General features: G+C 48.4%; 2 protein-coding genes and 1 pseudogene across 3 annotated transcripts; 2 read left to right on the plus strand and 1 right to left on the minus strand.

Moving 5' to 3' along the window:
• The first annotated feature begins 1412 nt into the window (after nucleotides 1-1412).
• Nucleotides 1413-2709, plus strand: LOC125154090 (40S ribosomal protein S16-like; annotated as a pseudogene).
• A 16886-nt stretch (nucleotides 2710-19595) lies between these two features.
• On the plus strand, nucleotides 19596-42833 carry ARHGEF5 (Rho guanine nucleotide exchange factor 5). Of its 2 annotated transcripts, none has more exons than XM_047849998.1 (17): nucleotides 19596-19718; nucleotides 24335-24465; nucleotides 26134-26782; nucleotides 27389-29296; nucleotides 29774-29831; nucleotides 30262-30326; nucleotides 30531-30784; nucleotides 33707-33867; nucleotides 34368-34520; nucleotides 34801-34930; nucleotides 35228-35302; nucleotides 35744-35833; nucleotides 36955-37112; nucleotides 37715-37876; nucleotides 39430-39500; nucleotides 41272-41376; nucleotides 42083-42833. In XM_047849998.1, the coding sequence occupies exons 3-17, from the start codon at nucleotides 26368-26370 to the stop codon at nucleotides 42238-42240; spliced, it is 3963 nt and encodes a 1320-aa protein (XP_047705954.1). In that variant the 5' UTR covers nucleotides 19596-19718; nucleotides 24335-24465; nucleotides 26134-26367; the 3' UTR covers nucleotides 42241-42833. The 2 variants fall into 2 exon arrangements, with proteins under 2 accessions (XP_047705954.1, XP_047705955.1); XM_047849999.1 differs by having other exon boundaries at nucleotides 26134-26398; nucleotides 42083-42832.
• Nucleotides 42834-53159: 10326 nt separating this feature from the next.
• NOBOX (NOBOX oogenesis homeobox) lies at nucleotides 53160-58882 on the minus strand. The gene is made up of 8 exons (XM_047851036.1): nucleotides 58846-58882; nucleotides 56751-57320; nucleotides 56040-56146; nucleotides 55579-55691; nucleotides 55214-55299; nucleotides 54779-55001; nucleotides 54145-54455; nucleotides 53160-53461 (listed from the first exon to the last, which is right to left on the minus strand). Exons 1-8 carry the CDS (start codon nucleotides 58880-58882, stop codon nucleotides 53160-53162), a joined length of 1749 nt encoding a protein of 582 aa, XP_047706992.1.
• Between the last annotated feature and the right edge of the window lie 11360 nt (nucleotides 58883-70242).

A 70242-nucleotide genomic window follows, 5' to 3' on the forward strand; every position in this document is an offset into this window, starting at 1 on the left:
TTTCATCTAACTGCATAGTCTGTTAAGAATATCTAGAGAAATAAATTTATCTCATCCCCTGCTGTGGGTTCCAAAAAGTTCAAATAGGCACTCTATCTCTGACTTGGTCAGGTATGTGCAATAACAGCAGAACACAGGCTTTGGCAGACGTAGCCACATCAGTGACAATTTTTAAAAATACTGCAGCCACAGAGACTTAGGACCCATTGATACCTTTTTCATTTATACCCCAATTAGGATGTTTTCCATCCGTTGTACTTCCTCTTATAGTCAATGCACCTAAATGCCTACTTAGGTTAAGGGGAAAACTGACTTTGTTGATTCAACCCTGTAATCTGGTTTATCATTTCTGGGGTCAGAAAATAAGTCCACACATGTTCAGCTGGCATCCCAAGGAATTACCCAACGAAATCCCCTTTCCAGTCTGCCCTGAGCTTTTGATGGCTACTTGCTTCTAAACTCTTCTCATCTGCTCAAGAAGAGTATCTGTGATTTTCTATGAATAAACACACACTCTGCACTTAGAAGTTGGCAAGTCCGGGGCACCTGGGTGGCTCAGTCAGTTGAGTGTCCGACTTCGGCTCAGGTCATGATCTCACACTTCGTGGGTTCGAGCCCCGCATCTGGCTCTGTGCTGACAGCTCAGAGCCTGGAGCCTGCTTCGGATTCTGTGTCTCCCTCTCTTTCTGCCCCTCCCCTGCTCACACTCTCGCTCTCTCTAAAAAATAAACATTAAAAAAAGAAGTTAGCAAGTCCTACAACCCAACTCTCAATTATCAGGTGGGGATGGAATGTCTCAAGCAGAGGCAACTGAGTGGGGGGAAAAAGGGTTTTAATAATAATAATAGTAGTCAACATTATTATCACGTACTCTGTGCCATCCACTGCACATATGTAGCTGATTTCAGAGATCACCTCATTTTATCATAAAAACCCATTTCTCATTACCATCCCATTTTACAAATGCAAACATTAAGCAAATGCTAGACCTGGGACCCAACGATCTGACTCCCGAGCCTTCTCTACCTCACACCAAATGTAGTACATCATTATCAATATTATCAACTTCAGAGTAAGACTAATCTATCCCAAGCTAGGATACGTTAAGTGAATGTGGCTTTCTTCTCAGTCTATTTTTGTGCCACAGTGAGGCTGGGGGAGCCAGAGACTATGTATGGAAGGTTTCTTGTCTGGGTTAGTGAGCCCTATGGTCACGGTCACAAAGAACCTTAGGAGTTTCAGAGGAGCACAGAGAGGGTAGGAATGGAGGCTGTTCGCACTGAGGTTCTTTTTAGAACTCAGCATGGTGGCAAGACCCGGAATGAAGGCATCTCCACTTTCCCACCACTCACATGATCGTGCACACAGGTGTGCATGCGTGCACACACACTTATGAAGTGCTTACTAAGGTGATGCCTGTTCTACGCACTTTGCAAGTATTGTCTTTTTTTACAGCATTTTAAAAAATGTTTACTTAATTATTTTGAGAGAGGGTGCAAGTGGCAGAGGGGCAGAGACCGTGGGGGAGAGAGAATCCCAAGCAGACTTCACACTCAGCACGGAGCCTAATGCAGGGCTCAACCTCACGACCTCGAGATCATGACCTGAATCGATATCAAGAGTCCAACACTTAACTGACGGAGCCAGCCAGGCACCTCACAAGTATTATCTTTTTTAACCCTCATAACAACTCTATGAGACAGGGACTATTATCAACCACTCTTTGGGTGAGAGAACACAGACACAAAGAGATTGAGTAACTTAACCAAAACGTTGCAGCTGATACGCACCTAATCCAGGATCAAACTTAGGTGATCTGACTGCCAAACGGATAGTCATAACCACCCACCAAGTAAAAGTCAAAGAGATTGTGAGGTTCCAGAAGAAGGAAATTGAAGTGGAGAAAGGGAGTAAGAAACTCAACCTCTAGCCAGAGATAGATATCGGGTTCCAGATAAAAAGTGTACTTATGCAGGGGCGCCTGGGTGGCGCAGTCGGTTAAGCGTCCGACTTCAGCCAGGTCACGATCTCGCGGTCTGTGAGTTCGAGCCCCGCGTCGGGCTCTGGGCTGATGGCTCGGAGCCTGGAGCCTGTTTCCGATTCTGTGTCTCCCTCTCTCTCTGCCCTTCCCCCGTTCATGCTCTGTCTCTCTCTGTCCCAAAAATAAATAAATGTTAAAAAAAAAAAAAAAAAAAGTGTACTTATGTGTGCTAAAGAAGGCAGCTTGAGCCCTTGTCCGGGTGCCGTGCTGTGTGGTGAGCCGCTCTGATCTGTGTTCCCAGCCAGGCGGTGCAAGGGTCCCCTGCAGTGGGCGCAAGAAGATGGCCACAGCGGTGGCACCCTCCAAATGGGGCAGCGGCCTTATCCAGGTGAATGAGCGGCCCCTGGAGATAATCGAGCCACGTTCGCTGCAGGACGAGCTATTGGAACCTGTCCTGCTGCTGGGCAAGGAGCGACCTGCCAGGCCGGAGGCCTCTAAGTCCGTGTGGTGGTGGTCACGTGGCTCAGACTTCCACAATCTGTGGCTCCATCTCCAAAGCCCTGATGGCTTATTATCAGAAATATGTGGATGAGGCTTCCAAGAAGGAGGTCAAAGACATCCTCATCCAGGACGACCAGACCCTGCTGGTAGCTGAGCCCCAGCACTGAGAATCCAAAATGTTTGGCATTCCTGGTGCTTGTGCCCACTACCGGAAATCCTACCAATAAACCATCATGATGATCAGGGTTCACCTGTATAATCAGTTGTCATGGGACTTAGGGTTAAAAAAAAAAAAAAAGGCAGCTTGACTTTATACTGGACTAAAAAGAAAGGTGAGGAGGTAAAAAAATAATAAGCTGTGACTCCAGGGGTCAGGGATGGAGAAGGGGCCTTTAGACAGGCTGGACAGTAAAACAGAAAACAATGGAAGAGAAAGGTTAACAATGCAGTTTTAAACTGATGGCTCACCAAAATGAAGAGCCTTAGAAAGTGTTCTTGTAACTTACCTAAACTGGATGTACTTTGTAATTCCAATATTTCCTAAAACAGTGTTTAATCTGTCTCCTGACAGATGTTGCTGTGCTGAATGGTGACATTCAGTGAGATGCAGTGCAGTGGGCAGGACAAATCGTGAACAGCTGTCATTCTAGGGACGCATCTCACAGGAAAATAACTCTCCTGGGACAAGTTGGAGCAGCAGGAAAGTGTGGGACAGAGAAACCATGCCCAGGGAGCCACCTGCGTGGACTCCGGACTCTGCAGTGCTCTCCTAAGTTTAGCCCAGGCATCCAGGAAGCCCAAGATCCTGTCCCGGACCCTTAAACACCCACGATTTGTGGCTACAGACAGGGTTCAAGTCCCAGGTCTACTGGTTGCTAGCTGTGCTCTTTCCAGGGCAGTCTTTTAAGACTGCCTGAATCTCTGTCTCCCATCCATCAACCATGCCTAACGAGAGCCGCCTAGGCTGCCCCACAGGACTGCTGAAGGCCTCAAACAAGAGTGGTGCAAATGGATGCATTTTAAAGACTTGCAATACTACACAAACATAAGATATTGCTGTTGTTATTATTATTAACATTAGATCAGAAATTATTCTAATACTGTCAGACTTGCTAAACTTTTGAGCCTGGTACCAAAGCTATCCCCTAGTCAGGAGGAGCACAAGGGGGGAGGAGGTCACCCAAACCTTTGTCCCCAGGGGCTTCTGCATCTCCCCTGTAGCCCTGGAGGGAATAGCCTTTCCCCGAGGCCAGCCTGCAGCCCGGACTCAGGGACCTCTCTGTGAGTCAGTTGGCAAAGGCACAATGGGGAAACTCTCTCCCTTTGAACCTGTTCCTGGCCCCTCCACCAAGAAAACATGTGGGACCTTTCCTAAAGCAAAAGAGTCCAGATTTCAGGGTTGTTTTGTTTTTGTTTTTGTTTTTTCAGATTTGTTTTTGATTTCCAACATGTGCCATCTCTAATCTGGGATTTAAAGGACCTTTCTCAATTATGTGTCCTCTCTTCTCAAGAGAAGAACAAGAATCTGCCCATCTCTTCATCCCCAGGATCCGAGCACCCTTAACATACTCACCTGATAGGTAAATAAAGGACAATTTATCCATTTGCCTCACTTCCGAAATTTCAGCGTTGAACTATCTTCTGGTTTCTACCCTTCTTTACCTGCTTCAAATGGCAGCTTATAGTATAGTGGAAGTTTAACTGTAGCTGGTAATTATTGAGCACTTACTATAGGTAGACGTGACATAAAATGCTTTAATATGATCTTCACATCAAATCTGTGGAGGGAGCACTGCTACTGTCATTACATAACAATGAGGAAATAAAGTTTAGAGAAATGAATTAATTCACCCAGGGTCACAAAATTATTCACTGGTGGAACTACAAGCCAAGACTAGGCCGTCTGGTTTTAGATCAGCTCCGAACTGCTCTTTTGTAGCAGATCCACTGATGCCCACAACCTGAGTGCCTGGCATCAGAACTGTTCATAGTACGTACTTAGTAAACTTCAATGGAATGAACGAACAAATATTCATTGCGTTTATATTTCTACCTATAATATATGGGCCTGGGGATGGGTTACCCTTCATTCCTCTAATTTAGGATATCTTTTATTCATTTATTTTGACAGAGAGAGAGCGAGAGAGAGCGAGAGCAAGCAGGAGAGTGGCAGAGAGAACGGGAGAGAGAGAATCCCAAGCAGGCTCCACGCAGTCACGATCTGAGCCAAACTCAAGAGGCAGACACTTAACCGACTGACCACCCAGGCGTCCCTAAATTAGGGTATCTTCTAGTCCATCAGATGTATCCAACCCTTGCTTTTAGTATATTCTTACATGATGGACATTAATAATTAAGAATATGTTGATGCTCTAAGATTACAGAGAAGAAAGGGAAAAATTAGGATAGAAACATAGCACTAAATATCAAAAGTCCTGGGGGTGCTTACTTATTTCTATCGCAGGAAGCAGTGGTCTCAAAGGAATGTGCCGCACTGCCGTGCCTGTGATTCTGGAAGTCCAGGATGATCCTGGTGCCAGATGGGGAGCCATGTGAGGGTGTTGCCCTTGAAAACTGGCAAGAGGGTGGAGGCGATTGCGGGCAGTAACCACTGGAAATGATAGGGTGGGGATCTGTGCTTGGTGGCTTCACTTGCCGCCTGGAATTAGCACCTGCAGCATCTTTGGCATGTGGACCAGGGATTGCCAACCGCCAACCTACGGGATTGTTGTTTACTATTTGCTGTGAGTATAAAGTATCCGTGTTAAATATGGGTTGTCGAGGGCAGAATTTTGTCTGAAAGGAGGGCAGGAATGTAGTCCCACTGGATGAAAACATGACTCTTCCCCCAACTAGCAGGGCAGGGTCTTACTCTCCGCGCTTTCCTGACAAACTTTATTGGTTCATTTTGATTTGTCTTTTTTTAATCAGTGTTTCTCTGTTTTTTGTTTTAATTTTTACTTTTGAAATCGTTTGATCGCAAAAGGAGGCGGATCCTTGAACACGTCTGGATTTAGTCCACACGGCGCTGGCTCAGAGTTGGGGTGGGTGGGTTCTCAGCTCCCTGCACTAACTCACTGTGTTAGAAAAGTTGCCTAACTCCTCTGGCCTTCAGTTTCCTCATCTATAAAATGAAACGTTGAGCTAGACGATCTTTAAGAGTCTTTCTTATTTTCTAGTTTTCTGTCCCTTGGTTGATTTCCTCTCATTTCATTGGAATTTGGATTTTCATTTTTTCAGAGGAGTAAAAATTAAGTTCCACGTGAAGAAAATGAAATGGACTCAAAGATAACCTCATGTCCTGGGCCTTAAACATCGTAGGAACTCAAGAGTAACTGCCCGAGTCAGTAAGTGAGTTGAATACTTTAGTGCTCTCTTGAAACTGCATAATAGGAAGTGAAATGCCTACTCTTTAGAAAAGGAAGTTTTATTAGCCTCCTTGGATCTTATTAAATAGAACTTTCATTGGGAAAGATTCTAGAACCAGAAATCAAACTTTGTATCTAATTTGGTATTTCTGTTGCCCACATTGTAAGTAATTGTTGTATCTTGTACTTATCGAGCACTTACTAAGTGTCAGGCATTGTACGGAGATATACGCGTTATTATCTCACCCAAATTTCATGACGATTCTGAGTTTAATGAGCTGAGTGCTTTTTATTGCACTCATAAAAAAAGAAAGAAAGAAAGAGAGAGAGAAAGAAAGAAGGAAAGAAAGAAAGACACAGAGACTGAGAGCTTTCCTGTGATTACAAGTACGTGACAGCTGGGGCTCTAATCCAGGTCGGCCTGACTCCAGAAACCACACCCACCGCCACTAAGCACAGGGCCTCTCTGTAGCCTAGACCCAGGGAATCTTTTTCTGTCAATTGTTAGGTAACATTCAAGAAAATCAGCCTGAATGTTCTGAAAACCCATTAAAAAAAAAAGATAAAAATAGAGCTAGCAGAGTTTTCAATACCTATATAATGAACAAAACAGTAATATACACATCAGTTTTTTAACTGAGCAAAAATTATGTAGATATAAGTGGAGACAAATGAGCCATGCACTGTAGAACAAGTAAAAACCACTCGTGAATGCGATGATAGATGTACAGGCTCTCTAGTAATTAGAGAAACAAATCTTAAAGCATGAGATACCATTTTTTGCCCGTTAAATGGGACTAAAATAAAAAGATGAATATTTTCCAATGTTGCTGAGCATGTGGGCGATAGTCTGGATGGCAATATAAATTGATTCAGTGATAATTTGGGAATATATCTTCAAAAATTAAAGTTCTCACTCCTTTTAATGCAGCAACTCCAATTCTAGGAACATATCCTACAGAGATATTCATATATATGTGCAAAGTATATACATGTACATTTATTTTAAATGGAAGCATTATTTACAATAGTGAATGTCACAAACTAATATCCTTCGGTAGTGAGTCTGTTAAATAAAACATTATAAATCTATACTTTTTTTTTCAAATCCAGTATTATTAAAACTATTTGGCAATTTTCGTAGCAGTACAAAGCCTTTGACTATGACCACTGGACACATTAGACATGAGTTTATGTTTTTGGGTTTGGTGTGGTTTTGGGTGCATGTACTTCTTCTAAATCTGCTGCCCTTCCTTCCATTACCAAATGGCAAAGTGCCTTATTTCTCTGTCCACAATATTCTACAAAGTATACTAACAACATCTACATTTAGTCCTCCAAGTAACAAGGCAGGCGTTTGGTATCTGGGGATTCTTGTTTTTTAAATAAGGTTTATCCCTCTAATGTCCAGAGAAGATTCTCATAAAATAAGTGAGTAAAAGAAGTCATATTGTTATAGTACTTTCTCATTCATGTAGAGAAAAAGGGGCGTGTGTGTGTGTGTGTGTGTGTGTGTTTACGGGCATATTAAGGTACAGGAAAATGTTCAAAATGATAAACATTAAAAGGTTAAAGAAGATGACTCTCAAAATGGAAAATGTGCTATGGAAAATAACACTACATTATTATAAAAATTTAAGGTAATCAAGTGTTAGTGTCACAATTTTTATTTTTTAAGTTTATTTTTTTGAGGGAGACAGAGCACGAGTCAGGGAGGGGCAGAGAGAGAGAGGAAGAGAGAGAATCCCAAGCAGGTTCCATGCTCTAAGTGTGGAGCCTAACTTGAGATCATGACTTGAGCCAAAACCAGGAGTCAGACACTTAAAGACTGAGCCACCCAGGTGCCCCAGTGTTGCAATTTAAAAGAAAAAAGGTGGGGGGGAGGACTCAGGTCCTTACACCTTGTGGCTCCCAAGGTTGTCCCGTATGTTGGAAGGAGAAAAAGCCTGGAGGCTTTAGTGGGCCTGACCTCCAAGTGGACTGGGTATTTTTGCTCACATCCCATTGGCTAAAACTTGGTCATAGGGTCCTACAAAGACGCAAAGCAGTCTGGGAGATACAGTCTCCATATGTACCTGGGAATAAGAGAAAACTACTTTGGTAAACATCTAGCAGTCTCTGCCACAAGTACTCAGAGGGTCTGAGTTTCTAGCCCTGTGGCCCTCAGGACCACAGTGAAACTCTAAAGGGTACTGAGAGAAGAAATAGAGACGTGTGATCTTCCTCCACAGATCTTGGATAGCAGCACTCCCACTGATCTATACAATCGATGTTTTTATTTTCAATTTTATGTGAAACACCACCCAGATAGAGTTTTAAGACAAATCCCCCGGGACCCACTCTAGTACAGACATTCCAGACTGCTCCTGCTCCCCAGATCACTTCCTGAGGGTCTCAGGGCGGGTATCAGCCCTGAAGCATCGAATTGCAATGGGGTGGGTAATCCTGTAAACCTGGGTTTAGGTATGCCACGATCAGATGGACACTGTTGTGCTTCCCCATCTATACAATGGTGATGAGATACGACCACCCTGTCTGTTCCAAGGGGATGTTGTGAGCTTCAGAAAAGGTGATATACCTGTCAATACTTTTTAAACTGAAAAGAAGTACTAAACATTGTTCTTAGTCCTATAGCATAGATTCATCAATTCTTTTCTCTCACCTTTATTTTCCCCTTCCCTGCATTCTCTCTGTATTTTTTAACTGACCCTCTTGCAAGGAGATCAAGGACAGTGCAGCTCTAAGGAAGATATCAGAGAAGAGCCAAAGGAAAGTGTCTGAACAAAAGATGTAACTGGGCAAAAGGGCAGTTTTCAGAGACTGAAATTGTAGCCAACCCCAAGTTAGACAGGTTTATGATCCTTCTTATCCAGAAAGCAGGTTGTTATAGGAATAGGAGATTGGACAGCTGATACTTTAAGAGGGTGGGAAGAATGGAAAGGCTGCATTTCTTGCTATCCAAAATGATGCCTCCAAGGCGCAAGGCGTTGGCATTGAACCCGAAGAGCAGAAGGAAGTAATGACTGAAGTTGGTTATGAAGCAAAGTTCTAAGGGACTGAATGTTCCAGAGCGCAGAAGATATCCAGCATGCCTGAGTTGTTCGATCTTTCTCCATCAGGTCCAGCAGAACAAATTGTTAGTGTGTGTGCAGGGGGAATACTTCTGTGGGCTGTGGCAATGCCACTGATAGAGTAATGTGACCTCATGGACTATTTTCAGAAGCCAACACCTATTCGGTATGATTTCAGAGGCATCCTGGGCTTACAATGATCTCTCCCTGCTGCCTTCGGATACTCAGAATTTCTTTAGCAAGACCATCTTTTGTTTCACAATCACAAACTTAATATACGGATGCACATACCCATGCTGCGTTGTGAATCACAGGCACCAGGGGACCTGTTTGGATAAGAGAGTCCCAGATACCTAAAGAGGGTGGGGAGTGAGGGAGTCTGGGATCCCCCTGCCATGTCACCTAGTTTACGTCTTCTGAAACCTGTGTCCACACCAGACTTTTAGCTACCCTTTCAGTCTCTGAAAACTGCCGGGAAACTTAGGAAATGGCCAAAACAAAACAAAGCAAATACAAGCTAAGTTCCGCCAGTAGAGGGCTGATTAAGTAAAGACCAGTACCTCCGGGCAATGGAATGCCCTGCCATTTTTAACAAACAAAAAGCAATATGGATGTTCTCCGTAACTTATATAGAGAAATCTCCAAGATACCTTGAGAAAAGTAAGGGTAATAGGAAAAGGGGTAAATACCCTATACCTGTATGTGGTTCTACGTGCATAAAATAATTCTGGAGGAGTACTTAAGAAAACAAGCAGAGGGACTGCAACCTGATGATGGCAGCAAGCAGGAGCATATTCATGCTGAAGCTTATAAAATTTGAGGCAGCTCCTTTAAGAAAAAGAATGTTAATTTATGACTACAACATTAGTTGAGAGCCTCGGAGTGGGCCCTTGGTAGGGGCTCTGAAGCTTGATGCTCTCTGTAACACGTGGTAAGTCCCACACTGAGGACAAGCAGGAGAGAGAGAAGTCAAAGAATGCTTCGAAAGCTGCTAGAAATCTGAGCCATTTGTACCTGTTCACGAAACTAAATTAAAAAACCAAAAATCAGTGCCTCTACCAATGCAGCTTTGGAGAAAGAGAACCGATTAGGTGACCAAGCCCCGTGAAAAATGTGACTTCATGGAATCAAATTCGTAACAAGAAAGTCATGAAAACCGTCACGGTAACTATCTGAAAGATCACATTTCATCTGGCAGGTTGGCAAAGATCAGAAAGTTTTAATAACACGAAGCGAGGGCGTGACGTTATCATACATTGCCTCAGTTTGGCCTGAATGACCTCCACGGAGAATGAGTTGCCACGGCCCCACACGATTACAGATGCACATCCCATGTGACCCAGCATTTCCGCTTCCAGGAATATACCCTACAGGTGGGACGGCACGTGTGCACAGCAACGAAGGCCAAAGTTACCCACTGCACCATTGTTTGTACTGCCCTACTACTGGAACTGCCTCCGGAGGAGCCTGCCTAGATCACTTAGGCTACCTGCCTTCAATAGAATATTGCACAGCTGAAAAATAAACCAGGAAGCTCTTTAGGTACTGATATTGTAAAACACTCTTTATATTTTTAAGCAAAACACTCAGGTTTCAAAACACATCGTGGGCTACCACCGACGTAATGTATCTCCTCTAAGCACAGAATGTTTTGAGGAAGCATTTCACAAACAACTTGCCACATTGGAGGGACCGGGGACAGGGAGCTGGTTGGCCGGTGAACAGGTGTGAAAGGAAAACTTTTGTGCTTTTAAATGTTGAAACATGTCACGGTGCAACTTTTTCAACATATGATTTTTGAAAAAGTGAAAACACATTTTTTAAAAATTCTGCGATTCACTTCAAACTGTTGCGAAGCCTGAGGCTGCTCAAGGGTGGGCTGTTGAAGTCCCAAACTTTCACAGATGCAGATGTCAGAGGCAGGCCAAACCAGGGTAAAGAAAGATTTGAGAAGATTGGGCATTCTTCCCTCTCCACTGGAGTGTAGAGCACTCGCATTTCAAAGTCTCATTAGTTATTCAATGAGCCAATGAATTTATGACTCTAAATGAAACATATTCCTGGGGATGATTTGTTTAGTGGACCCAATTAGATTTCTAGGAAATGTTTCTGGAAGTTCCTGGCAGCTATGAATTCTTCTCTGAGCTCCCCATTACAGAGCATTAGCTCTTTAAAGATTAAGGGACCTCCTCTTTCCAACTCAGGGAGGAGACAGAAAAGGGCCATGACAGCCAGTGTTTCTGCCTTTATTTTCCTTTATTTTCTTTGGGGATTTATAGCTGCTTTGCTAAATTCAAAGAAGACAGGATCCTTTGGCAAATGGTTAAAAACTAAACCTGAGGACCCAGCCTTAAAGAAGTCTGAAACGGGGAGAATACTGGATCCTACCTATGTGTCATTATTTCTGAAAACAAGAATGCTGTCACGGATGGAGAGCTGCTAACTCAGCCATCAAAGACTGAGGATACATGAGATACTTTTTGTTACCCATAAACTGTGGACTCCAGGAATGATTTGGAGCCAGGAATGAGTTTTGGGATTGATTTGTTTTCTTTATCTTTTCCTTCCTTCCTTCCTTCCTTCTTTTTTTTTAGAAGAGTAAGGTTTCCAGAACAAAACTCCGTGATCTAAAGCATTTATTTCCACAAGATGGTGCTATAACTTCTGCCACGGAAGACGCTCACACTTCCTTCAGGAGCTAGAACTCCAAAATCTACTTCTGACGGGAACCAAATCTCTGTTCTGGTGGAGGTAGATTTGGGCCGAGAGGGTAAAAGTTGTGCGGGCACGAATGCCTTCCTCCACCTCCACACGTCCCCGAGTGGATGTCTCAAGGCTCCTTCAGCCCCGCCTTTCCCAAAGTGCTGCTCTTAACACTGTGAGGCGTGTATGTGTGTCAGGAATGGAACCTGGGTATTAAGGAGTGACACACGTGTCCCCAGTCCTGGAAACGTATCTCCCACAGCCACCCACACTGTGTCCCCAGAGGCAGCTCAAGACTCAGCTCTTCGGGAGGGCTTTCCCTACCCCTCTGGCTCACATTAATCATCCTTGCCTTTGAGTCTCCCTGGTATTATTATTTTTACCTCTCTTAGGGCTTGTTAGAGATTGCTTTAGAATATTATTTTACCATTTCCATGTAAGTTGCCCAAATTCTTTTGAGACAGAGTGCACGTCCTAATTGCCTTTTGTACATCCCATATATAACAGCAAGCATTCTACCCTGAATTTATGCACAGTTAATGAGACTGTGAACACAGACAATCTAAAGTAAGTGTTCAGTAACCTTGGTGGGAGGCTTGAATAATTGGGAGGGATGCCAGCCCCCGTTGGCCACCGCCTAGGACCTAGGACTCTGATCTCATAAGTCACAACCTCTCTGAAGCTGTTTTTGTTTGTTTTTGAATGTGAGCTTTTATCTTATTTAAAAAAATTTTTTTTAATGTTTATTTATTTTGAGAGAGAGCGTGCAAGCAAGTGGGGGGAGGGACAGAGACAGGGAAAGAATCCCAAGCAGGCTCTGCGCTGTCAGTGTGGAGCCTGACAAGGGTTCAGTCTGACAAACCATGAGGTCATGACCTGAGCCAAAGAGATGGACAGTTAACTGACTGAGCCACCCAAGGGCCCCCTGACGCTGTTTGATCGTCTCTAGAAGGATAGGATTAAACTGTCTTCCTAACTCTTTTTCTTTTTTTATTTTTTCTTTTCAAGTTTTTATTTCAATTCCAGTTAGTTAACCTACAATGTAACATTAGTTTCAGGTGTAGAATCTAGTGATAAATCTTTTTTCCTTTTCTTTGTTTTTTAAATATTTGTTTATTTATTTGAGAGAGAGAGAGAACCAGCAGGCCAGGGAGAGGGACGGAGGAAGAGAGAGAGAGAGAGAGAGAGAGAGGGAGAGGGAGACAGAGAATATCTTAAGCAGGCTCCATGCTGAGCATGGGAGCCCAATGTGGGGTTTGACCCCACAACCCTGAGATCATGACCTGAGCTGAAATCAAGAGTTGGACGCTCAACCGACTGAGCCACCCAGGTGCCCCTGTTTTTCTTTTTAATGTTTTGCCTCTCTGACTTTAATGTCTTCAGTCTCCCTGCCTTGAGGGGGCCATGAAGGCAAGTATATTTGTATCATAAGAAAAATAGAAGAATGTTCCCACTAAAGTGAATGCCATCTCCCTTTCTATTCATTTTTATTTTCATCTCCATTTTTATGTCTTGGGTTGTGCCTCTGTGCCTCAGCAATGAAGACAGTGCCACGGTGATACAGGGCTCTCTCGTTTGTTACTGCAACCTCTCCCCAGGGGGGTACGGCAGGTGCGTGGAAGCCTATGTGTGCAGTGACAACAGGCTACCCTGGGTTTCACTATTATAAACAGGTGTGTGCACAGGGAGGTGCCTGCGTGGCTCCGTCAGTTGAGCAGCCGACTCTTTCCTTTGGCTCAGGTCAGGATCTCATGGTTCATGGGTTCGAGTCCCACATTTGGTTCCACGCTGACAGCACAGAGCCTGCTTGGAATCCTCTCCCTCCCCCTCTCTCTGCCTCTTCCCCTCCTATGTGCTTTGGCTCTCTCTCTCAAAATAAATAAATAAAATACTTAAATAAATTTAAAAAAACCAAAATAAATAAATACTTTAAAAAAGAAGCACATGTATATAGAAGAAGTACAGAAGTACTGAGCCTGGGTGGCTCAGTCAGTTAAGCATCCAACTTGATCTCAGCTCAGGTTTTGATCTCAGGGTCATGAATTCAAGCCCCATGTTGGGCTTCACGCTGGGCATGAAGCCTACTTAAGACAAAAAAAGTACAGGTATATAGAGTTTATAAATAAATAAGCACTTGTATATTGGGGGTGCCTGTTGAATTTTTTTTTAATAGAAGGTAGGATAAAAGAAGTTTTAAGACCACTGCTACAGATCAGAAGGTCTCCGTTATCATTACGTATCCAAATCAGCAAGGAGCTATTTTTCAACTGTTCTTCTTGACCCACACCTACAGAATTGAAACTCCAAATATTTTGAGCAAAGGCAAATTCATAAAGTTTGTCAGGTGATTGTTGACCGAAACCTCTGGTAAAGAACCACTGCTTTCACATCACGGTTCCCAAATCTGGCTTCTTGTCTTAATCACAGGGGGGCCCTTAAACAATAGCAAACAAAAAAATCGTTCCCGGAGATTTTGCCGATTTGCCAGGTTTAGAAACCATGGCGATAGAACCAGAACTCCTCTGAATGGATGGCATCGATTTTAGTCTCTTTGCAAAAATGGATCATCCCCATCCCCATCCTCATATTTATCTTCCAAGAATCTTGGGTGGAGAACTTCTGAAACATCCCCAAACCAAACACATGCCAAAACAGAAGACAATGAGTAATGGCACTTCTGGGGACGGCTTACTGCGATGTGGGACGGGACCCTGCCGCCTCTCCACCATGGCCGGCCGGCCCTCTCCCATCGTTGTGACCATTCTGTGGAAACACCTGGTCATTCTCAGTATTTACCAGGCATTTTAGAGACTCAATTTAATAAGATGGAGAGGCATATCTCTTTTCCTCTGATACATGCACCAAGCTAAAGATATGCTTACAGGAGAAATTTAAAAAACTATGAGCCTCCAGGGACCTGGGGAGAGTGAGAAGTCAGGTAGCTAGATGATGAGGGGGCTTGTAAGCCACGCACGCTACTGAGTTTGAACTTTATACTTTCAGAGATGGCGCTCCTCTGAAGGGTTTTGTTCGGTTTTGTTCAGTTTTGTGAGGTATGATTGACAAATGAAAGTTGTAAATATTTATGGTATACAACTTGATGTTTTGACATTTGTATACTTTTTTTTTTTTCTGAGAGTGCATGTGCGTGGGTGGGGAGGGGCAGGAGAGGGAGAATCCTAAGCCAGCTCCACACTCAGCACGGAGCCCTACTAGAGACTCAATCCCACGACTGTGAGATCATGACCTGAGCCTAAATCAAGAGTAGGATGCTTAACTGAGCCACCCAGGTGTCCCATGATATTTGTATTGAAATGATCCCCACAATCCAGCCACATAACATATCCATCACCTTCCACAGTTAACATTTTCTTTTTCTTCTCTGCCATTTCTTCACCATACCTCACGTGAAGTCCACACTCCTCACCCTTCCCTGAACAGAATGTGCTCTGTGCTATGTTCGCATATCCCATTTCCGCTGCGGGCATGGCTTTCCTCTATTCCCTCTCTACCAGGCACAGAGTACTTTTTTAGGACAAGTCAACTCAAACAGCACCTTATTCATTAGGGTTTCTCTTATTCCCCAAGCAGTGCTCTGTCCTTTTTGTCTACCATCACACCTTGTCTATATCTTAACACTTATACTCTCCTATCATCATTTGCTACATGTTTCTCTCCTTGATTAGATTGAGAGCTCCTCTCCTTGGGGCAGAGACTTGGTCTTTGTATATCTGGTTTTCGAGAAATGCATATTGAGTAAATGAACTTTTTTAAATGAATGAGTTCATTAGTATTTATACCTTGAATAACACCAAATTTAGGCTAGTTCAAATGTGCAAAGGTGGAGAGAAAAATAAAGGGGGGAGGTGCCTAGGCGGCTCAGTTGGTTGAGGTCTGACTCTTGATTGCAGATCAGGTCATGATCCCAGGGTCATGGGATCCAGCCCCGTGCCGAACTCTGAGCCGAGCGTGGAGCCTGTTAAAGATTCTCTGTCTTTCTCTGTCTCTCTCCCACCCCCTCTGCCCCTCTCCCCTGCTTGTGTGCATGCTCTCTCTCTGAATTAAAAAGAAAAAAAAAGGAAGGAGGGGGAGGGAAGGGAGGGAAAGGGAAGGAAAGGGAAGGGAAGGGAAGGAATAAAGGGAAACCAAAGGCGGGCTCCGACTGGAACAGGACAGCTAAGAACCAGAGCAGCCAAGTCAGGGTGGATTTAAAGGAAAAGGAAGGAGAGACCAGGGTCAGCCCAGTTAAGAAAAGAACTGAGTTCAAAAACCACTTCAAAAAGGTTCAATTGTGGGTCATGGGATCAGGCAAAAAGCAGAGTCAGAAAAGCCAGAGCAGAATTTAAAAAACTAGCACAGGATCCGCTGAGAGTCAGAGTTAACCAAGTGAGAAACAGTGTAGCCAACATCAGGGGATGATGGCACCAAGGGGGTGTCTAGTCAGGGCAGTGACAGCCCCAGGGATATCTTGATGAGTTCCTGCTTTTATTTTATTTTTTTAATTTTTAAATATTTATTTTAGAGGGAGACAGCGCACTAGTGGGGGAGGGGCAGAGAGAGGGAGACAATCCAACGTAGGCTCCAGGCTCTGGGCTGTCAGCACAGAGCCCAACGCAGGGCTCGAACTCACGAACCACAAGATCATGACCTGAGCCGAAGTTGGATGCTTAATCGACTGAGCCAGCCAGGCACCCCTAATGAGGTCCTGCTTTTAAAAACAGCCATTATCATTCCTTTGATGCCCATAACTACACAGGACAGTTCTCTGTCCTTTCCCCTCCATGGCTGGATCTCAAAGGTACTGTCTCCAATTAAATATTCCCAAATTCCAGAACCTATACTTTTTCTTCCCCCATCTAATACTGCTCTCACTGTAAAATAACTTTATGTTGAATCTGCTTACCTTTCCCAACCCTTATCACCTTGTGATTGTAAATGTATTCATTCAACTTGCATAACTACGGGCTCTATTAGGAAAGAAAACTAACTCATATCAATCACCTTCTACGCTTGTAGCAAGGTGACCTCTATATGATACCTTGCTAAAGCAGGGAGGCAGGTATTATTAAATAGTATTATCCTCATTTAAGACATGAGGAAATGAAGCATAGTAAGGTAAAGATGAAGCACAGGAAGGTTACTATGCCAAATTTTTGCCTTAAGTAAGTGGGGAAGGTGGGATTCAGATGCACCCCTATCTGCACCTAAATCCCATCCTTCTTCCATTGTATCATCCTCTCTCCTCTCTAGGACTTTACAGAGGAAATATAAGCCCAAATGAAATATCAAAATCTTCGGACAGGATGAAAGGCCTGATTAGGAAACCCGGGCACCACAAGCAAGCATCAAGAAATGGAAAAGATGGGGTGCCTGGGTGGCTCAGTCGGTTAAGCGTCCGGCTTAGGCTCAGGTCACGATCTCATGGTTCATGGGTTAGAGCCCTGCGTCAGGCTGTCTGCTGACGGGTCAGAGCCTGGGGCCTGCTTTGGATAGTGTTTCTCTCTCTCTCTCCTCCTCCCCTGCTCCCTCTCTCTCTCTCTCTCTCAAAAATAAATAAACATTAAAAAAAAAAAAAGAAATGGAAAAGAAGAATAAAATAAGGGGCACCTGGGTGGTTCAGTCAGTTGAAAGACTGACTCCAACTCTTGATTTTGGCTCAGGTCGTGAGATCGAGACTTGTGTCCATCTCCATGCTGAGTGTGGAGCCTGCTTAAGATTCTCTCTCTCTCTCTCTCTCTCTCTCTCTCTCTCTGACCCTCTCCCCTACTTGTGCTCTCCCTCTCTGTGAAAGAAAGATGGAAAGACAGAAAGAAAATAATAACATGAGAACCATGGTTTGCAGACTCGAGGGAAGAAGAGAGAGGAGCCAAGAGGGCTACATTGGCCCCCAAATGTGTACACCCTGCAGACCGGGATGCTCCCGGGGAGGAGCCAACCCCCTACAGGATAAGTTTTAACTTTCCTACATGTCACTCCCGGCTGAAAAGTCAGGTCCAGCCTCATATGCTTCATTCTCTGGACAAGAGCCCAGAGGTCATCGATCAAGGGCAGTGACTTAAGAAAAAAATGCTGATAGGTCAGAGCTGGCAGAACAAGAAGAGGTCTGGTCTGAGAGACCTGCCTGATGTTTGGAGGAAACTAAGGCACAGCGAGCTGTCACTGGAGAGAACCAAGTCAAGATGGAGGTGACAGAAAGAATAGCCAGGCTGGTTTCCGAGGCAGCTCCAGCTCCTCTGACTACATTGCCCACTCCTGTAGGCAGGGCGGATTAGCAGGGATCAGCAAGTTTGGCCCAAGGATCAGAAGTGTACTAACTTTGCTCCCCCCTAGAAATCATCAGCCTCCTCGCACCCTGGACTGCATTTTTCTCTCCTAGCCCAGATATAGAGACACTTCTAGTTTGAAGTTTTTGACCTACTGCACTTCCCATTCTTTGTTAAAAAAAAAAAAAAAAACTATTAAGGTTATTTCTTTATTTTGAGAGAGAGAGAGAGAACAAGTGGAGAGGGGCAGAGGGAAGGAGCTGATGCAGGGCTTGATCCCACAACCCTGGGATCAGGACTTGAGAGGAAGTCAAGAGTCAGACTCTCAACCACTGGGCCACCCAGGCGCCCCATGCACTTCCCATTCTTAACCTCTCACTGAGCTGGTGACACTTGCTGGGCCTGCCCTTACGCACCTGAACTCCTACTTCTGATTTCCTCATTGCTTACCACACCTTACGCAGCAGCTCAGAGCAGGCTGGAGGCTGCTGAACTGTTGAGGGCTTAACCCTTCAGAGTAATGATGACTGAAGCAGCTCGTTCTCTGAACACAGAGATGCCTCAGGACTTTATTGGAGAAGACACCATTCTACCTTAATGATATTCTCTCCTAAAGTCTTCAAAAACCTGGTGGGTGTGGTCAGACGGGATCAGTGGAGCGGTCAATGCACAGGGTAATCTGGGAACGGTCTAACCTACTTAGATACATGGGTGTGTAGATCACGGCATTCCCAAGAACAAAACAGCCAGAGAACCTAGTAAGATTCTACTTGGCATAGCCCCATGGGAAGCCCTGGAGAGTAATGACTGGGGCTGGGGAGGGGGTGGTGGTTTGATTTAAAAAAAAAAAAAAAAGGCCAAGAATCTGGGTCCCTCAAGATGAGGGGTTCTTCCTACGTGTGTGTGGCTGCCCCCTTAGAACAATGTGGCATTCGGTGAAGTCAATGGACAGGCCCCCCCCAAGCGTGGCCTCCGAGACCAACAGAACAGAGGTTTCCCTGGAAGAATCTGAAAAAAAAAAAAAAAAAAAAAATCAATAGTACAAGCATGAGAAAACACACAGGCCTGAGACATAGGCACAAACACACAAACACACACACGTCCCGGGAAGACTGCAGAGGGAACGCATGTGGTAAGGCACATCATCAAACTGAAACGAACCTTAAAAACGACAGAAGCAAACAGGTAATACAGAGAGGAGAGGCTTGGCCGTGCTGTTTTAGAGATGCATGCTTCTGGGCCCTAAAAGATGGAGACAGGTGGACGTCAAGGGAGGGAAACGAACACGGAGGCCCCGAGCCAAGCGCCCCAAAGCGCACACCGACTCAGACCTCCGCGGGCACAGATCGGCCAAAAGAGAAGCACCCGCAGAAAGCGGCAGATCGCAGGGGATCCGGAGGCAGGCTCAGGCGGCGACCCGGAGAAAACACGGGAGGAGAAACAGCCGGGCACGCCGCGGGGACCCACGCGACCCCCGAGAGCACCCCCCCCCCGCCCTCCGCGGGCCCCCCGCGCGCCCCGCCGCCCGCGCCCCGCGCCCCGGGCTCCCCTGCGGGCCCGCCCGCCACTTCCCAGCTCTGACGCGGGAGCCTGCTTCGCACCAATGAGGCCCCGGCGCGGCCGGGCCCTGCCCCTCCCCCAGGAAGGTGTGTCCGCGGTTTCCACACCTGAAACTTCCTAGGAGAGCCAGATCCCTCCCTCCCGTCCGGGCGGGGAGGGGCGGGCCGCGGGTGGGGCGGCTGGGGCGGCCGGGCCTGCGTCGGGGACGGCCGGCCGGCGCCTGGGACCCGGAGGGGACTCTCGGGCCGAGACGGCATGTGACACTGCCCAGGTGGGTGCCCTCCTCCCTCGCCGCTCGGGGGCCCCAGGCGGGGCGGCTGTAGAGTCCCGGCGGAGGTGAGGGACGGCCGGGAAGGACGGGGAGTCTAGGCCTTCACCCCCCCCACCACCCACCCCGGGCCAGCCCCAGCTGGGTCCCCGGGCACGGGCTCCGGAAATGGGGGGCAGGGCAGCTAGGCAGAGTTCGGGGTGTGTGACCGAGTACCCTGGTCCGAAGAGGAAGGAAGCTAGAGGGAAGGCTCTTGCCTGAAAAAATTTGCTTCCGGCCTGGTCCCCGCCTTGGAAGTGGGCACCCGGACCCCAGATGTTCCCCGGGCCAAGAATCGGGCCTCTGCCTTCAGGGTCTCGGCCCTGGGGAAACCTAACCCCCGGGAGTAAGAAATAACTGAGGTTCCCTTTGTGGTCCTTGTCCCCTAACTAGAGGTGTTTTTTGTCGTCTCCTTTTTCTTCCCCGGGCCTGGGCCTTCCTTCATTTATCTTCCTCTGGATTCGCATGCTGTGTACGTCTAAGTACACGCCTCTCCTCTGCCCCACGAAGCGCCTGAACGTGTAAAAAGGACTCCTGCCCTGCCCCCACCCTATTCCCCCATATATTCGAAGTACTTCCAAAGCTTCTGTCGATGGTGACTTTGCATTCTGCAGTTGGGGAGGTGAGATGGGGTTGCGGTGGGGGTGCTGGATCAACGCTAGTTCTGAGCATCATTTATGGTTGCCTTTCAGCAGGACTGCCCTAGGAAAGCTAATCCGGATGTCCCTGGGGTTTCAGATCTCAGGCCCTCTCCCCTTCCTGGATCTTGGATTCCCGAGACAGATTTGCCTTCCCATCTACCTAGAAGTGAACTCTGGCCAGGGCTCTTGTCAGATTGAGGGGGAAGGGTGTGTCAGACCAGGGAGAGAGGGTGACTTTCCTTTCCAGTTTCTTCCCTCCTTTGCTCCCCGACTTGCGTTCCTGGTCTTGCAGCCTTGGCCCCCTGCGGAAGTCCCAGCTCCTAGCTACACAGCTCCGCATGTGTCCTCTTTCTCAGACTTATTGTTTTACCTACACATGGAGCCTGAGGGAGCTCCTGGCCCCGGGCCCCAGCAAAGCGGAGGTCATTTGTTAACCAACCTGGGTTAACAAAACCGAAGACCTGCCTAGTGAGGGGGTTCTTGGGGGCTGGGGAGGAGGAAGGATGGGGATATCAGTTCTAAGGGAGTCTCTTTAGCAGGAGGATTGCATGTTGTTACCCTAGTGGGGAGGAGAGAGGCGGGGAGGTAGGCAGGTAGGTACTCTTAAAAGAGCACAGTAATTCTAAATATAGTCAGGGGTCCCCAGAGTGTATGGCTTCCCGTAACAGTCTGTCTGAGGTTGTCTGTGGCCACATGAAGCATGGTGTCTGTAGGATAGACAGGAACGTGTCATTTGTGGTGTGTGGAATGGTTGGTCACAATGCGGTGTGGACAAGAATGGGGTCACTCACAGGATCATGGGTCGAACAGGAACAGTGTTGCTGAAGTGTCAGTGGTGTAGACTCAAAACAAGTGACTTGCAGCTTCTGCTGTAGACAGGGATGAGTCATTGTGTGTATAGAGTGAACAGGAGCTGGTCATTTATAGCGTCTGCAAAGTGGACCAGAACAAGGTCCCCCTCAGGGTCTGTGTTAAGGACACACAGAGGGCGCTCACACTCATGTTATCTATGTGGATGGCACCAGGGCCGTGGATGGATTTGTGGGGTATATGTCATTTGCCACTAATGATGTTCTGGGTTAGCCCGTGTGGTCTACAAGACAGTGGATGATGTGGTGTTTTCAAGCATCAGGGAACACATAAGAGATGTTTATTACACTTTTCATCGGGATGGTGGGGCTTTCCTCAAATGGATAGAACACAGGTATTGGCAAGCTAGTGGTCCAGAAAGCTCTCTTATTTTAGTATCTTTGTAACACTGCAGGCAATATTATCAAAGAGTGAGTAAAGGCACATATCTGTATGGTGGTCTTATTTTCTAAATCAAAATGAGAACGTTTTGATATGTGCGGTATTTTCCTAAGGTGAGCCGGAGTATAGACGATATCGTGTAAATTCAGTAGTGTTGTAATCTCAAGAGTATTGCAGTGATGTTTGGTGTAAGTCAGATTCTAGAATACTTGAATCTGACAGTACAAAATCTGGGAAGCCTGGTCCTGAAAAATACACATGACACTCAACATCGGTTCAAAGAACAAGCAGTCTGATAGGGAGGAGGGGATAATCCGTGAAATATACTTCCCTGTCTGGTGACTAGAAATGGACAAGACCTAAGGTGTTGGGGGGCTCCAAGGGAGACACTGAGCTCTGTCGCTGTATTTATTAATAGAGCTACTTAGGGCTTTGTCTTGCCAGAAGTTACATGTGGATGGGGTCAGCAGATGCAAAATGTCTCTGCTCTAGAGGAAGACCAGTTTACCATGATGCCACACTTTACCTGTTTTCTGATAATTGGTGGTTATTCACCCCCTTCCCCCCAGTGGAGATGAGGAGGTAACTAACATAACGGGCAATCCAAAAAGCCTCTCTCCTGATGCCTTTATGCGAGTGGAACCATGGCTTGCAGATTTCCTTTAGCTTTCTTACATTGTACTTGGTCGTGCCTGATTACAATAGCATTACTAGGACAGGATCAGGTATAGGGGACACAGGGTATGTTTTTCCTCTGTGATAAATGGCGCTGATCCGGTGACTGCCATTATTTCCTAGTGGATAGAGGCAGTGTCAGGAATAGTGCCAGTGGGCTTGTAGGAGACAGACACGCATCGTGTAACTTGAACTGAAGAGGTCTGTGCGGCACCGGGTGCAGAGAGATGCAGCCTCAACAGAGCAGGAAGACACGGGTGTATGTAGAGGCCGTCCGACCTGAGGACATGAGAGTGTGTGTGGGGACAGGGCCAGGACAATACAGATGTGGGTGACAGAAGACTTAGGGCTTACACAGTCTTCTTAGGCCTGTAGGAGCCAAGTTTCACAAAGTGTTTACGGCGAGCAACTACAGTTATTTAATGTGTGGTTGAGAGAATAGGGTCACGTCCATAGTGATTATAGTATTTTGTACTTAGGTCTAGAAATAGGGAGCAAATCACGCACCGTGTCAGTTAACTGGAAAAGGACATAAAAATTCTTCTACGCAAGTATGCTTATGTTACACGTGGCTCTGTGCCCCATACAGATGGGATCTGTGTCTATGGGGTGGCCAGGAACCTGTCACACGCTACATCTGCGGGGTGGCTGGGGACCTGTCTGTTTGGTTATATCAGGCTCTATTGCGTAGAAACTGCAAAGGCGGCTTATGGCCTGTGTGCACGTGTGGATGGGTGCCTGTGCCAGCGTGTATATGTGTGTGCAGTATCTCAGCAGGACAGCAGACGTTTTGGGTGCTGGGCTCCCACTTTAAGCCTAGAGAAGATAGGAAATGTGCGGGTCCAAGGGCAGCTGTGGGTTCCGTAGGCCCCTGGGACCTTCTCTAGGCCAGCCACCTGCCAGCTTCTTCCAGCAGGACTTGGGGCTGCTTCTCACAGACTTGCTTCGGGAGACCTTGGTTTGAGTTCACCTGTACCATTTGCTTAAGAAGTCTGAACAAGTGCCTAGGTTATGTGACCTTCACTTTCCTCATCTGCAAGCGTCTCTTGTATGTCCCTAAAAATCCTTCCAGCTCATGAATCCTACATTTCTCTTTTCTCCTTTCTCTTTGCTCAGCAGTAATTACAATCCCTAACGCTTCTGTGACCCTTGAAGTTGACACTGTACGTTTTCATGTTATTTGATCTTCATTAGAACTCCTTGCAAAGAAAGAATTTAAACCCTTTATAAAGATAAGAAAATGGCCGTTCCAATAAATTGCAGGATTCCTACAACTGTCTGAAATTACAACGAGCAGAACTAGCAAGATATGTAAAAGACCGAACTAAAAATCGAGCGACGTTCTTTTGACTCTGTTTTCTTCCTCTCTTCATCCATGCAATAAATCTTTGTGGCGAGCAAAGGAAGCTGCAGGCAAAGAGACTGAGCAGCTAACATGGCAGTGTTTGAGCCCTGATGAAGTTCATTCTCTAGCCCGGAAAATAGACATGAACTTGGTAATTACAAGTGCAGTGAGTGTGAGAGAAATAAAGGGTTCACTGGGGCAGAAGAGGATGCCGGGCACAGGAGCAGCAGAGGCCCACAGCATGGGAGTAGGGGGTTCGGGGGCAGAGGGCAGTAAGGCAGAGGCCAGGCGTGGAGGGCATATAATCCAGGCTAAATGTTTGGGTTTCATCCCATTGGCGGTCGGAGGCCACTGGAGAATTTAAACTGCAAATGGGGCTTTTCAGGATCACTCCCATGCAGAGCAGAGAATGCCTTGGGAATAGGGCAGGAGGGGCGCCTGGGTGACTCAGTTGGTTAAGCATCTGACTTCAGCTCAGGTTATGATCTCGCCATCTTGCCGTCCGTGAGTTCGGGCCCCGCGATGGGCTCTGTGCGGACAGCTCAGAGCCTGGAGCCTGTTTCAGATTCTGTGTCTCTCTCTCTCTGCCCCTTCCCCGCTCGCACTCTGTCTCTCTGTCTCTGAAAAATGAATAAACCTTAAAAAAAAATTTTTTTTTTTTTAAACAGGGCAGGAGAAGCTCTGTGGAGGCTGGTGGCCAGGCTGTACCCCAGGTGGCCTGGTAACAGAGGACAGGAGAGCGCACCAGGGGCTAGCAGTGCGGATGGAGAGATGTGCACAGACGTGAGGTGCATAGGAGGTGGGCTCCACAGGACTTGGCAACGTGTGCGATATGGGGCAGGTGGGGCCAGGAGGGAAACAAGAATTTTGTTCTGTAATTGAAAACCATTTACTGAGCACTTAATGTGGGCCGGGTGTTGTGCTAGGTGGAGACAGTTGAGCGAGACGGATGTAGCTCTTGATCTTGTGAAGCTTACCCCCTGTTATTTGGGATAGATGTAAATCAAGATGCACACAGAATGGTGACCGTACAAATGCTACAGAGGAGAAGTGACGTGAACAATCTCTGGTAAGTGGTAGACAGAGGGGCACAGTGACCTGGTCAGAGGACTGGGAAATCTTCCAGGGTTAAACCAGGAGTATGTAGTCTCGCAAATGACAAGAAAGAGTGCTAATGTTAGGAGTATCCAGTACCGACAAGAGCCACGACATTGGCGATTGTGGGGGCGGTGGGTAGAGCGGTACCAGTGAGGCATGGATAGAGGCAGGCGGAGAGGTGAGGAGGTGAGGACCACACGCATGAACAATTCTTTTACAGTTTAGATGAGAAAGCCAGGGCCATGCTTCAGTTGTGGGATGGCTCTGAAAGAGAGGGGGCGAGGGGTGAGAAGAAGAGAAAATCCATGCCACAAGAAGCCGGGCTAAAGAACACGGCGCCTCGGGACAGGGACGCCTCTTGTGCTTTCAGAGCAGGAAGCAGGAAGAGTGGAAAGAGCCAAACGCAGAGCGCTCTGAATCACGAGGAGTTGAAGCCGCTCCTCTCTCCGTTGGTTTCTAAATTCTTTGCAAGGTGGGGGATGTGGTATTCTTTTGGAAGTGAGAAGACAGGTGGGAAGGTCGATCTTCTGAGAAGTGATGGGAGGAGTTCATAAGGTTGAAAGCAGCGGGGGTATAAGAGAGTAGTGGGTACCCACCCAGAAGGTGTCCTGGACCTGGCAGAAAGGGGCAAGCACCATGTCTGCTCTGGTTCTAATCTACTGAGTCTAGTTATCATTCCGCTTTACAACAGCTGCTTCTAAAATTGCATACAAAATTATTAATGAGTTATAAGGCCCTGCTAGACACTCTAGAAGAAAATAAGATGAGTAAAATCCAGACTGTACATAGGGAGATAACACTACGCCTGAGTACCTCGGACTCACTTGCTACAATGGCCGGACCTATTTTAATCCAATCAGCAGCTTTGGAGGAAGATTCCGCCTTCAGACTCTGCTTCTCTGGGCTGTTAGATCTAGGGTGTGTCACTCACAGTGTCTGGGAGTTATAGGGGACTGAGTCACGCTTGGTGTCCAGAGAGTAGACCGGGAGAGACAGTATGACCTAATGCAATCTAGAGAGTAATGACCCCTGGGAGTCCTTGGTGCTCTTTGACAACGGTCTCACCCTCTAATTGAATCATTTATTATCTGTCTCCTCCACAAGCCTCCATGAGGACACAGTCTTTCTCTGTCCTGTCCACTGAATGCCCCGCACTTAAATATTGGTAAATATTTATTAGATGGGTAAATAAATAAGCCTACATACATTTTTTTAGAGGCTTTTGCTTACTTTGTTGAGTATCTTTTGTCTCAAAGAATGACTCTAAGTGGAACCAAAGAAATCCCCCACTCTCGTCCTTTCTGCTGTGTTCCTTTGATAGGTAGAAGCAGAAAGGGTGATAGACACTTTGTGTTTTGTTCCTCTCTAGGGCTTCGCCCTGATGCAGGCTGAGGAGCCCCCACTCAGGGCCTCGACCCCCATCCCTGCCATAGCAGAGCTCAGTGTTACCCCTGAAGCCCTCAGGGGGAGCAGTCAGACCGCCGCCTGGGGGCCCGAAGGTCGAGAAGGCTAGGTGCCATCCTGTACCTGGGCAGAGCGACGCAGACTCTCGGAGACGCAGCAGAGAGACCTAAGGGATGTGGACAGCTGTGCAGCTGAGAGCATGACCTCGTTCCCCAAGGAAGCCTCTGCAGGTGCGGAGACCAACCAGGAGGACGCTGCGGGTGAGACCTGGGGCACTCCAGAGCATCCGGAGGTGGCGCCTCAGAGCCCGGAGGACGGACGGACAAGGACACGGGCTCCCGCAGAGCCCGGGGCCTGTCCTGCCCAGGATGAACACCTGGACATGGTCCCGGTATCCAGTGAGCTGGGTGGCTGCGTGGAGATGGAATTTAGACCAGAACTCACTTCTTTGATTTGGGGAACGGAATGTGCAGAAGAGAAGGGGGAGACTTTTCCAGACACCTCTGCTCGGCCCAGATTTGGACCTGCCTGGGAAGAGCATCTGTCAGAAACCAACCAGCCACGGGGCTCCGTCAGGCAGGGGGAAGAGCTGCGGTCTCTGGGGGCGCGAGAAGGTCAAGGGAGAGGGGCACTCGAGGGGCTGGAGGAGCAGGGGCTAGCGGAAGTGGGGTTCCAGGACGGAGGAACTGTCAGGGAGGGTGGGCATGTAGGGGAGCAGGAGCAACTGGCAGAGCCGGAGAAGGGGACGGAGGGAGAACACGGGCAAAGCCAGGAACAGACACCAGGTGGTGTGATGCTCGCAAAACAGAGAGAAAGAACCAGGCTTTGTGGGGAATTGGAAGGTCTGCGCTATGGTGAGGAGGAGAGGAAGCCTCGGGGCCAGCGAGGTCTACAGCAGGGAGAGGAGGGGAGGAGGGCGTTAGGGGGGACAGAAGAGGGGAGCGTGGACGCCCCGTATGAGGAGAATCAAAGCCTGGTGGGGAAATCAGGGAGAGTAACTGGAAGGCAAGAAGGTCAAGGTCTGCAGGGGCAAGTGATGCAGGGGGAGGGGCAGGTAGAGGAGGCGGGGTCAAGTGAGGAGGAACCAGGGAGTTGGGTTGGGGACCCGCTGTGGGGAGAGGGCAGACAAGAGAGTACCAGAGAAGGGGAGGCCCATGATGGTGTTTCCACACTGGCTCTGGTAGCCCCTGAGGTCTCTTCTCCCTGTGACTTATTTCTAGACGCCTGTTACCCCATGACCAGTACTCCTGGGACTCAGAAGGAGCCTCGGGCTGAGGAACTATCCCCTACAGCTCTGGGTCCTACACTGGAGCCAGGAGGATGGTCCTGCCAGCCCGTTTCTTTACCTGGCTCTTTTCCTGCTGGGGAGTCACCTGACCAAGAAGCAGCTCAGGATAGCCAGCAGGAGGGATCTGAGCCTGGGAAGGGGACGGTGTTCGGTGTGGGGACTGAGATGGCCTCTGCCAGTACATCCGGGACTCCTCCAAGGACACCAGACTCTGCCCCTTCCAGTCCTGCTGAAGTTTCCCCCAGCACAACTACATCATCATCTGCCAGCTCCCCACTTGCCTCTCCCAGGAGGGAGCCGTCTCTTGCTGCACGTTCTCTAGAAACCTCCAGAGCATCTGTTTGGACCAACAGGGCATCTCACTGTGGGGCTTTGGAGACTCCTGCTGCTGCCCTCCATGGCTTCCCCTCTGCAGAGGCTGCCGTGGAAATCTCCACCAGCTCCAGTTGGGCCAGCCCTCAGAGCCCCCCCAGCCACCCTACAGGGGCTGTCCAGCACCTGAGGAGCAACTCCTTCCCGGGCTCTCATAGGACAGAGCCGACTCCGGACCTGCTGGGAATATCACTTTCCTTCTCCCATTCAGAGTTGCCCCAGAGGCCCCCCAAACCTGCCGTCTCTGGCTCTGTGATTCCAAGAAGGGACAGGAAAGGTGGTAGGGACCACAGGATCATTCCAGAATCCCCTAGTTCATTATCCACTCTGGGGCAAGACTCCCAAGAATTCACTTCAAATCCAGAAATGTCCAGCAGTCCCCACAGCAGCCACCCGTGGGGCTCCCCACACACTTCAGCCTTTTCCCCAGGGCCTCCTGCCTATGGCTCTTCCCCACCCCTTGTCTCTGTAGATACGAGGATCCATGAACCTCTGCCCCCTCCTACCCCAGAGAAGAGGCATGTCCAACCCTCCATGGTGGAAAGAGACAGCCATCTCCATGCAGGGGTTTCCACACTGAAGCGGTGTGCCCATCCTCTTCCATTGACCCCAGGTTTGGGGCTACATGGCCCCCCCAAAGGCCCACTTCCCCCAGTTCCTGACCCCCTTGTGGCAAGGCAGCACCGACCTCTGCCCTCTATCCCAGACACGCCCCACCCTCCTCAGACCTCGTTCTCCCGCAAACTGAGATACAACAAGCCATTACCCCCAACCCCTGATTTGTCCCAGTCCCACCATCCTGTTTCTTTTAGTAGTGCAAGGATCTACAGGCCTCTACCCCCTGTCCCTATTATGGATCCCCCCACTGAACCACCCCCATTACCCCCAAAGTCCAGGGGGAGGAGCAGGAGCACTCAGGGAGGACTCACGAATTCAGGGGGTCAGGGCAAGCCAAGGCCTGTTTTTCAAGAGTGGACAGTTTCCACTCCCCATTCTGTTGGACGTACCTCCTGGCCCCCAGCTATGGGTCGGTCGACAGACTCTTTGGCTTCTACCAGCAGGAATAAGAGTGAAGTGTCCCCTGGCATGGCTTTCAGCAACATGGCAACCCTTCTGAGTCCCTCTTCCCCAACCACGCCCTGGAATCTGGAGCTCCAGGGACCTGCCTCTGAACCAGGACCCTCAGAAGAGTCTGAGGCCCCTGGCAGAGGATCTTCGAGAAGAACAGCCCCTCAGGGAGGAGCCAATGGCCTGAGGAGGTTGGATCGAGGCCAAGCAAGGCAGTCAGACAAACTCAGCCATCCCCACCTGGAGAAGGCATCCAGCTGGCCCCACAGGCGAGACCCAGGGAGACCCCCGGAGGGCGGCAGCGGGCAGGTTGCAGACCCTGGTGAGGGGTCCAGTAAGCACAAGGGCTGGAATCGGCAAGGCCTGCGCAGGCCTTCTATCTTGCCTGAGGGCTCTTCAGGTGAGCAAAGAGCAGGGGTCATGGGGACACTCGTGTCAGACCACGCTTTCTCCAGCTCTTTCCACCTCACTCATCTTCTGTCCCCAGGGCTTCTGCTCTTCCCTCTGCTGGCTTCACTCATCCACATACCCAACCTCAACTCAGAGTGTTGTGGTGCTCACTGGAGCACTCTGCCTTCTCCTTCCCCTCTACCCCTGTCACCCGCCATGGTGTTCTTTTATTGTGTTTGTTTTTCCCAACTCTTCGGCTCGGTGTCCTCCTAGTAGTAGAGAAAACTTCCTCTTCTTGTCTTCTGATGCCAGGGACAAGGACATTACCCGGCAATAGTGTCCTCGCATGCTTTCTGCTTGGGCACTGTCCTCCCGGCTGAGCCCTCCTATCCCCCCAGATGCCTACGTCTCCCACTTTAGGTCTTTCCTGCTTTGGCCGTCAGAGTGTGCCTCTAAAACCCCGTTACTTCACCATTTCCATTTTCAGAGACGAAAGGTCCAGCCGTAGAAAAATCCCCTGGCTCTTCAGACACCATCGTTTTTCGGTGAGTCATGTTTTCTCCTAATAGACACACTTGTACTGTCTTTTCTGAGGATACCGAGATTTCCATTAGTTGCCAGGGGTTCTGGGACCCTGTCTCTTCCAGAGATGGGGAGGGAAAGAGACATAGACCAGGATTCCAGAGCAAGGGCATCTTTTATCTTCCTGGTTCCATCAGCTGGGTCTGAATCTCCCATCCTCCTAGGTAGGCCCGTTAGCCATGAACTAACCGCCCCGTAAAAGTTCAGTATGTCTTCCAGAAAAGCTCTGAACTGCCTAAAAATGGGTCGGGCCACAACTTGCCTCTTCAGGGGATTCAGCCCTGACACCCCAGCACACATCCCAGAAATCAGAGACTACCTCATCTGTAGTCACCTGGGGCTTCTCTGCCTCAGTGGCCAGCAAGCACCCCAGAGCCCTTCTTGCCTCCACAGGGAGAAGAAACCAAAGGAGGTGTTGGCAGGCTTTTCAAGACGCTGCTCGAAGCTCGTCAACTCCTGTGAGTACCTTGAAACAAAACCGTAGACCCGCGTGGCTTGCTGCCCGGCACTGGCGCTCGTGGCTCCCCACTGCGGGGTGGTGATATCTGCGGGGGAGAGGATTGCCAGGAGAGCCAGAAGCAGTTTGACGGCTTCTGTCTCTGTGCCTCAGCATCCCTGTCTCTCTCGTTCTCTCCCTCTGCCGTGCTGCCTCGCCCCTGCAGCCCATCTGCTTTACCAGGAGTACAGCGATGTGGTTCTGAACAAGGAGATTCAGAGCCAGCAGCGGCTGGACAGCCTGGGAGAGGCGCCCGGGCCCGCCTCCCCCCGGCAGCCCCGGAGGGCCCTGGTCTCCTCGGAGTCTTACCTGCAGCGCCTGTCCGTGGCCTCCAGCGGCTCCCTCTGGCAGGAGATCCCGGTGGTGCGCAATAGCACCGTGCTGCTCTCCATGACCCACGAGGACCAAAAACTGCAGGAGGTACCGGGCAGGGCAGGGGCAGACTGGAGGGAAAGCAAAGGCTCTCATTTCCTGCTCTCTACCGCCACCAGCAGCAAGAGCAGGCTGTCCCCATCACAAACCCACCATGTGCTCCTGCACCACGGCTATCGCTCCTCTCCGCTCCTCTCCGCTCCTCTCCGCTCCTCTCCACTCTGATGCGTCTGAACTGCTTTCTGAACCTTCCCACTGGCCCTCCTCCCCGCTTGCACTCGGCACGGGCCACTTCCTCCCACCTGTCACTATTTGGGCTCGTAGGAAGTGACTGTGCCTCTGAATTTGTTGGGAGGAGTGTGGAATTAATCCCTTCTCTGCTGCTTCAGTCTAGGCTAAAATTTCCCTCTTCAACCAGGGTTCCACACGACACTGGAGGTTTTCTCTTCAACCAAAGCACCTGCAGTGGCTCTTTTGCTGAGTCCTTTGTAACTGTCCTGTGGTCCACTGGTCTCCTAGAGGCTTTGGAATGACCATCAGTCGCAGCTCGGTCCTTAGACCCAGTGGCAAGGCTGTTCGGTGTTTATTACCGTTAATAGGTTTTACGTGGAGAACTGCTCTTAATAATCAATCTGAAATAGGGTTAGAACCTTTCTTCCCAGGAAGACAATATGGCACCATGGAAAGGCATCACGGAATCATGTTTGCGTATCTGGCTTCCGGAGTAAATGACCTGGTTGTGAGCCCACTTCTCTGTTTGCTGGCTCTTTAACTTTGACCAGATTACTTGCTCTTTCTACCTCTCTGTATTGCCATTCGTAAAACTGGGTCACCAATAGTCAGTGGGAGAGCCAAAAAAGATAAGTGCCCAATGCACAGTCACCCAAGAAATGTTTTCTACTGTACTTAAATTTCAAGTCAGGCCAACCTGGGTGTGAATCCTGGCTTCACCATTTACTAGCTGTGTGACTGCAAGTTCGATAACTTCACTAAATCTGTTTCCTCACCTAAAACTCGAGGATACTGATGTCTTCCTTTCAGGGTGGCCATGTGGTTTAAATGAAATGTCCCTGTCTGGCTTTTAGTGTGAAGTCCGGTGCCTAGTTTGATACATATTACTGCCAGATTCTCCCTCTCTCAGAGGTGGGAAGGAGGAAAATGTTGGCCAGAAGGACTTAGAGATAAGCAAATCAAACAGAGGCAGCTATAAATTGTTTAGGTTTTTTGAGGCTCAGGCTTGGGGCTCTTGTTCTGACCTCAACTTGTCAAGCATACAGAGGATATGTAGAAAGTCAGTGATCTGCCCAATACTTAAGGACCAAACACCAGGAGAGCGTTTGGACCCTGGCTCTCTCACCAACTCCAGCATACTGGGAAGCCCACCAGGGCTCCTGGGCCAGCCCTGGTCTCCGTTTCTGAGAAGAGAAGCCTCTGTGTTTATACGCACATAGTCCTTTCATAAAATAGCACTTCCGGGGTCTACGAAGTGCTTGCACCAACCCCATTTCTGGTGACTGGCACAACGTCTTTGTGACATGGGGGTCACTGTACCTACACAAAAAGGCAAGAAGCTCTGAGGTTCAGTGAGGTTAAATGAGCCACTCCAAGTCCTATCGTCAGTCGAATGTTGGAACCAGGACTCAACCGTCATTACCAGGGTCATTACCCAGGTGTGTGCATGTGTCTTCTTTGCCTTTTCTGTTCTGTTCGTGCATCTACCCCGAAGCTGCATGCTTGGATGAAGAGCAGGGGTGGCCCAGCAGGAGGACAGGGCCGTGAGCCATTGCGCCCCCTGCTGGAAAGTCCACACAAGTTCTCACGTGCTGGCCCTTCTCCATTAAACCTCAACAGCACCAACTCGTTCTCAAATATCCTCCTTGCGCCCATGTTTCCCCAATCCTCAAATCACTTTCATCCCCTAAATCTGTTCCTCTTTCAAAGTCCTGTGGCTCAGAGAGTGAGTCCGTCCGCCATTCGTTCAGCTTCCAAACTCCAAAGCTGACACGTTAGCTGTGACTCCGTCTGCTCTTCCAGCCCCCGTTTCTAGCAAAGAACCAAGTTCTTCCGAATCTGCCTCCTCAAAAGTTACGAAACTGGCCTACCTCTCCCATCCCCGTGGCCATTCAGGCTTCCATCTGTCACCCGGAATTACTACGACAGCTTCCTAATGTGACACCCCTGCCCCTTCGGCTCTTTTCTCCATGCCGTGCTCAGAAATAGCCTTTACAGAAACCAAATCTGATCAGGTTATTTCCCTACATAAAGCCTCTTTTAACCTTCCCGTTGTCTTAAGTCCAAACCGTTTTACCTTGTTTACGGAATCCTCCAGACGACACCCCATTTACCTCTCCGGCTCCAGCTCCTGCCACTCCTTTAGTATAAGTACTTAGTTCCCCAAATCACTCCGTTTATTTAAGCTTCTTGAAAGTATCTTTTTCTCTTCTACCTTTAGGGGCTTGTACACATTCTTCCCTCGGCCTCAAATGCTCTGTCCCTGTCCTCCTGATACCAGGTTAGGCTCTGATGTGACTGCAAGCTATCGGAGAGGGTCTGCCCCCTTCCCTGCTCTGCCCCTCGAACATTATGCAGTGGCCTGCAAATGCCAGGGACTCCAGAACGATTTTATTTTATTTTATTTTATTTTATTTTATTTTATTTTATTTTATTTTATTTTATGTTATGTTATTTTATGTTATTTTATGTTATTTTATGTTTGGTTTTTTATGTTATTTTAATGTTTATTTATTCTTGAGAGAGAGAAAGAGCAAGCCTGAGCCGGGGAGGGGCAGAGAGAGAAGGGGACAGAGGATCTGAAGCCGGCTCCGTGCTGACAGCAGCGAGCCCGACGTGGGGCTCAAACCCACAAACCGTGAGGTCATGACCTGAGCTGAAGTCAGAGGCTCATCCGGCCGAGCCACCCAGGCGCCCCTCGGTGACTATTTTTAATCAATCTCCTCTCCTACCCTCCAGGCCAAATTCGAGCTGATCGTGTCAGAGGCCTCATACCTGCGCAGTCTGCATGTGGCAGTGGACCATTTCCAGCTTTCCGCCCCACTGCGGGCCACCCTTACCAACCAAGAATACCAGTGGCTCTTCTCTCGTTTACAGGACGTGCGTGAAGTCAGCACCACGTGAGATTCCTCTTGTCCCAAACTCAGCCTCGGTGTCTCTAGCCTGTAAACTGTCAGTTGGGTTTTCTTTTCTCTCAGAAGCCCTCTCCTTGCTCTCCCTCCATGATTCCCAGCGCTGTGGGAATAGGGAGAGCAAAGAAGGGGAGAAGGTATGCGGGTGGGTAGATCCGTTAACGGGTAAACAGAGGAATGAGAGATGCTTCCCAGGTTGAGGGGATGCACTGGAGGTGGGATATGGGCAACAGGTGAAGATCAGAGAGCCGGAGCAGAACCAAAAGAAGAACAAGAAATGGAATATAAGGAGCAGAGGGTTAGATCGGGGCAAACTAGGGATTGCCTTGGAGACAACGCTAGAGCACGGCAGGGGCACCGAGCTAAGGACAGTCATAAGTTACCGCCTAACAGGAAGAAGGAGTCACAAACTCAAGGTGTAGGAGGGGTCCGTCAGCTGCTCACCTGAGGCCCCCAAGTCTCATGAGACGTGTGTGAATGCCGTACAGGTTCCTTTCAGACCTGGAGGAGAACTTCGAGAACAACATCTTCACCTTCCAAGTGTGCGATGTGGTCCTGAACCACGCCCCCAACTTCCGCCGGGTCTACCTGCCTTACGTCACCAACCAGACCTACCAGGAACGCACCTTCCAAGTCCTGCTGTGAGACCTGATCCCTATTCAGTCCCCACGCGAGCCCTGCAGTGACCTTGCTGCACTAAAACCCCCGGACCCCAATCCCGAGCAGCATCCCAAGAGCCCATGTTTCTTGTGCCTGCTCTGTGATCCCAACCCCAAAGCACCTTCCAGGTCAGACGCCCTCAGCCGTCACATGTGGGCGCCCCCACCATAGACATTCCACTGCATCTCTACCCCCTGTGCCTCCGCTGTGTCCCCAGTCCTTCCCACGGCCCTCCTCACTGGAGGCTCGCTGCCCACACAGGAACAGCAACAGCAGCTTCCGGGAGGTTCTGGAGAAGCTGGAGAGCGATCCTGTCTGCCAGCGCCTTTCCCTCAAGTCCTTCCTGATCCTGCCTTTCCAGCGCATCACCCGTCTCAAACTGCTGCTTCAGGTACAGCACGTTTCCTGCCCCCCCCGCCGCCGCCCTGTCCCCCAGACCTCTTCCTTCCACCCGAAAGAGATGATCTCCGGGAGCCCCAGGGCCCGGGACCATGCTTGCTTCTGCCCCTCTTCCACACCCTGTGAACCACGTGAGCCTTCTTCTGCCCACCGCCCTCACTGTTCTCCCTCAGGGTGAATTTGCTGCAAAAATTTGGTTCCTAGACTTCAGTAGCTTACCCACCATTCTCTCTTCCTGTTTTCCCATTCCTTCTTTCCATCTGGCTCCTGCTTACTGTTTGTCCTACAGAACATTCTGAAGAGAACACAGCCTGGATCTTCAGAGGAAGCAGAAGCCACCAAGGCACATCATGCCTTGGAGGAGGTAAGCAGCCACCACCCCCACTCAGACGCCCAGGATTGTCCTTCACAGAGAATTCTGCACAGGCCCGTGACTCCAGAGAGCAGGGGTCCCTGCTCATGGGATCGCTCAGCCACCTCACTGTACCCACCAAACCTCCAGACACCCGCCCCCTCCCCTCAGCCTCCTTCCCACACTGAGGATGCTCTACACCAAGGGGCCATGCTGTCACTGCCACCAGCCCCAGATTAAATCTTACGTCCACTCCGCCCCGGAATGGCGTCAGGTCATACAAAATATACCCGAGGCCTAGAACTGCCATTTGGTGCTGCCCTCACACCATTCCAGCCTGCTAGAAAAGACGGAGGCCGTCGCAACCAACTTCCAGATTTCTTGCAGAGGACTCAAAGATCAAAGCCTCTAACACAGTGCTCTTCCTCTTTCCTCAACCTACCCACGGTTCAGCTGATCCGAGACTGCAACAACAATGTCCAGAGGATGCGCCGGACAGAGGAGCTCATCTACCTGAGCCAGAAGATTGAGTTTGAGTGCAAAGTGAGTTGGTCCCCTGCACCCCCACCCTGCCTGGGAAGCCGCCACAGGCCAGCCTCTAGCGTAGAACCATCTTGCTCGCGCCGTCCCGGTCTCTGCCCTTACTGCTGTGTGTCTTCTATTCTGGCCTATTTCTGGGACACCCAAATGCCTACTTCAGTCTCTGTGGTATGTTGTTAATTGAAAAGGGAAAGACACAGAGCTGTGCGTACCGTAGCATATTACTGTGGGTACAGATCTGTGCATGCATTTGCTTATGTCTACGTGGAGACAGGCTGGAAGGGACACAGGAGAAAGGTAGGACAGGGGTTACCTGAGGGGGAGAATGTGCATTTGGGAATGGGACAGGTGAGGGAGAACCTATCAGTGTAAGCCTTGATGACAATAACATTTGGTACTTAAATCAGTCAATATTTGATCAAGTCTTCATCTAATCTAACCAACGCAATGTGAAATGGATTCCAAATATAGGGCCAAAATCTCCCATCAAAATACAAATGTAAAATAAGCATTCCGCATTCAGATTCCACCTCAGAACAGGTCCCATCCTCATTTCCCTCGAAGAGAGGGGAATCCTTTATCCCCATATTAATTGTATTGCAGCACCCCTGTCTTTACCCAACTTCCAACTCCGAGCAGACCCCGCCTACTTCTCCTTATCCCTATTCCCACATATGGCTCCAGCTGCTCCTGTTATGTCTCTGGTTATAATCAGAGAAAGAACAAATGTCAGAACTGCACAAATCCTTTAACTTCTAAGACACGCAGCATACGGTTCCCTGCCATGTTCCTTCACATGCCTCGACTGGGGTCATCCAGTTCTCCTTCAGTTCAGGCTTCTAGGGCTGGGCTTTGTCACATAGTCACTGTCCTGGGTTGGAGCGTAGGCACCTTCTGTTTGCCGGATGGGTGGACGTGGGGGCCACACAGTAGACAGTGGTAGGTAGAGGGCTCTGGGAGGAGCAGTCTAAGTGGATGGGTGATGAACAGGAAGGATGGTGTGGAAGAGGGTGTCAGTGGCAGAAGCCACGAGGAAGAGGCATGGTGAGGAGGGCGGGACCAAGGAAGCCTCTCGCTTGCCCTGTCTGTGACGCGCTGCCTTTTCTGTCCTCCCCTCCCTGTAGATATTCCCGCTCATATCGCAGTCACGCTGGCTGGTGAAGAGTGGAGAGCTGACAGCCCTCGAGTTCAGTCTCTCCCCAGGGCCGCGAAGGAAACTGAACACGCGTCCAGTTCACTTGCATCTCTTCAACGACTGTCTGTTGCTGTCTCGGCCCCGAGAGTCAGTGACTAGAACGGGAGGGAAAGGGGATGGGGCCAGAGGGCAGGACTAAAAGGGACAGTAAAGGGTCGTGTTCCTGGGGGAGCCCTTCTCAGTGGCTCAACCCATGGAGTGCAGGTCATGGGCTAGAGAAGAGAAAGAAAGGTCCGAAGCAAAAAAGGGGATCCCACCAAATTACGTCACAAGATCACGTGGCAGGGCCTGAACTATGTTGTAGACATGGAGCAAAATGTAGCAAATGAGCTGCTCGCATTCTCAAATTAGCTTGTTTGGGCTAGACTCAGCCTACTAGTCTAGAGGTTCTTAGCCAATTCCAGATCCTAACTCTTTGGTCTTAAGGGCTTTAGAAAATTTGTATTGATTTGATCTCTTCAACTCTTTAAAGTGGTGAAGTATTCATTGTACTAGACATGTGGTTTCCCAGCTCTGTGACAAATCCCTGGGGACTCTGGAGCCACCATCTTGGGAGCAAGGTAGCACCATCTCGTGGTTTTTATGAGGATTTGCAAGCTGCAAAGGACAGGGATTTTGAATCCAAAGGTATGATGGTGGATGAAGCATAACAACTGTAGAATCAAGTTGAAAAGCCTCGTATTTTGCAGGGGTAGCCGGTTCCTGGTGTTCGACCATGCTCCCTTCTCCTCCATCCGAGGGGAAAAGTGTGAAATGAAGCTACACGGACCTCACAAAAACCTCTTCCGGCTCTTCCTGCTGCACAACGCACAGGGCACCCAGACTGAGTTCCTCTTCAGCACAGAGACCCAGTGAGATGGGGCTGGGCGGAGGAGTCGGGGGGAGGGAGGAAGGGAGGACAGCCTGGGAAGAAAGTGGGGCTGAGGCAGAAACTGTGTCCAGAGGACAGCCGCAGCACGATCTAGCCCATCCCGGACTGAGAGCATCCGAGGAGAAATCCAAACCCAAACTCTGAGCTAATAGACGACTTGCAGGAGACGGGGTGGGAAGGGGTACAGAGTTGCTGCCGATGTTTAGCATCTATTTTCTGCTCTTCAGTCAAGAAGGACAAAGTGAGCGAGACAACAGAGAAGAGACGGGCTGGTATGGAGTAACTAAAGAATTGAATTACTGACGTCCACGAGTCATGTGTATAAGCCAGAAACTCTTCAGTGCCGAAGGCTGGTGGACACTTTGTGACTAAGACAAGCACTGGGGTGTCTTTAGCTTTCCTCCCTCCCACTTTCCAACCCAGGCCTCTGTTGAGCAGAAATCCATAGTGTTGACAACTGTGATTTGCTCATGTTTTTAGTAATAATAACAATAATAATAATAATATACACTATTATATATTATAATATGTTATATATTTTATAATATATCATATTATATAATTACATTATTATAATAATATAATACACACACATACATTTTGGGGAGTATTAAAAATAATACCTATAAAATGTAGTAACAGTGCCTAAAACAATGAACAAACTATAAGCTCATAGCTGTTGCTGCTGTTACAAGAGATACAAGAAGCCTCTCCCTTTAAAGGTTTGACATGATGCCAAACGGTCTGAGGATCGATCCCTATGTTGTAGATACTTTTCCGTTTTGTCTCTTGGAAGACATCTCCGGGTAGGATCGACCTTACCCGTCTTCACTTATGGAATAGAGGGGCTGGTACAGGGGTTTGTATGCAAACTGTGACCACAGTCAGGTAGCCAGATACAGACTCCTGTTCTTTGTTTAGTATTTGGGGCAGCCTCTTCCTGGAATAGAAATAGTGTCAGCTCTCAATTACTCCAGCGTTTTTGGAAGCAGAGGCTAAGATAATGCAAAATACTTCAGATGATTACAAAATCAGCTTGGGTTGTATTGCACGACCAAAAAAAAAAAAAAATAGCACAGATATCTCCCCGATCTAATTGTGATTACAAAATATTTTTCATCTCTGAAGTATTTGGTGGAAGGGAGGTGGGGAGTAGAGTGTAGAGAATTCTGCAGAGTGACAGTGGGGATCTAAACTAAGATGGACATCTTGCTTATTACAAAATGGAAAATCTCATGTGTCTAATTGACAGCTGACATTATGTCCCCACTTGAAAGATATGCCATTAAGAGGGTAAGCCTGGAAAGAGAAGGAGAAAAATAAAGGGTGACAAAACACATGAACACACAGTTGGAGATCTTCTATTTCCAACCAAGCAAAGTCCCATTGACTTTTGTGCTTGATGTCATTGAACTAAACAATGCTTTGAACTGGCCAAGTCTTTCCCACAGTCATTTCCCTACCCCATCCTTGGCCTTTGTCCTCTACCCCAGAGCTACAGCTGAAGCAGCTGACCCTGCTTTGTTTTCTCAGAAGTGAAAAGCTTCGATGGATCTCAGCCTTGGCCATGCCCAGAGAGGAGTTGGACCTTCTAGAGTGTTACGGTGAGTGAGGGTATAAAAGGCAGAGAAAAATGGCAGGGCCAGAAGTCACCTTTGGATGCAGGACTTTAGGAGGCTGGGTGGTAACTCTGAGAACCTTCCACTTATTGCTTTTATCCAGAATTTCAGAGTGGAAGTCTGGCCATTGGAGCTTAAGCAGCTGAGATGATCCACCTAAGACTACTCACCACTATGACACCACCTCCTCTGCCGTGTATCTTCTCCCTTGGGCCATAATTTGCTCTTTTTAAATATGTGTCCCTGTAAATCTATCCTGCGATTATTCTGCCTAGATTTTACCTGCCTGAACGTCTTGGGGAAATAGGGAGAAATAGGATGGTTGGAGTAGGAGTTGTGGAAGGAAGCAACCCAGTAGATCTGTCATAACCACACCCTCTCCTGTGAAGAATGACCTGAGCTCACCACCCTTAGCCCAGGCTTCCAGATAGCCACAGACATACACGCACATTATGCATGTGTCTGGCATTCATGTGAAGAGTAGATTTCTGGGTCTCCTAAAGCCCCACAGTTGTCCTTCAGCGAGAATTCCCTAACTGGTATCCAGAGAGGAACTGAACACAAAGGAACACTCGTGACTCAAAAGAACAAACAAATACAAAGAACCTCTGAAAAGGAAGTAGGAGAACTCAGGTTGTAAACTGAGTTCTATTACCTTATTCACTCTGTGAACCCATCTGCTGGCCTTCAGTCCCCCAGCTGGAATGAAGGCAAGATGTCCTCCTTCACTGTGGTCTTATGAGTGGCAGATTGGAGATAAGCTTTAGAAAATGGATCAGGGCGCCTGAGTGGCTCAGTCAGTTGAGCATCCAACTTTAGCTCTGGTCATGATATTACAGTTTCTGACTTTGAGCCCTGCATCGAGCTCCCTGCTGTCGGCACAGAGCCCACTTCGGATCTTCTGTCCTGCTCTCTCTTTGTCTCTCTCAAAAACTAGTAAATATTAAAAAGAAAAGTAAATGAAATACAGACAATAATGCAGCATTCTGTTTGTTTTCTGAGGGAACCAGTGCAGTGTGGTAAAGGAGAAAGACTGTAAGGTTGGAGGCTAATGGGTCAGAAGACCTCTGAGGCTTGTTATCTTGATCTTAAAAACTATGGAAATTTCCTCTGGCTCACAAAAACACAGAAATACAGAAAATCCAGAATCTCCCGAGGGGTCATCTTGATCAACCCAGTCGTTTACAAGTGGGGAAACCAAAGCTGAGGGGATTGAGTGCCTTACTTTGATTGTACCTGGAGCCCCATGGCTGCAGCTCTTCCAGCCCGATCTGGTAGGTACTGTGACAAAAATGGAGAATGAGTCACAGCTTCGGATTTTACAATCTAGTTGAAGAGGCAGAATGCATACACAAGGCAATTAGACAAGAGGTAGATGGTGTGGTCTAGACAATTAGTGTTAAAGGAGTTCAGGATCCTTGGTGGACTGAAGAGTCAGGGAAAGTTACAGAGGGAAGGTGGGCCTCTAGCAGAATCTGAGTATTTGTAATGAGTCACTGAAGGTTGTTACAGTGGACTTCTCAATGCATCTTCTCCAGAGAAATAGAATTTTTGACTCATTTCAGTTCCAGTATTTTCATTTCCTTATTGGCCATTTTGTTTCCTGGTAGAGGAGAAAGATTCTTCTGTCTCACTTGTCTGTAACTTTCTAAAGCCCAGACTTTATCCTGAGTCCTCATATGCTTCCCCTGTAATTCCTCTTCTGGTCCGGTCATTTGCCTTTCCTAACCCCTCTTTGCCCTCTTCTCTTCCAAAGACTCCCCGCAAGTACAGTGCCTTCGAGCCTACAAACCCCGAGAGAATGACGAGTTGGCGCTAGAGAAGGCAGACGTGGTAATGGTGACTCAGCAGAGCAGCGATGGTAAGAGGGAGAGCCCATGAGTAAGCTGGGCGTTGGAGGTGGGACACTATAGGTAGATGTATTCATTTCCTAGGGCTGCATAACAAAGTACCACAAGTACGGTGCCTTAAAACAATAGAAGTTTATTCTCTCATGGTTCTGGAAGCCAGAAATCCGAGGTCAAAGTGTTGGCAGGGCCGTACTCCCTCTGAAGCCTTTCAGGGAAGATCCTTCCTTGCCTCTTCCAGCTTCTGGTGGCTCCAGGTATTCCTTGGCTTATGGCAGTATAATTCCGATATCTACCTCTGTCTTCCTTCTGTGTGTGTGTGTGTGTGTGTGTGTGTGTGTGTGTCCAAATTTCTGTCTTTTTGTAAGGGTACTGATTATATGGGATTAATGGCCCACCTTACTCAGTATGACCTCATCTTAACCTTCCTAATTACACCTGCAACAACCCTGTTCACAAACAAGGTCACATTCTGAGGCACCTGGGGTTAGAACTTCAACATATATTTTGGGGGAAACATAGTTGAATGCGTACGAGTAGTTCAGGAGTAGGCAGTTGTAGACCTTGCCAGACCTAGAGCAGCATGGTTAACATACTGAGAGACTGGATTTCCCAATGCTGGGCCCTCCCTAGTCATTTCAGCCTTACCATTCAGAAAAGTCTGGGGGAATTATTGTGAGTCTGTCCTGGGTAATTCTTCTTCCCACCCATTGCCTGTAGGCTGGCTGGAGGGCGTGAGACTCTCAGATGGGGAGCGAGGCTGGTTCCCTGTGCAACAAGTGGAGTTCATTTCCAACCCAGAAGTCCGAGCCCGGAACCTGAAGGAAGCTCATCGAGTCAAGACTGCCAAACTACAGCTGGTGGAACAGCAGACCTAGCTTTCTCTGGGAGAAATCCCCTGAGCATAAGGACAAGATGTTCCTGGAAAGGGCTGGCCCCAGAACCCTGCAACAGAGGCTTTCTGTGGACCAAGAACTAGACCTTCTGAAAACTCAAGAACAAAAACCCAGCTACCAGTTGCTAGTCCCAAACCTCCTGTTTTTGTGCTTCGTGCTTGGTGGAGGGATTTTGAAGGACTTTGCACTGGACTCTGAGAAGCTTTTCTCATAAGAAAAGGGAGAAATGGGGCCTAAGCCAAGGAACTTTACCTCTACTACCATATAGTACTTAAACATTCTCTGTTTCTAGAGTACAGATTCAGGGCTGACCAAAGTTTCCATCGTGGCTACAAGTTAAACAGAATCTGATCTCAGTTCACTGGAGGGAGATGTTTAAGGGGGATTAACACATCAGATGAGAGGATCAAGCTAGTGACCTCTAAGGTGCCTTCCAACTCAAGAGCTTTTCCCTAATTATTGGTGTGAGGTCAGGGCATGCATCTCTGGGATCTATGTCTGTTGGTGGCAATGTGAGGGTTGTACTCTCTCACGCTAATAAACTTGGCAGTTCTCTGAGTGTTTTCTTCTCAGACTCCTGAGCACTGAACAGGGTTTGGAACATGGAATCCCGTGAGAATTCTAGGCCATTTGATTTAGGTACCATGAAAGACCAAGATGGTGCCTAGATCAGGGCAGATGCCAACTCTTGCTTTATGATTCCCAAGAGTTTGGGCAGCTTTTCTGTTTGTTACAGCCTCAGAGGTTGTACAAGGGATTAAAAGGAATTGACGAGTGGTAAAAACCCCATTCAAACCTTTTTTACTGAACCTATAAGTTAAACATAGGTTAGTTCGAATGGATTTGGAAATCCTACTGAGACCATTCGTGATTTTATATTTTGACTTGAATTATGATGAAGGTATCTTCCCAGCTGTTTCATCCTCTTTGTGAAAAGTAGCGTGCTATAATGGAAGAGTCCTAGAACCCAAGTCAAGAGACCATCTTGCTGTACTGCCATAGTTCAGCCTGTCCATGTCTCAGTTTCCTTAAGTGTAAAAGGCAGGATTGGGCCAAGTAATCTCAAAGTCCTATCCAGCTCTGCAATATAGGATTCTCTATCTCCTACTGGATTGCCTTCCTCGATTGAGCATCACTGTATGATTTTTCACATAGAGCCCTCACATAGTCACCTTTTAAGCTGGATCATTATAGTTCTTCCGTGGACATTCTACTGCTCTGTTTCATCTATAGGAGTGCCCAAGAGTAGCATTGCATTGCAGCTTTGTGCAAAGGTAAGAATAATGGTGTAAACTTTGTCCTCTACCCAATTAAGGATGATACAACACAATAGTCTCATGTTTGTTAACACATTCTGTTTTCTACCCATCCTAAAATATAATTTAGCTGGCTTCATTTTTAGAAAAGTTATCACTGTAGTAAGATGGGACTCACTTATCCTAAAGAAGTTGACACGACTGAAAAATCTAAAATAGGGATGGTTTTAGAGAAGTTCAATTGAAGTTTTCACTATTTTCATAAAGCCAGCTTTTTATTATTAATATATGATATATTAATATGTATATACTGTATGTAAATTAGCAATTGGTTCTTCTTAATAGCTGTAATAATTAACATAATCCACATTATTTGTTCAAACCAGTATTTGACTACTGGCCATGTGGCTCAAACAGAGCCATATCCCAATCTTTATATTTTCTAGGCAAATTCTCCCTTATTTTCCCAAAGAGATAAAATGTCAACTTCTGAATGATACACACGCAAATCATTTTCTTAGTTGAATGACTACTTCTTTGTTTGAAGTTGCTAAGGCTTTCTGGGTGTCTTTGAAGCTGACATTTGTAAGACTAAAACTGCCTTTAGATATTTAATATGTATTCATTTAATTGGGTTATTCTCACCTAATCTGGGAGATTAAAAGACAATTGGCTTCTGCCTGTCTTTTGTTTTAAAAACAAAAACCAAACAAAAACTTAGATATGAGTAATCTCTACTCAATTGAATTGCTAAATTTTCTATCCTTTGGGTTTTGGAGAATTGGATATAGGTCTACTTATTGTTTCTTCTTTCTTCAGATTTCCATAATTCAACACAACTTATTCTTGAATTCTGATTGACGTCATTATCTTAGAAACAGCAATTTCTTATAAGAGATTGTGCAAACAACCATTACCAACACGTTTGGGACAGAATTACATCTGAGGCATGTATGAATATACAGTGTTTTTGTTTTTGTTTTTAAGCAAAACCATGCACATGGATAGTGTCTTCAAGAGACATCAAGGATAGTTCTTTATCGCCCTTTTCTGGATTGTAACATGCCTGGAGCTTAGCAGATATCTGCTGAATTATTTCCTTTGTGCCCTTGACCACACTGAATTTCCATCTATCACTTTTACCACTAACACAGCTTAGAAAGCTGTTCTTTAAAATTTATTTTCACCATTAACTCTTCACTTACAGTTAACTATGATCTTAAGTTTTTTATTGTGTACTATTTGCTCTGCTGTGGTCATTTGTAATAATTTTAATAATTTCAGCCTACATGTTAATATCTGGAAGGCTCACAGTTTGAGATGTATTTATTTCCCCTAATTTTGTGTTCTGTCTCTGAAACAATTCTAGATCCATGATTCAAAACAAAGTGGATATTGGTCCCATGATGAGTGATTTTTTTTTTTTTTTTTTTTAGCCTTTGGGATAGAAGTTGGTTAAAAGTCTTTGAAAATCTAAAAGAAAATATACTCACTGGCTCCCCTTCTTTCACACGTAGATTTATTCCCTTGAAATGAGCCCAGTTTCCTCTGATCCCTTGTTGCTCTATCTGTAATAGTCTGTACTTTTTTAAGTATTAAGTGATACTCCCCTTATCATAACTTTCTCTCGTTAATGACATTAGAAATGCAGCAGTTGGGTACAGTGGCCTTTTCTAGACAACTACTTCTCACCCACCCACCCCAGGACACATCGCTGAGACTTGTGTTCTTCAAACCTCTACATAAATGTCTGTTGGTTCTATCACTAACAGTGCAGTGACCCTAGAGTTTCATTTGATGTAAACATGACTCAGGAGCTGCGTGATTCCAGCAACTCCAAGGCTGGTGTTGAATGTAATCGTCTAACTCTGAAATCAGGTGTGTGTGTGGGGGGGGGCAAAGGTTACCAGCCAATGAGCTAACGAGGAACAGATGCCAAGTTCAGTCCTGACTCAAATGTACTGAGAACGTTCTCTGCACTAGCAAGTTTTTGACCCACTTCTTCCAACCCTCCCGTTTTAAATGGCATTTACGGAGTAGACATTTCTCTAGCCAGTCCCTTGGAAGAGGGGGAAGCAAAGCATCCATTCATTCTGCCGAATTCCCAGGGAGCGTTGCAAAAAAACGAGGCCACGATCACAAAGAAGACTCAGGGAATGCAGGTGAGTGGACGAGGGTGTTTATTCCTTCTGGGTGGCCTGTGAGCAGAGAATGTGCGGAGAAAAGGAGCTGGCTTGGTGTGCCTATAAACTTTTTCCAAGCTGGCAAAGGACCTCGGCGGGAGTGACTCTGATCCCTGATGCTTTGTGGATGAGTCATGGGCCTGAGGGCAGAGCCTGCTGCTGGGAGGGGCAGCACCGTCTGGCCCACAACCTTCCCCAGGAGCACCAATGGGCAGATAAATATTTTCCTGGCAGTTTACCCGAGCCTCTGAGAGGGCAATTATCTCTGAACAATGCAGATGGAAATTCAGAAGTACAGTGGGAGCCGAGTCAGCTTATTGTGGAGGTGGATGCTCTAAATCTGCTCACAGACCCAGGGGCTCTCAGACACCAGGGAGAAAGCTCACAATCCTCTGGAGAAGGAGGCCGCGAGCAACAGAGAGGCCAGGGGTTACTGCGGTAGAGTCCACCAATTCAGCAAGAGGCTTTCACCCTCAGAGAAGCAGACGGTCCCGGGGAGAAGGAAGAAAATGCAGAGGGCAGAGAAAGCAGGGACCCTTGGATGGGGTTCATCTAGGCGCTCCCGGAGAGATTTCTTATTGAGGTCGGCTTGTGGTGAGGAGGAGGGAGTCATCCACTGTTGGAGTCCAAAGAACCCTCGGGATCTTTGTGTCTAATGGCCTCACTTGTCACGGTGGAGCCTGGAGAGGGGAGGGGACTTGCCTACGGTCACACAGCCAGTTAGTTACAAACTACGAATCCGAACGGCCCTAGCCCGATGTTCTCCTCTAGGATTTCAGCAAGTGTCTGTCATTGTAACGTTCGTGCTCATTACAAAAGGTTGAAGGGGACTTGCGATAAAATGCAAGGACTGAGGAAACAGAACACGGGTGGGCCGATTATTTCGGGGAAAGGGGGAGGAGGTGGAGGTCAGACACGTGGAATTGTTAGTAGCCAGATTTGGCCAGGCCACAGACTGGAACGAAGATAAGGTGTGGTTTTCACAGCTATTTGTCATCCTAGCACAGGAGGGCCTTAAAGAACTAGCGGGTCCCCGGAGCACGTGTGCACGTGGGTGTGTGTCTGTGTGTAAAGAGGCGGCTGTTTGCTTTTCGGGTAGGAGAGGACACAAGAGGATCTTTACTAGAACGTGGAATTTATACAGAGAGACGGCTTTCTCGCCTTGAAATACAGTAACACTAGCACTAACAAAAGGAGGGAAAAGATGGAGTTTTCCAGTTGAACATCACGAAAAATGGATGTATAAAATATTTGTTAAAAATATTTGAAAATAGTCCTTTAATTTGATGCCAGGGACATTTCTTAGTTCACCAGGTATGAAAATGTACTTGGTTTCACCAGTTCAAATGATTAAGCGTTAAAGGAAGTAACAGAAAAGTCCACCCAAAATGAACAACGCATCAGAAGGTGGACAAATCAGAATGCCTGGGAACATTAGACGCTTATTACTGTTGAGAGTTCTCAAGGGGGCCCTACAGATGGCAGCCCTGGCAGGCTACGGGGATATGGACTGGGGAAAGGGAGCCACGCTGGAGAGAAGGATGCCCTGGATAGAATTTGATGGGAGGGATGACATAAGCCATAATTGGGCGAAAGTGCACCAGAAAGGACTGTGGTATCTCTGTGGGTGGGAATTCCATTCTCAGATAATAAAACTGTTGGCAGAGGAATGTACTTGAGGCAACTTGACTGAGAGACAAATAAAATGTGAAAACTACAAATGAAGACACAGAGGCTGCAATGCCAAGGCAGGAACCAGTTCCCCTGGACTTCTGTATCTTGTCAATCATACTCCTAGATGCCTGGGCTCTAAAAGCCAGAGTCGATTTGACATTCTCTCCTCCCTGCCCGCACAATCAGATTCCATTGATGGATTCATAGCATCGCTCACCTTGACCATTCCCCTCATGTTCCCCTACCACTGTTTTAGTCTCAACACCAAATTCCTAGACACTGGAATGACTTTCTACTCCCAAACTTTTGACCCATCTTTCTGGAGGAATGTGCTATATTATATTTGACTGCATCTACTAGGTAATAAGGCTTGGCCAGAGCCAGAGACAGCTTGGCCATCCAGCTCCCACGGTACCCCTCATACTGCCTCTTACACACCCTTCGCCTCCCTCTCCGCCTACTCTGTCCATGCATTCCAGCACCCTTTCCACTTTGATAAGATGCGGTTTGGTGTTCCCTTTCCCTGCTGCCTCTTCTCTCCCCTCTCACAGTAGTGTCTCTGTTTCAAATTAAACACTGCTGAGTCTTTAAGTCATTTAAACACAGACCTAGGATCTATAGAAAGATTTTATTCTAAATCTAATCTAGGTTACGCCCATTGATTACGCTCACCCCACCTTCTGACCTTCTGTATTCTCTCCCCGCTCTAGAATGATCAAAATACGTTGCTTCTTGAAGTTGGCGCCTCCTGACATAGGTTTACATCCTGTCCAAAATGTATTTCTTTTGCAACTTTGGGCAAATATTTAAACCTCTCCAAGTCTCTGATTGTCACCTGTCAAATGAATAATACCTTCCAGGATTGTTTTGAAATGAGGTTCCCTATTAGAGAGCTAGCTAGGTAATCAATAAGTGCTAAATAAATGGTTACCATCATCATTAATATTTTGTCAAAGGACCAATTCTGGGCAAAGTAAGGAAGCTCTTTCAGTTCCTCGTGTGATCTTGTAAACACACAAAGTTATCTATCATCAATAGCCTTTTACCTATTAAGGCTCTTTAAATGAAATATTGCATTCAGGAAGCAAGACTCTTATCTTCATTTGGTGAAGTGGAAAATAAATACTTAAGACTTCTCTCTAGATTTGGTTAAGGTATTCTTAGAAAATCATTTAAACCTCAGTGCCTTCCTCTCTAAATTGGGGTAATTATATATAACATGCACAATTCTTTGTTCAACCTCCTCTCCAGACCTACTGACCCAATTTGGCTTTTGATTTTTGCCCATTCAACACCTCTTCCAGATCGTTTCACCCCTACTGTTAGGCCATTCCTTATCTACCTCAATGCCATCTTTTCTTCTGGCCCATTCTGCTGTCCTTCATTGGTGTTTCCATGAGTCCACCCTAAGACCACTTTCATCCATGCTGCACACTGGGCAATTTTGTCTGGTCTCTTGACCTCAACTAGCATTTTCTATGCCGAAGAGGCCAGTAGTTGCTACAGGCCCTTTAGTTCTTGTCTCTCTCACAGAGCCTAATTCCATAGTTTTCTCCCCAGACACATCCACCCAGATAACCACAGGCAATTGGGCCTCAACATACACAACAGACCGGTTTCCCTGTCCCCAACTTTGCTCCGTGCCCATTATGTCCTTTCTCAGTTGACAGAATTTCTTAGTTACAAGGTCTTTTTCCTCTTCCTTTCCTCTTTGACTCCTTTGAACAAATTATCCATCACATCAACATTTATTCCAGCTCTTCAATATCTCTCCAATAGGACCCTCTTCTAACTCTACACCACCTACTCTCAGCTCTCATCTCTCACTTGGACAGATTCGGTAGTCTTGTCTGGTTTCCCTGCATCTCCTTTCTGAGCCCTCTAATCTCCTTCTCCATTTGTCTTTCTACATTTTTTTTAATGTTTATTTATTTTTGAGACAGAGAGAGACAGAACATGAATAGGGGAGGGTCGGAGAGAGAGGGAGACACAGAATCTGAAACAGGCTCCAGGCTCTGAGCTGTCAGCACAGAGTCCAACACAGGGCTCGAACTCACGAACCATGAGATCATGACCTGAGACGAAGTTGGACACTTAACTGACTGAGCCACCCAGCCCCCAGCCCCACCATTTGTCTTTCTAAAATACAATTCTTGGCAAGTCATGTTCATGAGTTGCAACTGCTGATGTCTCTAATCGTCCAAAGATTATAGCTCAAAGATCTTAGCCTTGGACTTTCCCCACTCTTCCCCACTCTTCCCCACTCTTCCTCACCAGCCTCCTTTTCTACCACTGGCCCTCTACTGGCCGCTCCTACACACACCCACCCCCAGCCACTCTCAACTCCCTGATCATCGTTCCAGTCTCAGTGGCCTTACACTCACTATACCTTCTGCCTGACATTCCCTTTCTTGTCTTCTCTGCTTACCCAAATTCTACTCTTCCTTCACGAGTGATGCCTTGGACTCTGAAACTTTCTCAGCCCCCTCAGACATGGCTGCTCTCCCCTTGTGAATTTTCATCACACTCTGTCCACGGGCGGCCCTGCACCACACGGCCCTCCTGTATTGTAATGGTCCTTGTTGTTGTCACCCTCCCCAGCAAGAGTGCTGTATCTGAAGCTGGAAAGACTTTTTATTTATCTTTGTGTTCACCCGGTACTGGGGTGCCTGTAATTCCCCATTGGATGATGGAATGGATTTCTCTGTCTATATTTCTCAGGACTTTGTTATGAAAGAGAAGAGGGTATTTTTGAAAGAACTATATAAAATAAATTACAAGAACCCCTAAATCTCCCAGACTGTCCCTCTATTCTAAAACAACACGCCTTCCAGGTGAGTGAAGATGTTTCATTTCTAGGAACTCACTCTTCTTTTTTGTTTAATGTTTATTTTTGAGAGCGAGAAAGAGAGAGAGACACACACAGAATCCAAAGCAGGCTCCAGGCTCCGAGCTGTCAGTGCAGAGCCTGACACAGAGCTTGAACTCACCCCATGAGATCATGACCTGAGCCCAAGTCAGACGCTTAATCAACCGAGCCACCCGGTGCCCCCAGACTGATTCTTAATTAATCAAGGACATTTAAGACTTGGAGTGGAATCACCCAAAGCAAAATTGTCTTTTGCAGCCTGTTTTTATGTGTTCCTTTTATGCAAATAATATTAAAATACACAAAAATAAATTACAGTGGACTATCTCAGAAATGTATAAGACACTTGGCTAATAGGAAAAAACATAATAGGACTCCAAGAGATGTCAGAGTGTTTTTAGACAAGTGTGGAGCCTGTAGGGAAGATTATACTCGTGGGCAGGAGGGGATGCTGAGTGAACCAGTTTCCTATAGTGAGCCCACGATGGCTCCGGAGCCTGAACTGCCAGAAAGCTGAGCAGACAGCTGGAGGCATCTTCCTGGACAGTCTTTGAATTGTGAAGCTCTCACGGACACAGATGTCCTTAGCAAAGGGCTCCAGCCAGGGTTGCCAGATTTAGCAAATAAAAATACCAAACATCCAAATAGTGCAGGAAGCATACTTAAACTAAAAAATCATTTGTTGTTTATTTGCAGTTCAAATTTAACTGGGCATCTTTTTTTTTTTAAATTTTTTTTTTTAACGTTTATTTATTTTTGGGACAGAGAGAGACAGAGCATGAACGGGGGAGGGGCAGAGAGAGAGGGAGACACAGAATCGGAAACAGGCTCCAGGCTCTGAGCCATCAGCCCAGAGCCTGACGCGGGGCTCGAACTCACAGACTGCGAGATCGTGACCTGGCTGAAGTCGGACACTTAACCGACTGCGCCACCCAGGCGCCCCTGGGCATCTTATATTTTATCTGAGAAACCCAGCTGCAACCCAAGTGACTTTAGTATCTTTGAACCTGGTATTCATGGCTCTAGGATGTTTTGAAGGAAGAATTAGCCTGGGCTTTCTGACTATAAACAACCAGAATAGTTTCAGACGTAATGAAACTGGTGGTCGATTGCCATCTGGTGGAAAATTTGTGATAGTGCAGGCTTAAATTGAAGGGCTAGGTCCTTTTCCAGAGTCTTCCTGGAAGGATTCTGCTCTGGCCCACTGCAAAGCCCTGAGGTGCTAGTGCTGACAGGGTGATGGCAAGAAGATGAGGGTGTGGTGGGGGGAGGAGAGGGAGGAGGGGTGCTGGGATGTGGTTTGCCCTGCCATCTAAGGAGACGAGTGGCCTAGCCGTGGCTCACTGGCACACAGATTTTGCTCCTGCAATCCAGCCAAAACCCAAACAAAAGCTAGAGCTAATTGTAAGAAGACCAGCATCCTCCCAAATGAGGATGGGTCAGACATTAAGTGGAACTATCAAAAATAAATTTACACAGGGGCGCCTGGGTGGCTCAGTCAGTCAAGTGTCTGACTTCGGCTCAGGTCATGATCTCACGATCATGACCTCACACAAGTTTGAGCCCCGTGCCAGGCTCTGTGCTGACAGCTCAGAGCCTGCTTCCGATCCTCTGTCCCCCTCTCTCTCATTCCACTCTCCCTCTGCCCCTCCCCTGCTTGCTTTCTCTCCAAAACAAATTTTTCTTAATTTTATAAAAAAAATTTTTTAAAGACCCAGCTATGTCTCATAACACAAGTCCTTTCATATCTCAGTATACATATTCTAATCTCTAAATTAAGGCTTTTGATGCCTGGTTGTCGCAGTCCTTGAGTGGCAGGAAGAGAGGACGGCTAGAAGAACAGAGCTACTCAACACCATTGGTCTAGGAACCCGAACAGAGATGTGCACACACATGTTTTTGGGTAACCAAGAAGTTTCTCCATTTCCAAATATTTTGACTTTTCAGTGAAGACTCTATAACTATTATGATGCAAATACGTGTAAGTTTTTGAAAAACAAAGTATTTTCCAATAATCAGAGCATTTGCAAGTCCCAAATAGCACCCCCACACACACTCCCCAAATGCACTGATGTAGTTTGAATCAATGGCGCTCAAATCTTACCTACTTGGGCACAGTAGGGCCAGCAGATATGGGGTGCTAAATATATATATATATACATATATATACATACATATATATATATATATATGAATATCTTTTTCTTGGTGCTCCCACCTCTCATTTCTACTCCCTCTCCCAAAAGAAGAGCTATGGAAAGATAAGTTCTGGTTCACAACACGGAGACTTGACCTGAAATATCCTTGGGTGTCTCTTGTAATCCTGTCCCTACAATGCCCAAATTCCAGAGAGACGCTGGTGCTCAAATTTGCTCAGGTTCAGTCCTGAGTTTGGGAATAAGAGTTAATGTCAGGAGTGAAAAACAGGCCCAAGATGCCTGATTTCCCCTCCAGCAGGAGATGGGCCCAGGAAAGATGCCAGGTTCCATGCGGTCATGCCCAATGGGGACCTCACTTGGGGCACTTGGGACTGCATCCCACAACCGGCCGAGTGGACGGTGGTGAAAGAAATGCAGCTCTTAGTGGGGAGACAGAGCCGCGCAGAGAGGCCCAAGATGCACTAGTCTACCACTTACAACAGACATGCGTTTGTCTGGCAAGGAAAGGAAACAACATAAACGTACACAGCATTCAGAAATCATAGGGACCATCCCTTTCTCAGGGTGGTCACACAGAGGTGTGGACAAGAGGGCGGGCCGGCCCTCATCCTTCTCCAATCAGGTCCAGCAAGGTGAGCCCACAGAGGGGAAACGTCCGATTTCCCCCGGGTCAGGAGACTCTGCAGTCTGTCCTGACATCGCTGTCTCCTGGAGGGGGCACCAAGCCTCTCCCGCTCCTCCACACTGCTTGGCCCCGCACTTAGGGGCCACAGCTGTCCTTCTCTTCCGCTCGGAGCTCCTCGGCTGCGGGGGGCCCCTCCACACAGGGGGCAGGCTGCTCCTCGGGGGCCCTGCCGAGGAAGGGTCCCGTTTCGGGCCTGGCCCCTTCGGGCAGCCGGGTGACACCTGGGGAAGGCTGCCTGCTCAGGGCCGGAGCATAGGGGGCTGGGAGCAGATCAGGGAAGTAGCTGTCCCCTCCGGGGGGCTGCCCCAGGGCCTGCGGACAGAAGGGACCAGGGAAAGGCAGTTCTGGAAAGCAAGGGTCATTCCAGGGGGCTGTACCTGTGGGGTCAAAGAGTGCAGGAAAGGTGAGAGAGGATTAAGCGTCTCCCCCACGGCTGGACATTCTCTGTGACAGACTCCCCACCCCCCTCCTCCTCCTCCTCCCACAGAAACCCAGCTTAGGAACCCAGTGCCAGTATGGGTGAAGTCCTAGCACCAGGAGCTCCCTGCACTTGGGCCGGGCACGCTCCTGCCTCTAAGTCCCGAGGTCTGGGAACATCGACACAGAGTGGGTCATGGGCCAGGCTGAGCGCCCCCTCACGCAGGCAGCAGGGAGACTGGGAACAGACTCTTTCTTCCCCTTCTATTGGAATTTAGTCTTACGACGACGGTTGTGTCCAGATTTCAGAGGTCCGAGTGGCCCGTCTGAATGCTCAGATCAGCTGTCAAGGATTTCCCTCATGAGGTTGCTAATCCTCCTCCAATCCCTCCCCGGGATGGGGATATTATTCCCATTTGAGAGACAGGCAAACTGAGAGTCGGCAACGCTGGGAATGGCCGAGCCTGACTTCAGAACTCCCAGCTCCAAGGCTCTCGCTCTGCCCTGCAGCCTTTCAGGAAACTTAACAAGCACTTCGTAGAGACGACCAGGGGCAAGGAAAGTGGTCCACTTGCTGCCTCGGCCAGCCCTTCGGCTAAGTGAGGTAGTCTGCCCCTTGTCACTGTCCTCGGTCATGACTCACCTGCATTCCCAGCAGGTGGCTGAAGCACCGTCTGCCCTGACGGAGGCGGTGGCCCTGGGAAGTAGCCCTGTGATGTCCCCGCACTGGGGCCATAGGGCGAGGTGAAGAGGGGGTCATCCGGCAGCAGAGGCTGCAGGGGGTGGGGCATGGGGAAGGGGAAGGGGTGCAGGTAGGAGAACTGGGGCTGAGGCTGTTGGTAGAGCTGGCTCTGTGGAGCCTGGGAGAACAGGAACGGTCCCGGCTGGGCGCTCTGTTGGTAATCCTGGGGCTCCAGCTCCTCCAAGTATGAGCAGGTGGATGGTGGGGTGACACTGTGGGGGACAAAGGAGTGTCTGGTGAGGCTCACGGGAGCCTCCTCGTTGTGACCACACAGTAGGTGAGTCCCTTCCCATCTCCGTGACCCCAGACTCGCTTCCTCCTTTCTCTTCCTGTTCTTGGCTTCTCGCCCTCATGCCTACACTGTTGCTATGATATTCTAGATCTTTCCCACTCTAAATCCACTTTCCGTTTAATCCTCATCACAAGCATGATCCTCTCTTCTCTCAGCTCACCCTTCCCCAACCAAGCTCTGTCTCTTCTCCTTCTATGCCCCTCCCACAATAACTCGGAGGACCACCCCCAGTAGGTTCCATACCTTGTCCCCCAGGAGCCATCTTTGTGGCCGCTGTCACTGCCTGGGGTATCCAGCAGCAGAGGCATCATTTGGGGGGTGGGGACAGGGCCGAGGGGAAAAGGAAGGTTGACTCTTCGAACTGGCGGAGGGCTGAAGAGCGGTGGGGTCACTGCTACCCTCTGAGTACTCTCACTCTGTTGGGTTGGGGCCAGAGTGTGCTCAGAGGCCAGCAGCATGGGAGGCTCTAGGAATCAAGGTCAGACGAGTTACAAGGGTAGGAGAAGGAGGAGGCAGATTTGGGGTGTGCCATGCCTAGTTCTCCTTGAGTGGGCCCCACTGGACCAAAACACTGGACAGCTTTGGCCCACTCTCACGTCTAGCCAGAAAGGACTTGGTCTTTGCCGTCTTTCCAGCTGCCATTTCCCTCACATTACCCTCAGCGAGTATTCAGCTTACCTGCAAGAGAATCCACAGGGGGTTCCTGAGGGAAGGTACCAGGCTCTGGGTCCATGGGCACAGCGGCTGGCAGCTCAGTTGCAGAGCTGGAGGCAGACAGAACGAAGACTGGAGCTCTAGTGTCTCTGCATTTAGACCAGGGCTCAGTGCAGGGCACAGGACACCAGATTCCCAAAAACTGCCTTCGTACAAGACCCTGGCAACTTCCTGACCCTCCTCCATCCAAGATCTCTCTAAATATCGGCCAACAGCTCCAGGCCTCACGGCCAGCTTTCCAATGCGATCTCCTGGACCCCAGGTGCCCAGCTTCTACCCCCTTCCTACCTCTACCTCCTGGGTGATCCGGGAAGAGGAGAGATCTGTACCTGCACTGACCGCTGGCCCCGGTAGGGGCGGGGTCTGCAGGGCTGTCCTTGTCCTCCTTGCCATTCAGCTTCTCCACTTTCCGCCACTTTGCCCTGCGATTCTGGAACCACACCTATAGGGGAGAGACCCTAGAAGTGTTCGAGGAGCACAGCAGAGACTCAGACTCAGGTTCTGACTGTCGCACAATGAGCTACGGGACTTTAGGAGGTCGCTTTACCACCCTGCTTCAGAGGGCTTTCTCTGCAAGGCTGGTTTTATGAAAAGATTCATCTAGATAGCCGAGGTATCTTCCTCTTCTAAGCTGAGGCTGTGGCAATGTGGAAACAGGTGAGAACACAGCCAGATCGGAGACCTAACCTTGGCCCCTATGGGGTGAGGTCGAGCATCTGCCCTACTCCTTCAAGGGTACCAGTTGGTGGTTTCTCCACCACCCTGATGCCAGTTGGCCAGCCCCCTTTACCATGATGCGTTGGGGGGTAACCCCCACAGTCTGGGCAATCTCCCGGCGCTTATCACTGTCTGGGTAGTGGTCTTCTTGGAAGATCCTTTCTAGCTCCTCCAGCTGGTCTGGAAGAGAAGAAACTTGCATGAGGACAAACAACAGGAGAAAGATGCCTTCCAAATGGGACTGTTGTCCCCGACTCAAGGGTCTTCCCAGAGGCTTGCAACAAAGTTCCCCATTGGGCTGGGCCTTCTGTCTCTCCTGGGATTTGTGGCAGGGAACTGTGTATTTACTTTCACTAATCTGTTCCCAATTTCACTTTTTTTTTTTCCTTTTTGAGAAAGGGAGAGGGCCCAAGTCAGTGAATGGGAGAGAAAGAGAAGTAGGGCTCACCCAGGGCTCATGTTTTACCCGAAGCGGGGCTCAAGCTCACCTGATGCGTGGCTTGACCTTACCAACTATGAGATCATGACCTGAGCCTAAGCCAGATGCTTAATGACTGAAACACCCAGGCGCCCCCCAATTTCACTTTCTGATGAGGCAACCCAATGTTCCCTTTGAGAGTCAGAGGTCGTGGCTCTGCCACAGGTGGAGAGAGGAATCAGGACAAGGGGATGTACAAACTAACCACATTGCAATCTCCTGGAGCTACAATGTTCTGTGTTGAGCCCTCCTTTCCTAGAGAGGACACCTGCTGTCTTACATTTCCTCTCAACTTTGGGGACTTACCTGAGCGGTATAGGGTCCGGGTCTTTTTCCGAACTTGGCAGGTCACTTCCAGGGACCTCTTCTGATCTGTGTTTTGGCTGTTCTGAGCCAATGTGCTGAGGAGGTTAGCCAGATGGCAAGGCCCCCGGCCTGACCCACAAGGCACTGGGTTGTGTGCAGCACGGGCTGAGTGGGTGACACCAGGAGATGGTGTGGAGGCCAGACCCGCGGCACTGGGTATTTTCTGCTTACTGGAGGCTGGAGAGTAGGACCTCTTCCCTGGCTTTGCCTCTTTCACTGGGAAGGAACAGCCTTCCCCAGGAAGCTGGGGTCCCGGTGGGGCCAGAGGCGTGTCTTTGTGGAGAGTCCCCGAACCAGATGGCTGGCCCCCTCTCCTGATATCTGTCCCAGATGGTTCTCCAGGGGGGTCTGATGGTGGCTTCTCCCCGGGGACGATGCAGGAGGGGGGCAGTTCCTCACTTGGGGCATCCTGAGCGCAGGGGGCTGAACTCTGCCGCAGTTCCTTTTTTGGCCCAGCAGCCAGGGGCTTGTCTCCACCTTCCTGGCCTGTGGGGACCATCACCCACTGACCTTAGCACCGGGAGAAGGAAAAGCCTGGACTAAGGATGTGCGGCTTCCTGCTCTGCGGCCTGTGTCCCATTTGGCCTCAACCTTTCATTTGTGCACTTGTCAGAGAGGGTAAAAATTCTAGGCTTGGCTGTTGTAGAGATCAAACTAGATAGCCCGCTGCTTTGTAAAATGTGAGCAAATAGATGCACCTAGAAGGGGGCCTGAGCTCACACACACAGATGGCAGGAGGGCTATCCCGATTTGGGGGGCACTTACTTTCTGGGAATTGCCTTTTCTCCCCCACCCCCACCCCAGACACCTGGAATGTGAGTTGAGGGACAGGCATCTGTTCAGGCATTGCTAAGGGACAAATGTTGAAGCTGGGGGTGAACTTGGAGGAGGAGGGAGAGACTGCTTCTAAGACTGGATCTCATTCCTGCTGCAGGAATGCTGCTGAAATTGGGGGCTCTCCAGAAGCCCAGGCAAGGACAGCAAGGGAACTCAGGGGGACAGCCATCCTCACCATCCACAGATGTCACTCTGCCCCTGCCAACTCTCCCCAACCCTGTGTGCACCCTCCTGCCCGTCCCTGCAAAGCAGAACCTCACTGTGGCCTTGGGCGCGGGCCACCCCTCCCTGCACAGGTAAGGAAGTGTGATCCAGCCACACCGGGTGTGCACCGAAAGCCCCCTTGCGCTCATCCTCCGAGCTCCTCTGTCTTGAGGCTGGGTCTCATTCACCAGGCACTTACCATGTCCCAGGCTCTGTGCTTAGCACTTTTCAAAGACTAGCACAGTGTGCACCTACTCCCTGTGAGGAAGGCACGGTTGATAGCTCATTCTAACAGATGAGGACATACAGATTACAAAATTGAGTGATTTGCCCGAATCGTCCAGCAAAGAGCACTTAGTCGTCATGCAGAGGCCTTCCTGGGGTCCCCAGAACCTCTCCAGTTCACCTTCCTCACAATCCCCAGATGCTTTAACATTCCCCCTAAATTGGAAAAATTTTAAGTAGATGCTGACTAGCGAATAAGAACTGCTGTTATTTTAATGAAAATTACGTAAGACAGACCATCTAAAGGAATGCGAATTTCTAACGACGTGTAAAGAAAGGTGGACCTTCGGGGGTGAAGGTGCTTTGTCAGGTTGTTTCCTAGGGTGCATCAGACCCGTCTAGCAGAACGGGGCCCAGGGCTGGTGAGGAGTGTGCGCCGGCCAGCGTGGCGGGGAAGGGACAGGCTGGATGGTGGCCTGGGGAAGGAGGGACACGCTGGGTCGGGCTTCCCGCATTTTAGGCGAGCTTGGAGCCTAGCAAATCTGGTACGCGGTAGGTGCTCAATAAACGAGACCTATCAGCGTGATGTAGCCCCGGTAGGAGAGTGGACGGGTGTCGGAACCTGGACACGAAGGGGCTCGGGGCCCCGCGTGCAGAGAGATGGGAACCTGCAGGAGGGAGGGAGGGCGCGTGGCGGCGGGCCTCCCTCCCACCCCCAGCCCCGCGGCCCGGCGCCAGCCCCCCCTTCCCAAGCGCGCCCCACGCTCACCCCGCCGTTCCGGGCAGGGCTCCTGCGCCGGTTCCATGGCCCGAACTCGCGCCGCCGCGACTCGCCGCGCTGCCCCCGCGCCGCCTAATGAAGCCTCGCGGGCGGGCAGGTGCGCGGGGTCCGCACGGGCCCCGGGGCGCCCGAGCCCGCGCCCCTCACCCCGCCGCCAGGGCGAGGCCCACCCGGGCGCGTGGGGCAGCTGCAGGGCCGCGCCCGCCCCCGCCGGCCCGAGGGCGGCCCAGGTGTGCGGCCCGCCGCCCCTCCCCTCGGCCCGCGTCTCCGCGCCGCGGGGCCGCCTGCCCCCGACGGCTGGCGTACGGTCCCGGGAGCTCGGCGGTGACTCGGCCCCGGGCCCTGCGTGCAAACTGGGGGAAGGCCACCCACCCTGGAGCGCTCATCCAGGGAGCGCCCCACGCCGGGCTGTCCGTGTCCCCGCGGCTCACCGAGGCTGCCCCGGAGCCCCCACCCCTCCACTCGCCTGAGAGCACAGAGCAAGAAGAGACGACGAGCAAGGAGCCCGAGCTGCCGGGTAAGCCGCACCGAACCCGCGGCGTGCCCGGGGCACCACCACACACGTGCCAGAGGCCTCGGGGGGCGGCGGGGAGGCCCGGCTGGCCCAGGTTTTGTGGTCGCTCGCCCCCCCCCCCCCCCCCCCGCTTGGATAGCCTACTGTGATCTTTGAGAACCTCGTTGAGCCTCACGAGGGAGCGCTCACACGGGTGATGTTTGTAACTCCTAGTTCATAGCATGTTTCTTGCCTTTAAGGAAAATTCAGAATTTAAAATTCTCCTTGCTGCCTCCTTATGTCTGCGTCTGCCCACCCGTGGGAAGTGCTGGACAGATTGAAACAGGTGCTTGGAGCTGGGCGTAGGCTGGGGAGGTGTGTGTGGGGTGAGGGTGGGGAGTTGGGGGTGGGGGGAGGGTCTAGACCAAGCTCCAGGTGTTTTGCGTTAAGGGTTTAAAAGACTCTGGACACCACGTGCTTTCCTGCTACAATCACCTATCCATCCATTTCCCTGCGCTCCCGATCCGTTGAGGGGCTTGGCTTGCACACTTCGCCTTGGAAGAGGGGCCAAAGCTTTAGTTCTTTTTGCAACAGAAACAATCAAACGGCTTAATCTCATGACTGTATGATGAAAACTTCAGGAGTCTGATGTTTCAGTCTGACTCCTGTTACAGACTAATGTTCTCGGGTAAATAAGGGGCTTAGAAATAGGGCCCAGTTTCTCAGCCAGAAAGGGAGCACTGGAGGCCTCGTGACCAAGGCGTGCAGAGCAGTGAGTTTACAGGAAAAATCAGAACGGTGATACGGTTGTAAATGGAGCCCAATAGTCTGCTTGATGACACATTTATGGGACACCTGCTGTATGCCAGCCGCTGTGCACAAGTCCATTCCTTGCCTGCAGAAGCTTGCTGATGGAGAGGGGGCTTGAACTGCACTCCAGGTAAGTGGACTGTGTCAATCCAGTGTGGTCAGTGGTGAGTTAGATGTGCACACAGGTTCTTAGGAGCACAGAGGAGCAGGGAGCTTTCCTGGCCTAGGATGGAGGGAGCAGGGAAGGTGAGGGGGACAGAGGAGCTGTGAGCTGACGGTTAAAGGAGGTTGGTTCATTGCAAACCTTACCTTGTCCCAGCCCTACTTAAAACTCTGCAGTGGTCCCTGCCTGCCCAGGAGGTAAAGACCAGTCTCCCTACTGGGACAGGAGGCTTCCAAATCCTGGCCCTTTTCTTTCCAGCTCAGCTTACCTGCTTTCCTGTGTCAAAGTACTCCAGTTTTACTCTTTGACCCACTGTTCTGAGTGTTCCTAACCTTTCCCTAGATCAGAATTTTTTTTTTTAACGTTTATTCAGTTTTGATAGAGACAGAGCGTGCACTGGGGAGGGGCAGAGAGAGAGGGAGACACAGTATCCCAAGCAGGTGCCAAGCTCTGAACTGTCAGCACAGAACCCAACTCGGGGCTCGAACCCACGGACTGTGATCATGAGCCAAAGCTGGTGCTTAACCGACTGAGCCACCCAGGCGCCCCTAGATCCGAATGTCTTAGGGAATTTGTTTAAAATGTGGCTCTCAGGCCACATCCCCAGAAATTTAAATTGGTGGGTCTAGAGAGGGACCCAGAAATAGCCATTGTAACAAGCCCCTCAGGTGATTTTTATTCATGTTAGAGTTTGAGACACTGCTAGACCTTTCAAAAACAAAGTCAATTAAAATCATCCTGGGAGGGGAGAGTGGAGGAAGCAGGTGGTGGGGGCTTATATGGAGGAAAAGGACCTTTTCACCTTCACTGAAGTGTCTGTGGCAGCTAGGAGCCAGGAACACTTAATTTGTTAATGGGTTATCCTACTACGTTAAACTAAGAATAAATCATTCTTCTCTATCACATATGTTGTGTTTGCTCTCACTGCGTGGTCGCCCTCTGCCTGGGCGAGGGTTGGAAAAGCAAAGACTCAAATCACCCACAGATTGAACGCCACCCTTAAGATTCAGGGTCTAATTGTACCAAAGTGTTTGTGTTGAAGGGAATTAGAGATGTTGGCATTTTTCTAAACACATAAATCGCTGAACCTGTTGGGCTTGGAGTATTGCATTAGAAAAATTTAAGGTTTCTTCCTTTGTTGATATTCTTGGCTTGCTGTTGCGTGGCTTTTTTTTTTTTTTTTTTTACAAATATCGTAGCGTTTGTTGATTTACATGAAAATTTGCTCTAATGGCTACAAGTGAATTTGGCCTCCTAAGGCTTAGAAGAACATCTTCGTGAGTTTCCTTGGGAAGGGGTAGTGTCGCTGATACATGCTGTTAAAAGCTCCCCCTGATACAGTCCACTTACCTGTAGTACTGTTCAAGCCCCCCTTCCAGCCCCAAGGGCAGGAAGACCACTCTTCACAGGGAGGGCGAGAACGTGTTGTTTGAGGAGCGCTTGGGAATATTTATTTCTAAGTCTTGTTTGGTTAGATTTCATCTTTGTGATCGTCACACAACTTCATATGCTCACCTGGCTTAGTGGGCGGGGTTTTTTATTTTTACTTGGAGGGAGTGGTTCTTAGTTTTTGGAGTCAAATTCTTTTTTTTTTTTTTTTTTAATTTTTTTTTTCCAATGTTTATTTATTTTTGGGTCAGAGAGAGACAGAGCATGAACGGGGGAGGGGCAGAGAGAGAGGGAGACACAGAATCCGAAACAGGCTCCAGGCTCTGAGCCATCAGCCCAGAGCCTGACGCGGGGCTCGAACTCACGGACCGTGAGATCGTGACCTGGCTGAAGTCGGATGCTTAACCGACTGCGCCACCCAGGCGCCCCTTGGAGTCAAATTCTAAACCACCACTCACCCTCTCATCAAGAGCCATTTAGTCCAGCATCTCTGCCTTCCCTTGGAGGAGAATAAGACTCCTTTGCCCTTCTCTTTCCACAGTGAGAACGATAACCAGAAGGTGGCTGGTTGAGAGAAATGTCAAAGCAGAAACAGGGTCGTTTGCTCTTGTCTTACCTGCCATGCCCAGGCGTGGCAGGCCTGGGACCAGAGAGGCAAGAGTAAAGTTGTGAAAGACAGAAATCTGAACGGGCCCTGGGCAGGGAGAGGGCCCAGTCACAGCACACGGGGCGGTGAGGGCCCGGAAACAACCGGGAGGCGAGGCACCTGTCCAAGGCAGAGGGTGGGGGTGGGGGGCCGAGGGCAGCTGGAAGCAGTCACAGGTTCAAGGACCAGGGCGCCCTGAGCCTGAAGAGGGCAAAGGGCCGGATGATCAGATGAATGCTGTGGGCCCATGACGACCAAGCTGATGATGGGTGGTGCCCAGTGGCCTCCTTTGGAAATCCCAGGAAAGGACGGTTTGAGGTCGCCGGTGAGGGGCATTGAGAACACCTGGCTGAAGGGAGACAGCCCTGGCAGGGAGAAAACAGGTGCGGCATGAGTTAGCCTCATAACCTCTAACCCCCGGGCCCCAAACACTCAAGATTTTATGCTTCTACCAAGAACAGGGACCATGTTTAAGACGTGGGGTTGCTAAGATAAGATGAAAACAGAGAGGGAGGCAAACCGTAAGAGACTTTTTTTTTTTTTTTAATGTTTATTTAATTTCTGAGACAGAGAAAGAGCATGAGTGGGGAGGGGCAGAGAGAGAGGGAGACACAGAATCGGAAGCAGGTTCCAGGCTCTGAGCTGTCAGCACAGAGTCGACACGGGGCCCGAACTCACAAACCGTGAGATCATGACCTGAGCTGAAGTCGGTCACTCAACCGACTGAGCCACCCAGGCGCCCCAGGAGAGTCTTAAATACAGAGAATAAACTGAGGGTTGTTGGAGGCGTGTTGGGTGGGGGATGGGCATGAAGGAGGGCACTTGTTGGGATGAGCTCTGGGTATCATATGTAAGTGATGAATCACTAAATTCTACTCCTGAGATCCTTATTGCACTCTATGTTAACTGACTTGGATTTAAATAAGGTTAAAAAAAAAAAAGTCATAAGAGAAAGAGAGGGGATTGCTGCTGCTTGTTTTTAATCAGCCTGTAGTAATAATAAACCACGTTGCGTGTGTTTTGTGATTTAGTTAGTACTTTCTCCTCTGAGCCTCTCTTCCCAGTATTCCAGAACTTTGGAGAAACTTCTGTGCCATGCCAGTCTACTTCAGGATGGCGAGGTTCTAGCAGTAACTGTTGTATGGCATCCAAGATGCCTCAGAACCTGGCCCCAACCTTCCCCTGGCCCCCCAGTCTCCTCACAGGCTCTTGTTCTAAGCTCGTCCTTTCTCAGAATGGCTCTTGCCACCTCACGCCCCAGGGCCACAGATGGTGTCATTTTATAGGCATGAAACGCCATCCTTCCCTTTTATTTCTGTCAGAGTCTTACTCATACTTCAAAGCCCAGCCCAGATAGTCTCTGTTCTGTGAAACCATCTCAACTTTCCACAGCCCGAATGAGCGGCGTCCTCCCACTGTGCTGGGTTAGCCTTGACTTGACCGCGCTCAACACAGGCTGACCTGAGAGCCTTGTATGTTCTCTGCGGGAATGTGAGTTCCTGAGTGATAACCTGCATCTGTTCGTGCCCGGCACTTTCTTCTTGCTTTACAAATACCAACTCACTGAATCCTCGTAATAACCCAGGGAGGTACTCTTATTAGCCACGTTGTATTGAAGAAACCGTGGCATAGAGCTTGAGTACTTTGTCAAGGTCACACGGCTGGTAAGTGACACACCCAGGATTTGAACCCAGTTAGTCTGGTTCCCACCCATCCTCCAAGTCACTAGGCTATACTGCTTATTTATATTTCCGTCACGGCCCTTCAGTGCACAACGATTTATACGTTGGGGGGTGGTCATTGTTCCTTGACCGAAAGTTAATCACCACTGTCAGGAGTTAGGGCAGGAGGATGGGAGGCGGCCGTGGCTCTTCAGGGAGCCACAGTGATGGGAATTTTCTGAAGCTGGGCCAGTGACAGTCCCGTGAGTCTACACGTGAGATAAAATTTTGTAGAACTAGATGTACACACACACACACACACACACACGTGAATGTATATCAAATTGGGGACAGCTGAGTAAGCTCTATGGCTGGTGCCAACATATGTCTCCTGGTGTGACCTTATTTCATACTTACGTACAGTGTTACCACCGCAAGGGGGGAATGGGTAATGACTCCGTGGGATCTCTCCGTATCATTTCTAACAATTGCATGTGAATATACAATTATCTCAAAAAATTTTTTAAAATCTTTAATGTTTAGTTTTGAGAGAGAGTGAGAGTCGGGGAGGGGCAGAGAGCGAGGGAGACACAGAATCTGAAACTGGAAACTGGCTCCAGACTCCGAGCTGTCAGCACAGAGCCCAATGCGGGGCTTGAACCCACGGACTGCGAGATCATGACCTGAGCCAAAGTTGGACACTGAACCGATGGAGCCACCCAGGCACCCCTCAAAATTTTTTTTTAATTGTTGATCCCAGCTTATTGTTTTATTTTTTTTTTAAGTTTTTTTTTTTCAACGTTTATTTATTTTTTGGGACAGAGAGAGACAGAGCATGAACGGGCAAGGGCAGAGAGAGAGGGAGACACAGAATCGGAAACAGGCTCCAGGCTCCGAGCCATCAGCCCAGAGCCCGACGCGGGGCTCAAACTCACGGACCACGAGATCGTGACCTGGCTGAAGTCGGACGCTTAACCGACTGCGCCACCCAGGCGCCCCCCAGCTTATTGTTTTAAAAATAAATAAACATTTTCATTTATTTTTATTTTTTAAATTTTTTTCATGTTTGTTTCTTTTTGAGAGAGAGAGACAGAGCAGGAGCAGGGGATGGGCAGAGAGAGAGAGGGAGGCACAGAATCCGAAGCAGGCTCCAGGCTCTGAGCTGTCAGCACAATAGGGCTTGAACTCACGAACCATGAGATCATGACCTGAGTTGAAGTTGGACGCTTAACCGACTGAGCCACCCAGGTGCTCCATAAATAATTTATGCTCCATAAATTTTTTAAAAAATGTTTGTTTATTTAGAGAAAAGATGAGCAGGGGAGGGGCAGAGAGAGAGGGAGACAGAATCCCAAGCAGGCTCCATGGTGTCAGTGCAGAGCCTGACACAGGGCTTGATCTCACACGCTTGGTGATCGTGACCTGAGCTGAAATCGAGAGTCAGATGCTGAATGGACTGAGCCACTCACGTGCCTTGATCCCAGTGTTCTGACCACAAATTCAGTTCTTCTGGACTCACGTTTAATTCACAGAAATAACATTTCGTGTATAAGTAGCACTACTAACCTTTTGTTGACGATAATTGTAAAACATTTAGATTTAAATTATATTTATTTCTTCAGGGCTGTGGATAGGAACGCAGAGGAATGTCTGTCTAACTTGTTTGAAAAAGTAAAATAGGGGCTCCTGACTGGCTCGGTTGGTAGAGCATTTGACTCTTGATCTCAGGGTCATGAGTTCAAGCCCCAAGCTGGGCAGGGAGCCTACTTAAAATAAATTTGAAAATGTTTTTTTAAAAAAGGTGAAACAATAACAATGTCTCTGTTGTAATAGGAATGCAAATTTATTAGGAAAATATTGATAAATACAGAAGGATTAGAAAAGGAAAAACAATTTTTCAATTGTATTTCAATATTGATATTGAAATTCAATATTTCAATATTGAAACAATATTTCAATCTGTATTGTTCCAGCCTTCAGAATTTATTGAGTGACGCTGTAATTTAACTAGTCTCCACCTATTGGAAAAATTTAAAGCCTTACATTTCTCAAAACTAGAAAAGCAAATTTGAAATAAACCTTCTGATTTTTTCTCTGGCAGACTTTTTTTTTTTTTAAATCTCTTCCAATTAGTGATTGACTTGATTTTGTCCTTTTTTTCCTTTCCTTTTCTTTTCTCTCTCTTTTTTTTATTACAGTCCCAACCGAACCTGTGAGGAGCCACAAAGTTGTTCCTTGCACAGAGACAGACAGGCAGCCAGGCTGGCAAGTGTTCAGCTCAAGTGTTTCCTCAAGGAGGAGTCAGGGATTCTGAGGTCATAAACTTGACAGGCCAGCAGGGCAGCTTTTAAGAGAGTAGGATTCCCTGAACACGTTTTTTTTCCTCTTGTGGTATCCTGGGGCTAGACCTCTGCCGGTGGCCTGATGGATTTCTTTGGTGTCCAGGTCTGGGTCGGCGACCCCCAGGAAAAAGTGCTCTGCCAGGGGACAGTAGTGTGTGGGAAGAGAGCGTGGTCTTCTGGCCACAGCGTGGTCCTCACGGTTCCGCTGGTTCTTTCGGGACACGGACCGCCTGTCCTCCTGGGCTATGAAGCCATCCTTGTCCCCCATGACCCAGGTGCCCTCCAGGTCTGGTGAGTAGTGTGGAAGGTGAGGTCCCGTCGTGGTCAGCAGGCTCCTCTGCTCTTTGGGGGCTCCAGGTTTTTAGGTCCGCTCATCTTCGGGTGACCGTTCCAAGTCCGTGGGGTCACAGATGACCTGCCCCTGTCTTTAAATGCCTCCTGGTGCTTGTGTGGGCTAGCGTGGGCTAGAAGCTAGGAGAGGCTTCCTTTGCATGGAGCCGGGGAGCGGGGGGAAATCCTGGGCTCGCCTATTGTGAGGTAGAGAATCCAAACGATGGGAGGTGAGCTTGATCGTCTGAGAAACAATTCGGCCCGCAAAACCTATCGTTCAGTTCGTTGGAAAGACAAGGCAGCAAGAGAACCAGATAGGCTGCCGACGCAGGCCCAGGGACAGGGCAAGAGGGCAACAGAGATGGGAGAAGCCATATTTAGAATTAGAGACGAACCAGACCTGGTCACGTACGTCTTAAGTCTGGTGACCGACTTTCGAGATCCTGCGGGGCCCGATTTGTTGGCCTCTGTTGATTGGGGCGCGAGAGCCAGGGCGGGCGCTGGTGCCTCTCAGACTTCTCAAACCGAACCTGAGTCTCAGCCCGAACTCCTGATTCCCACCCAGAACATGTGACACTTCCAGTCCTCTTCATCTTTGCACCACCCACCCGGCCGGAATTACCCTTGATTTCGCTCTCTCCCTCCCAGCTGACAGATAAATTGCCAAAAACCAGTTCGACCTCCCTGGTGCATCTCCCACGCTTTAACCTCCCTCTGCGCCACCGCTCTGGTCCAAGCCCTTCCTCTCCTGCCGGTCCCTCAGCGACAGCCTCCTAGACTTGTCTCCTTGTCTCCACTCCTGTTGTGCTATAATCCATTCCCCACAGACTTACCCCGCAGGCTGAAAATGTAAACTGAGCCACATGTCACCCTTCTGTTTATACGTGGTAAGGACTTTCCGCTGCACCCAGAGGAAAACACACCCTTCCTGCTAGAGTCCTGCATGATCCGGCTCCAAGGTACCGCTCCGACTGAATCCCGGGTGACTACCCTTGGCCTTCAAGCACCTCGAGCACGACCAAGCTGCTCCTGTCTCGGGGTCTTATGTGTGTGCTCCCTGTGCTCGGAAACTGTTGGTTCCCGCTCAGATCTGAGCTTGAACGCTGTCCCTCAGTGAGGCCTCCTTTGGCCGCACTGTCTACTTAACACCCACCTCCTAATCTTTTCTCTTTGCTTCTGTTACAAGTCTTTTTCAAAAAATTTGTCAACGTTTTTATTTTAGTTCCAGTATAGTAAACTATATTAGTTTCAGGTGTATGATAGAATGATTCAACACTTCTGTACATCACCCGGTGCTCATCGTGAGGAGTGCATTTCTTAATCCTCATCACCTGTTGCCCCGTCCCCCACCCCCTCCCCTCTGGTAACTACCAGTTCTCTATAGTTAGGAACGTGTTTCTTGGTCTCTCTCTCTCTCTCTCTCTCTCTCTCTCTCTCTCTCTCTCTCTTTTTTCCTTTGCTCATTTTTTTCTTAAATTCCACTTATGAGCGAAATCGTGTGTATTTGTCTTTCTGTGACTTATTTCACTTAGCGTATACTCTCTAGCTCCATCCATGGTGTGCCAAATGGCAAGATTTCATTCTTTTTTATGGCTGAGGAGTATTGCGCCTCGTGTGTGTATACGTGTGTGTATGTATGTGTGCACACGTGCCACCTTTTCTTTTTCCATTCATCTGTTAATGGACGGTTGGGCTGCTTCCTTAATTTTGCTCTTGTAAATCATACTGCAGTAATCATAGGGGTGCATGTATCCTTTTGAATCAGTGTCTTTGTATTTTGGGGGGGGGTAAGTATCCAGTAGTGCAATTGCTGGATCATAGCTTTTTTAATTTCGGGGGGGACCCTCCACGCTGTTTTCCACAGTGGCTTCACCAGTTTGCATTCCCACCAGCAGTGCAAGAAGGTGCCTTTCTCGCCTGTTCTTTCCAACACCTGTTACCTATCGTGTTGTTGATTTTAGCCATTCTGACGTGTGTGAGGTGATATCTCATTGTAGTTTTGATTTGCAGTTCCCTAATGATGAGCTAGCTATGTCGGGCATCTTTTCATGTGTCCATTGGCCATCTGTGGGTCTTCTATGGAGAAATGTCTGTTCATGTCTTTTGCTCATTTTAAAATTAGATTATTTTGGTTTTGGGGTGTTAACATATTTTGGATACTAACCGTTATCGGATATGCCATTTGCGATTATCTTCTCCCGTCAAAATATTGCCTTTTAAAAGTTTTGTTGATTCCTTCACTGTGCAGAAGCTTTTTATTTTGATGTAGCTCTAATAGTTTATTTTTGCTTTTACTTCCCTTGCCTCAGGAGACATACCTAGAAAAAATGTTTCTAGGGCTGATGTCAGAGATGTTACTGCTCTCTCCTAGGATTTTTATGGTTTTAGGTCTCACATTTAGGTCTTTCATCCATTTTGAGTTTATTTTTGTGTATGGTACAAGAAAGTGGTCCAGTTTTGTTCTTTGGCATGTTGTTGTCAATTTTCCCCCACATCATTTGTTAAAGACACTTGTCTCTTTTCCCATTGTATTTTCTTTCCTCCTTTGTCATAGATTAATTGACCCTATCATTGTGGGTTTATTTCTGAGTTTTCTATTCTGTTCTGTTGACCTGTGTGTCTATTTTTGTGTCGCACCGTACTATTTTAATTACAGCTTTGTAATCTTTTGAAGTCTGGAATTGTGATGCCTCCAGCTTTGCTTTTCTTTTTCAAGATTATTTGGTTATTCAGGGTCTTTTGTGTTTCCATACATATTTTAGGGTTATTTATTCTAGTTCTCTGAAAAATGCTGTTGGCTTTTTGATGGGGATTGCATTAAGTGTGTAGATTGCTTTGGGTGGTATAGACATTTTAACAATAGAGGTCCTTCCAATCCATGAGCCTGGAATGTCTTTCCATTTCTATGTGTCATCTTCAGTTTCTTTCATCAGTGTTTTATAGTTTTCAGAGTACACGTCTTTCACCTCTTCGGTTAGGTTTATTCCTAGGTGTCTTATTTTTTGATGCAATTGTAAATGAGATTATTTTCTTAATTTCACTTTCTTCTGCTTTGTTTTTAGTGTATCCAAATGCAACAGATTTCTGTGCATTGATTTGGTATCCTGTGACTTTACTGAATTCATTTATCAGTTCTAGTAGTTGTTTGGTGGAGTCTTGAGGGTTTTCTGTATATGGTATCATCTGCAAATAGTGTAGTGAATGTTTTACATCTTCCTTACCAATTTGGATGCCTTTTATTTCCTTTTGTTTGATTGCTGGGGCTAGGACTTCCAGTACAATGTTGAATAAAAATGGTGAGTGCATATCCTTGTCTTGTTCCTGACCTTGGAGGAAAGGCTCTCAGGTTTTCCGCATTGAGTATGATGTTGGCTGTGGGTTTTTCTTATAAGATCTTTGTTATGGTTCCTCTAAACTTACTTTGTTGAGGATTTTTTTAATGTTTATTTATTTTGAGAGAGAGAGATTGTGTGAGGGGGGAGGGGCAGAGAAAGAGAGAAGGAGAGAGAGAAACCTAAGCAGGCTCCACACTCAGTGCAGGGTTTGACATG

The sequence above is a fragment of the Prionailurus viverrinus genome, chromosome A2, assembly GCF_022837055.1.
Source record: "Prionailurus viverrinus isolate Anna chromosome A2, UM_Priviv_1.0, whole genome shotgun sequence".
Classification (NCBI taxonomy): Eukaryota; Metazoa; Chordata; class Mammalia; order Carnivora; family Felidae; genus Prionailurus; species Prionailurus viverrinus.

Bases quoted from the DNA above. Each gene is read 5' to 3' on its own strand.
- ARHGEF5 (XM_047849998.1), top strand. From the start codon at position 26,368: ATGACCTCGTTCCCCAAGGAAGCCTCTGCAGGTGCGGAGACCAACCAG. The intron at 35,303-35,743 runs GTAAGCAGCCAC...CCCACGGTTCAG, and splicing joins CACATCATGCCTTGGAGGAG to CTGATCCGAGACTGCAACAA. The intron at 35,834-36,954 runs GTGAGTTGGTCC...CCCTCCCTGTAG, and splicing joins AGATTGAGTTTGAGTGCAAA to ATATTCCCGCTCATATCGCA.
- NOBOX (XM_047851036.1), bottom strand. From the start codon at position 58,882: ATGGAACCGGCGCAGGAGCCCTGCCCGGAACGGCGGG. The intron at 55,692-56,039 runs GTAAAGGGGGCT...TCTCCCCTATAG, and splicing joins TTACCCCCCAACGCATCATG to GTGTGGTTCCAGAATCGCAG. The intron at 55,300-55,578 runs GTACAGATCTCT...GTCTGCCTCCAG, and splicing joins GGGGCCAGCGGTCAGTGCAG to CTCTGCAACTGAGCTGCCAG.